Consider the following 72,089-nt stretch of genomic DNA (forward strand, 5'->3'; position numbering starts at 1 on the left):
AATGAGTCAGGTGTGATATCTGTAGGCACTGAGATGAGGTCAAGTGAGCGAATAAGCTTTTCGCGATGTTCTTTTGAGGTACACATGAGATCCCAGATGGTAATTTCGGCCTTGGTTCTTTTCAATTGTTTCAAAAGAGGATTTTCAATGACTTCTGCGACGGTGGTGTGCCGTCCATTCTCAGGAGCTTGTCTGACTGGGATCGTCCATAGGAGGTGGGCGAATGTCAGGCTGGTATATTCTTCCTGATCTGGTGAGGTTGTCGACTTCGGGTTCTTGAGTGGTGGTGTCGATGAGAGCATACCCGGGCCAAGTTTCAGTAAAGAGGTCCTGGCCCGACACTTGAGATAGGTAGATATCTTCAGCATCATCATCCCACACACCGCACACTTCTCTCTCGATTCGATCCATAGGGACCACAGCGAGTGGTGCACCTTGAGGTGTAATGTACACCGTAGGGTCGAAGTTCTCATTTTCTGGTTGGTCGAGAGAGATGTGACAAGAGCCGAGTGGGCTCTTGTCGTTGTTAGGTTTGCCAACGTTAGGAAGAGGTATCACTTCATCCTCTATCATGTCCTGGATGGTATTCTTTAGGTTCCAGCAGTTTTCGGTGTCATGCCAATTTCCTTGATGGAATTTGCAGTAAGTACCTTCGACCCAATATTTTCTTTTGACAGGAGGGTCACGGGTGGGGCCTATAGGTATCATCTTTCCTTGATTGGTTAATATTTCAAAGGCTTGTACCAAAGTCGACCTGAGTGGGGCAAACTTTCGGTCTCGGACCCATCTTCCAGGGCTTCTTCGGGCGGGAGTCTCTTCTACAGCATGGACTTCTTGGGCTTGGGATGTGTTACCCCGATTATAGGTGTTGTTTTTATATGTGGGTTTGCTTTGTATGGTTTTAGCGAGGTCGTCCTCGATCTTTATTCCCACATCATAAACTCTTTTGAAGGTGTCAAGTCCCAGGTACCTAAGGTGTTGTCTCTAAGCCGGGTCCAGGTTGTCAATGAATTTTTGGACCAATTCTGTTTCGGGAGGCCTATTGATTAGCTGGGCCACCTGGTCCCTCCATCTAGCAAAGTAGGTTGTGAAACCCTCATTTTTCTTTTGGAAGAGAACTTCCAGCTCGCGCATGGTGACTTGGAAATCCATGTTCGACGAGTATTGCTTGATGAAGACATTGACAAAGTCTTCCCAAGTGGGGAAGAGCTTAGGGTCCTGGTGATAGTACCATTTGAGCGGCACAGGTTCCAAGGACAAAGGAAAGGCAGGTAAATACATGGACTTGTCCACGCCTTTCAAGTTCATGGCATTCACAAAGCTCAGTAGATGATCACGGGGGTTGTCCGTGGCCTTGAACTTTGGTAAGTCAGATGAACTGAACTTTTCTGGTAGTTTGCCAGGAAAAGGTTCAGGATCGAGGGAGAAGTATTTGCTCCCCATGGTTTGCTGTAGGACCATTTTTTCAATCCTCTTCTCGTTATCGAGGTCATTTTTGTCTTGCGCAGCCGCTAAAGCTTCATTTTCCATTTTCAATTGGCCCATAAGTTAGGTCATTTGGACCATCTGGTCTCGCAAATCTTCGATGGACATGTTTGAAGGTGCGAATCGAGGTTGGGGGAGCGGAGATCCTTGAAATGAGGGACGACGGACGGAGCTTGGAGTCACTAAACCTGATGTTGGCGATGTATCTTCGAGACGCACTAACCGTTGATTCCCTGATCGGCACCAAGTGGCAGGACCAGTCCTAGGCATAAGATAAGCTAAAGTTTAGGTTCCCAAAGTTTCAAGCATTACTTAGTCTAGACTTCGACTCTCTCTATTGGTTTTTCACTCTTTCTTTTGTTGGTACACTTTTTAGTTTTTTTTTCTTTTGGTCATTCTTTGGATTTTCGAAACACTTGCCTGTGTGACATTCATAATTGTTAGCATGTTCGGTTTTTTTAGTGCCGAGCATTGTCGTCGTAGGAGGCCTAACAACGACGCAAAGAGTTATTAATTTTTTACGAGTCGCTTTTGAAATCGAGTGCTTTTCTTACGCCCTCGTAGCAATTCTTTTTACGAACATTTTTTTGTGCTACGTACTTTCCTTTTGCGCGGGCACCGAGGCTGCTGCGCCTGACCAGAAGGCCAAGCAGCAACTTCAGCGCCCAGCGTGAGAAATTCTGGCGCCCAGTCAGGGGCGTTGAAAATGCGTCCCTGGCTGGTTCTCGTTTTCTGTTTGCGTCTACTTTTGTTTATGCGACTTCGATTTGCGTGCTTGCCTAATAACGTCCTTTACGCGTTGTGCAGCGTTTTGTGGGTTTCGTTACAGGCCATCCCGAGCGTCGCTTTTTTTTGTGGCGATCATTCGGGTTTGCGGAACACGTATTTCGGTATAACTCTTTGGCAAATTAGTCTATGAATGTTTGGGCAATTTTTAAGGTCGTTGGTTTTCTAGGATAGTTGGTTACACACAATCACAGATTTCGCTACACATAACTAACATTCATCATGAGGCGATAATAACATGTCATGTAGTTTATGATAGACTTCTATGGGTAGTTATTTGCGCCTGGCTTGGTACCGCTTCTATGGTAGATCCAACACATGCCCCGGTGGAGGTAGTGTCTTCAACAAACGAATTTCGCCCAAGAGGCCAACCCGCAAGTACAAGCCAAGGGGGCATGCAGGCGAGCGATTGGGTTCGGGATAGGTGTACTACCTGCACAAGTACCGAGTGGGCAACATGCGCGGCGTATGCACCCCCCTATTGGCGAAAAAAAGGTATCCTTAGTCCCAACTCCCGAGGGAGCCGAGATTCGTTATGATGTTCTGCCCGTTCACATTAATATGCTGATTTTCAGGTCGTCCCAACTTGATGGGGAAATAAACGCGGGGTAGGATCGTTTCACCCTTCGGCTATTTTGATTACCTACAAGCACGAGTATTTCCTTCACTATCCCCAGTGGAGTCGCCACTGTGAGGGGGTCGAAAAAGCACGAGGCTAATGCGTGACCTCGTCCCTCGTGGGTGTGACGATTCTTTTTTATTCAATCAAGTGTAATTGGATTTCCTGTGAGTTTACACCCAATTGACTAGTAATATAGGAGTCGCCATTCAGTTTTTAACGACAATGAGAAAAACTGACAAAACCCGGTTATCGTGACATAAAGGGAGTGCAATTATGTTTGACCACGACGGCCGTAGGTTCCCTTGTAATCCCTGGTGTGGGGATCTCTCAACATACACCCGCAAGGTAGAGATTGAGGGTTCGGGGGACTGTAACTACCGAGAGGAGTACTCGCTCTTCGATAACTCCAGAGGCAGGATATCCTTACTAGCTCAGCATAAATAATTGAAGGGACATGCGTTAACTATTAAACTAATCTGAGTTGATTTTAGTAATATGCAACATATAATACTAGATCGATCGCGATTATCTGATTTAAATAGCATTAAGGGACCTAGCATGATAATCCAATTTCCCAAAAAATATTATATTTGTTAGGCGTGGTAGAACAATCAGATTTAGTTAGTTTAACAGTTCATAAAAAGGGCGAGGAAAGCAATTAAATCATCGAAAAGGGACACATTACGACGCACCCTTGAGAGGTGCGTCACGGTTCTCAGAAAACTAACCACTTTGACTTTGCTATTTCTCCTTTTTATTTAACGAATCTCAAATTATGGGACAGGATACGTTCTGTTCGATTTATGGATCGATTGCTACAGAACGCGTGAACAATTTCGCAGCGAGAGGCTTAGGCTAAGGGTTGGAGTCAATACTCAGAATATGAATTGTGTGTTCTTTTCACGTCGAATTTGGGACTGTATTTATAGGGAAGAGTTTGTGGAAAGATAGAATTGCAGAGTTCTAATCCACAAAGAATTAGGAAAAAACACGTACCCAGGTAATTCCAGCGCCCAGGCCTGGGTGCCGAAGATTTCGGCGCCCAGAGCCCGGCGTTGAAAATAGGGTCTGGGCTGTTCTTCTTAGTCAGATTCAGATTTCTGAAATCCGTAGTGTTTGAGACTTAATCGAGTCTTTTGGTGCGTATCAATTTCGTGACGGAATGCGTCTGGGCCCGTTACGAAATCTAGGCTCGTTAGGATTTTAATTAAACGTAACTCTTATTTCCGAATCATATTAGGAATAGGATTCTCGCAGTTTTCTATCTCATTTAGGATTTATGTTGGAGTGCAACACCTAATTCTGACAGGTTTCTATCTTTTATGACTTGCCACTTTTAACAGCTGCCCATTACGGAAGTTACTATTTTTAGCAGGTTTCCATAAATAGCAGTTTTCTATAAATAGCAGGTTTCGGGTGAAATGAAAAGGGGAACTGATATTCGTTATTTTATAGGAGATGCGTTGTCAAGTGGAGATTTATGTTTTCATCATCGAACCTTTCCCTTTCGGGAATGAGGACAAAAGTAGGTGTCTACAGTGCCGGTGAACCAAGTAGAGGAACGACAAGTGGAGTTCTTTGTTCGTGTTCGTTGACGGATTATTGTGGAAAACACGCTTCGAATGTAAGTTTGCTTAATCTGTGATTTATACATGTTTCCTGGCTTTGGGGATTGTTCCGCACATGTTATTATGTTTAACTGTATGCCCTTACAGTGGTATCATGAGCCTTATGTATTAAAAGCATGAATTAGCATGATTATTATTGTTTTTGCATTGTCGAAATTTTTGGAATTTTTGTTGATTTTTCAGAATCTTTTCGAATTATGGGATTAATTGCGAAATTGGCAGTTCCGAAATCAAAAATATTCGCTTTTTCGATTTTTAAAACCCTAATCTGATGGAAAACGATTTTCTAAGATCAACCCATGGGAATAGAATTGCGAAAACAGACCTCGAAGTATCGTTTTTAGGGTGTTTTTGTTAATTTTTCATTAAAAATTAAAAGTGTCGGACAGTAATTCAATTAAAAGGTCAACCTAAATTACTCGGAATTGCTTGAAATTTTGACACAATGTTGCTGGGTTCATGCTTGATCTATGGTAAACATTTTAGATTTTTCCGACAAGTATAACCCCTAATTTTTTCCTTTCCCCAATTCGTAACATTTACAACCCTAATGGAATTTTAATTAATTTTGGTTTAATAATTCGGTTAATTGGGGAAGGGGGTATAATTTCATGGGTCAGTGGCTACTTTTAAAAATTATTGGATTAAAATTTTGAATGGTTTCGTTAATTTTAATCGCACTTAAACCAAATTATTAATAATCTGAAATTTAATTGTTTATGAACGATATAAAGTTTCGGATTTTATTAATTAAAAGTTCAAACTTTAAAGTTGATTTGATCGTTCTTGAAAGTTTGAATATTGTTAGCCCTTGATTTATTAATTTTACGAAATTGGATTGTCGTTAAAGTTTATTAAATCGTTAAAAATCGTTGTTTTTCGAAAATTAAATCGTAACTTTTTTTTGAAAAATAAAATTAATGCAAGTTCGTGAATTAAATTTAATTTGAATTAAGGTTGGTCCGTTTTACGAACAAAAAACACGAACATGGGCATGATGGAAGTATGGCTCGTCGAGCCATACGAGGCCATTGTGCTCGCCGAGCCATGCGACACGGGCAGCAGCAGCAAGGCTGCGTGCCTCGTGCGTGCTAGGCAAGGAAGGGGCAGGCGAGCACGCTTGCGGGGATGCGACGAAGCAAGGGCAAGCCTTGCGACGTCCAGCACACTCGATGCACAACACACGCAACGCAGGGGCAGCATGGCTGCGGGTACGCGGTGCGCATGCGGTGCGATGGGGCTGGGGCGCGCGGGCATTGCTCGTGTGCTCTTGGGCCTCACGCACGATGGGGCTGGGGGTGCGCGTGCAATGCTCGTGTGCTCTTGGGCTTCACCCAAGGCAGGGCTGGGCGCAAGCCTAGCCCGATTCAGCAATTAGACTTCTTTTTTTAATCGTTTAATTCGTTGGGCTTCGTATATTTGCATTAATTTGGGCTAACGGGATATTTAATTTAATATTTTATTTGCTTGGGCCCGGCCGCGAGTTTTAATTTAATATTTCATAATTAATTATCCGGAATAATTATTGATTTGAGTGGGAGCCACTAAATGAAATTAAAATGAAATAATTATTTTAAATTATTTCGTAGGTCGCATTATTTTAATTAAATTCAATTTTAATTAGAATAAAGTCTAAGGATTAATAATTTGGAAATTGATTAATCTTTTAGGACGCGTTTATATGAACGTGAATTTTAATTAATTCACGTAAATACTTGCATATTAACATGGGCCATTCGTTTTAGCATACAAATGGGTGAATGCGTAGAATATATATTTTATGCAATGCAGGTACTCCAAGTGACTAGTATGGCCAATTTAGGATAGTTAAATACGGTCTGCGCACCGTTCTATCTTTGAATGTAAAGTTTTAAATATGATCTGCGTACCATGGAAATTTTGATGTAATTTATTATTTTCAAGTATTTCTAAGTTTAGAACTTGAAGTTAGCATTTGAACGAAGATTCAAGACGATGCCAAGCTAACAAGGAGGTGATGAAGATTGGATGCTTCAAGACAAGAAGTTTTGGGCCATACTAGATCACCAATTATTTATGAAATTTAATATATATATTATGCGTGAATGTATGAATTTATGTATGCTTTGCATGAACAGGTTGTTTCCTATGAATCGATTAGTTTTAAGTTCACTAAATAATCGAACCAACATAGAAACAACTAGGTCCAAGTAATATTGAGTTTTAAAAATTGCCTTCCAAATCAACACTTACGAAAATCTAGGGATCTAAGATAGTAGGTTTACGCTAAAGCGAGGTGCTATTTTAGTTGACTTAGGTGGTAAGGCGTCCTAAAGGAGCACGTTGATTGTGGTTACAACTCAAACAACAATGGCATTAAGTTGTGGCAATGGGATAAATTATGGCATTAATTTATTAACCAAGAGTAATTTGGAGATTACTAGCAATAGGTTTTGCTTACCTAAAATCTTAAAATACTTAAGACATGCTAAAGCTGCTTGAGGATTTAGGACTTTTGGGGTCTTGGAATCGTTTCATTCATTTTGGACCATGTTTTTACTTTTTGCATGAATGAAATGTTTTAATAGCTTTAATGATTGCATGTTTTGCTTTTATTTCAAAGTTATTGAATTGTATGAATGGTTATTTATTGCAAATTCTTTTCGATTGTAGTAATCAATAGGGCCGCGATCAAAACAAAACTCAAAGTAACTGAAATTCTGGATGTAAAATTGAACCTATCAAACTTTCTTGATTGGGAGAGGAAGCTTCGGCAAGTCCTCAGGTGGAACAACATTGAATATGTAGTTGACCATCCCATCCCCAGCTATTACTCAAAGGATATGACTCCAGAAAAGCACTGTACGTGGGCAAGCCACGTGTCGCTAGTGATGGATCTTATTCTTGGCTCTATCCCCAATGATTGGAGTGCAAGGTTCGTTGCATACGAACCATGGGCACTCCTAAGGCATCTTAGGGATATATGTCGTGGTAGATTCCAACATGGTGGTCAACATGTCGACCAAAATGTTTTTGAATTGGTAAATTCATTTGAGGATCTAAAGCTTAACGCTCCACTGGGTTGTTGCTTTGACGTCGAAAGACAAAAAGCAAGGGAAAGGATCATTGATCTTGAAATGAAAGAACGGACGCCAATTAGAACTCATACAAAGAAAATGGTTGGGCTTCTCAACCGGCTTGAGTTACTTGGTGATCCATTCCCAGATTCTGCAGCTGCGGGAATACTTTTGAATTCTCTTCACCCTGGTTATAAGAAATTCAAACTACTCAATTTCTCCAAGAAAAGGGAGAATACTCTTAGTGAACTAATTTACTTGCTTCATCAGTACGAATTGGACTTTGTAAGTGATAAGCAAGCATCGCTAAAAGTAAAGAGTAAGAAAATCAAGAAAAAGGTTCCGGGGAAGATCCAAAGCAAGGGTGCATCTCCATCTACTTAAGGAAAGCAAGTGGCGCCATCCAAGAAGAAGATGAAGAAGGATCGTTCTCCATCTACATCGCAATTCTTCAATTGTAATGAAATTGGTCATTACAAGCGAGAATGCCCCAAACTAAAGGAAGAGAAGAAGGACGGAAAAGTTGCTTCTCCTTCAGGTATGTATGTTATACATTGTAATCTTCCTAATTCTACTTCTTGGGTATTAGATACTAGTTGTGGCTCACACTTATGTTCCAATTCACAGGGACTAAGGAGAAGTAGAAAGCTTGATAAAGGCGAGATGGATCTACGCGTGGGAAATGGAGCACGGATTGCTGCATTAGCCGTAGGATCTTATTTTATTTATTTGCCTAGTGGGTTTGTTTTGGAACTAGAAAACTGTTACTATGTTCCTAGTATCACCAGAAACATCATTTTCGTTTCAAGTTTGGATTCTAAAGGTTTTAGTTTTCAATTTAAAGACAATAGTTGTTCTTTTTCTTTGAATGGAATGTTTTATAGTTCAGTACAACAAGAAAACGGTCTTTATGTGCTAGATACGAGCAAACACATTTATAACATAAATACCAAAAAGGCTAAAACTGGTGATTCGGATCTCACATTTCTGTGGCATTGTCGATTAGGCCCATATAAACATAAAGCGCATGGAATTACTTCAACGGAAAGGAATTCTAGAATCGTTCGACTTAGAGAAGATTGATCAATGCGAATCTTGTTTACTTGGCAAAATGACAAAGCAACCTTTCTCAAAGGTGGGAGAAAGAGCAAGAAAACTACTAGGGCTAATACATACGAACGTATGTGGGCCTATGAGTACGAAAGCTAGAGGTGAGTTCAGCTATTTCATAACGTTTACGAACGACTTCAGTAGATATGGCTATATTTACTTGATGAAGCACAAGTCTGAATCGTTTGAGAAATTCCGAGAATTTCAAAATGAAGTAGAGAATCAACATGGCAAGAAAATAAAAGCTCTAAGATCGGATCAAGGAGGTGAATATCTTAGCCACGAGTTTGATGACCATCTAAAAGAATGTGGTATTCTTTCTGAATTGACTGCTTCGGGGACACCTCAATGGAATGGAGTGTCGGAACGGAGAAATAGGACCTTACTCGATATGGTCAGGTCAATGATGGGTCAGGCCGAACTTCCTTTACAGTTCTGGGGACATGCGTTGCAAACTGCAGCACTCACACTGAATCGTACTCCGTCAAAAGCTGTTGAAAAGACTCCATACGAATTATGGACTGGGAAACTTCCAAAGTTGTCTTTTCTAAAGATTTGGGGTTGCGAAGCATATGTCAAGCGATTAATTTCAGACAAGCTACAACCTAAATCTGACAAATGTTTCTTCGTTGGGTATCCAAAAGAAACTATGGGGTATTATTTCTACAACAAGCCAAACAACAAGGTATTCGTTGCTCGTGACGGTGTCTTTTTGGAAAGAAATCATATTTCCAAATTGACAAGTGGGAGAATAATAGACCTCGAAGAGATTCGAGACGAACAACGAACTCAGAACTCTTTAGAAGCAGTTCAAGTTGATGAACCTCCAAGGTCTTTAGAAGAGCCAGTGGGAGTAGTTCCTCAAAACGTTGTTGCCCCTCGTAGGTCAAATAGAACTATTTTTCAGCCGGACAGATGGACAGGCGTCCTCTTGACTGAAAACTTAGACGTTCTCATATTGGATAGTGATGAACCTTTGACTTAGAAGCAAGCTATGACGAGCCCAAGCTCCATTAAATGGTTAGAGGCCATGTAATCTGAAATAGACTCCATGTCTGAAAATCAAGTCTGGGATTTGGTTGATTTGCCGGATGGGTTCACACCTATCGGATGCAAATGGGTCTTCAAGTTGAAGAAAGACAAAGATGGAATTGTATACATATACAAGGCTAGATTGGTAGCAAAAGGTTACAGGCAAGTTCACGGCGTTGACTACGATGAAACCTTTTCTCCAGTCGCGATGCTTAAGTCTATTCGGATAATCCTTGCGATTGCCGCTTTTCATGACTATGAAATATGGAAAATGGATGTCAAAACTGCCTTCTTGAACGGTGTTCTTGAAGAGACTGTGTTCATGACACAGGCGGAGGGTTTTGTCGATCAAAAGAACCAAGGAAAGGTATGCAAGCTTAAGAAGTCCATCTACGGACTAAAGCAGGCATCAAGGAGTTGGAATAAACGATTTGATGAAGCAGTCAATAAGTTTGGCTTCATCAAGAATCAGGACGAATCTTGTGTATACAAGAAGGTCAGTGGGAGTAAAATTGCATTCCTAGTCTTGTATGTTGACGACATACTGCTTATTGCAAACGACATTCCTATGTTGGAGTCTGTAAAGACTTGGCTGGGGAAGTGTTTTTCAATGAAGGACTTAGGAGAGGCACAGTACATATTGGGCATCAAGATCTATAGGGATAAATCTAAGAGGATGATTGGACTAAGCCAAAGCACTTACATTGACAAAGTGCTAGCTAGGTTCTATATGATGGAAGCCAAGAGAGGCCATCTACCCATGTCACATGGCGTATATCTAAGCAAGAATCAGTGTCCCAAAACATCTGATGAGCGTAGAAAGATGAGTGGAATTCCATACGCTTCGGCTATTGGATCCATCATGTATGCTATGATTTGTACAAGGCCGGATGTTTCGTTCGCACTCAGTGCAACGAGCAGGTACCAGTCAGAACCAGGTGAGGCGCATTGGACTGCTGCCAAGAACATCCTAAAGTACCTGAAAATGACTAAGGATCAGTTTCTGGTTTATGGTGGTACAAATGAGTTGATTGTTAAGGGCTATACGGACGCAAGCTTTCAAACCGACAGAGATGATTTCAGATCACATTCTGGGTTTGTGTTCTGCCTCAACGGCGGAGCAGTAAGCTGGAAAAGTGCTAAGCAAAGCACTATTGCGGATTCTACAACTGAAGCCGAGTACATTGCTGCCTCAGAAGCAGCAAAGGAAGCTGTTTGGATTCGGAAGTTCATCGAAGAACTTGGTGTTGTCCCCTCCATTAAAGGACCAGTGGCTTTGTATTGCGACAATAGCGGAGCCATTGCCCAGGCAAAGGAGCCTAGGAGCCACCAGAAGTCCAAGCACGTACTGCGGCGATTTCATATACTTCGAGAGATCGTTGAAAGAAAGGAAATCGAGATTTGCAAGGTTGGAACTGACGACAACGTCGCGGATCCATTAACTAAACCGTTGCCACAAGTGAAACACAATGCACATGTAGCAACCATGGGAATCAAGCATTTTGGAGAATGGCTTTGATTTTCTAAGTAATGTTTTAGAACATCTGTTAGATCTATGTTTAAAACAATTGGTTTAACCATTTCATATTTATGAAATTTATTTATTTCATATTCATTTAATTGTGGTTTAGAATTAAATGATAAGTCCATGTGATTCAAATCATTCAAATGGGATGTCAAGATGGATTCTTTGACAAAGAAACACCCATAAGTGAACTTGAATATTGAAGTCACAAAGGATCCCTAATCTAGGTCATTGAAAGGTGGACGACCAATGACTAATGAAGATTAGATTGCAAGTAGATTACTTAGTTCTTTTTCTTGAACTAGAGTGACTGGATGTCAGAATCTTTTGCATAGATACTTATTGGATCTTATATCGGATTGACCATGAGAACTCTTTAAGAGATTAAAGTCATGTCATAGGTAGTTCTCATTAATGGTGATTAGAAACCGTTCCTCAGAACATGAGCGATTATGTCTGCTCGTTTGAGAATTAGTTCGGTTTGATACTAGCTAAACGTCGCACCGTAAAAGGAGGCTATAAAAGAAGTTATTGGGCGTACTATGAATCAAAGTGAGTGTTCATAGATTGCAAGAATGGATTGTCCTCCTATCTTTGATAGGATATGGTGTTGTTGTGTAACAAGGCCTCTCGGAGAGTTAGATACTGAAAAATGCATGGCCGTGCTCAGAATGGTTAGGCTTAACCTTCTGCAAAAGTTTAACAGTTGAACTCTGTAATCCGAGAAACACTTCTGGACCTAATAAGGATGGCTTGGATCTTACCTTATGTTCAGTAAGTAACACTAAGCGACAAAGGAATGTGGATGCACACTTGTCTGAATGACAAGTGGGAGATTGAAGGAAATATGTCCTTCACCCAAGGTGCATTAAGTCTAATACCAAGGTTCAGATTAATTGCGAACAATTAATTCAGTGAGATCAAGTGATCAGAACAGCTAGCTGGAGCAATGCTTCCGATCAATGAGTTCTAATGGATATTGAACTCACAACTTACTCTTGACTGAACCTACAAGGTGACACTAATGACACGTAACAGATCACCGGATTAAATGAATCGGAAATTCATTTAATAGCTTTTCGGGATTTAAGTTGGAAACGTATTATACGATATGACCTTGCATCGGAATCGTATATCGTATCGCGAATATTCGTAAGCTAGGCGGAACGAATAAATCATATCGTACGACAGTGATTCATTGTATACGAAACGATAAATGAATATATCGGAAATATATTTTTATAGCGAACACAAGGAGCGGCCCACGAGCCGAGTGCACGAAGCACTCGAGGCCCATGGGCGCGCGCATAGGCGAGCAAGCAAAGCAACGCAGTAGCAGCGAGGCCCTTGTGGCGCGGCGCTGTGCGCGTGCATGCGGGCCGAGACCACGACACAGCAGCCGCGGCCCACTGGCTATGCGTGTCCGTGTGTTTTACCTTGCGGGCTTGCTAGCCGGCCTTGCCTCTTGGCTTGGTCGGTTAGTAAGGTTATGTAAATAACCTTACAACCTAATTTCCAACTTAGTACAATCACAATTCAGATTACACACAACCCTAGGAGAAAACAGAGAACCCTAATTCTCTCTGTGCCTCCATAGTGTGTTCATCCCAAAAGCAAATCTCTTGATCAATTGTCTAATCTACGATAATCAAGACGGATCTGATCGTGTCGGTGAACCAAGTAGAGGAACGACAAGTGGAGTTCTTTGTTCGTGTTCGTTGACGGATTATTGTGGAAAACACGCTTCGAATGTAAGTTTGCTTAATCTGTGCTTTATACATGTTTCCTGGCTTTGGGGATTGTTGCGCACATGTTATTATGTTTAACTGTATTCCCTTACATAATAGGCCGTCACTATCTCTGCGTCCCCCGAACGTCTGGACCAGGCAGACGGGCGAGGATGTCAGGAGGCGGCTTCCAGCATATCAAGCCAATCAGACCTTGTCTTACCTACCACGCCGATTGCCTCAGCGGCTGGTCGGCGAAACGTCTCGAGGACGTGAGCAGCCACACGCAGAGCAGGTACCTGATTCTGAATCTGAACTTTCTGATACAGGGTCAACCACCGTCATGCCGGACAGACCTCTTCCTCACCCAACTTACATGCACTTAAGCCAAGCGCGACCAGGGGCCACTCTTCCAACTCTTCAAACTCGCCGTTGTGAGTCTTCTCGGCGGGAGCCGTATTCAAGGTACTAGGATCTTGTGTATCACATTCAGGAGGGAGTGTCCAACATGGCCCTAGGACACTCCACCCCTTTTGCAGATAACATCATGAGAGCACCGAGGGAGCCCAAGGTTAAGCCACCCAACATTGATGCCTATGATGGGACTACAAATCTAGACATGCATCTCTTAGTTTACCGGCATCACATGTACGTTCAAGGAACAACTGACTCAACTTGGTGTAAGTATTTCCCAGGTACACTCAAAGGAGTAGCATCTAAGTGGTTTGAGAGGCTTCCAACTGGAACCATTCGCTCCTTTTCGGAGCTCGAGTTATTATTTTCTACCCGGTTCATGGCTCACAAGGAAGAAAAGAAGACGAGCACGCATTTGAATCGAATTCAGCAAGGGAAAGATGAGTCTCTGAGGAGCTATGAGAAAAGATTCAACTTAGAGGCAGGGCAAATTCCAGATTTGCCGGATGGTGTTGCATTTGATAACTTCATTAGAGGGCTTAAGAAGGGCTCATTCAAGTTTGATCTAGTAAAGAAAAGTGTGCGAACCATGGCAAAAGTGCTAGATGAGGTCGAGGCCTTCATTCACGCAACAGAAATATGCAGCGTCCCGAAAGAATCTAGAGGAAGTGATACCGCTGAGCCGGCAGCCAAGAAAGAAAAATTTGAGAAGAAGAGCCGACCTAATGGGACTTGGGCCATTGCAAAGGAGTCAGACAGGGCTTCCGGGGCGGCAGGTCAGAAGAGGTCCAGAACCTATGACAGGGAGCGATTTGAGTATAACACAGACATGTTCACCATCCTGATGGACGTAGGGTCCAAGTATGAGATTGACCGGCCATTTCCCATGAAGTCGCCACCAGAAAGTAGGGACCCCAAGCTGTATTGTCATTTTCATAGTGACATGGGACAAGATACCAAAGAATGTAAGAGCCTGAAAAGGGCTTTGGACGACCTAGCTGCTAAGGGATTCCTAAAGAATTATATCAGCAGGAACACAGGAGGTTCTGGAAAACCGTTCTACAAAAAGAACAAATCACCTCCCTCGGAAGAAGATGGAAACCGTACTGACCTAGAGTTTGTGGCCGTCATTTCAGGAGGATTGGCCGCCGGAGGGCCAACCATGAGAGGTCAGAAGGATTATGCCAAGCGGCTGGGGCAAGTGATGTTGTCAGACAAGGCCACGGCCGACCCATTCCCAAAAGTAGAAATCGGCGAGGCTGGCCGTGGAAAAATAGCCACCCCGCATGACGACCCGTTGGTTATTGAGTTGAAGGTCGCCAATCTGAGGGTTAGGCGTATCTTGGTTGATACAGGAAGTTCGTCAGATATAATCAGTCTTGAGTGTTTGAACCGGCTGCAACATGATTCCTCAAAGATAGAGAAAATCCACTATCCCATTATAGGCTTCGGAGGTAGTGTCATCCATCCAGTCGGCATTATTTATCTCCCTATGCGGATGGGAAATAAGAAAGAATCCCGCCAAATGGACGTCCGTTTCCTCATAGTAAAAGATCTGATGGCCTATAATATTATTTTGGGGCGTCCTACTTTGAACAGGGCAAAGGCTGTTATTGTTACTCACTTGATGCTTCTTAAGTTTGTCTGTGACGATGGGAGTGTCAGCACAATACATGGTGATTAACAACAGGCCAAAGACTGCTATTTAACCACCCTGAGCCCGGAAGCATGGGGGTCAGGTCAAGAGAAAGAGACGTTGGGAAACAAACGAAAGTGTGGCAACACACAATCCAAATCCCTAAAAGAGACACTAACTATCTCAGCGGCGCACATGGAAGAAAGACGACCAGAGCCTGTTGGGGTCATTTCAATGTGGTATTGAATACAGATAAGCCAGACAGAGTAGTGCCCATTGGAATTCCTCCTGACGACCCGCTGGCGGCAGAGTTGGTCCACCTATTGAGAGAATTTGATGATATCTTTGCCTTTACTGTTAAAGAAATGTCGGGCATTGACCCAGCCGTGGCCGTCCATAAGCTGAATGTGGACCCAAACTTTAAACCGGTCCGTCAAAAGAAAAGGAACCATGGGGAAGACAGAAATCAGGCGGCAGCGGTGGAAATACAAAAGTTGATGGATGCAGGGTTTGTTCGGCCTAGTCAGTATCCCCACTGGGTTGCTAATGTGGTCCTCGTCAAGAAATCCAATGGCAATTGGAGGATGTGTGTTGATTACACGAACCTCAATAAGGCATGTCCCAAAGACAACTTCCCACTTCCAAAGATCAACCGGGTTGTCGACTCCACGGCGGGACATGCCATGATGAGCTTCATGGATGCATACTCAGGGTTTCATCAGATCCCCTTGTGGCCTGACGACCAGGAAAAGACGTCATTTGTTACAGAACAAGGTATATACTGCTACAAAGTAATGTCGTTTGGGTTAAAGAATGCACCGGCCACCTTTCAGCGTCTTATTAACACTGTGTTCACCAAGCAGCTCGGCAGAAACATTGAAGCTTACATTGATGATATGATTGTGAAAAGTAAGCAGCGGGCGGCACATATAGCTGATCTGAGGGAGACATTTGAGACTATTCGGGCTTACAACATGAGATTGAATCCTAAGAAGTGTGTGTTTGGGGTGACGTCGGGCAAATTCTTAGGTTTCTTGATTGATGAAAGAGGAATTGAAGCCAACCCGGACAAGATCCAGGCAGTAATTGATATGAGCTCACCAAAGACAGTAAAAGAAGTCCAGCGGCTCACAGGTTGTCTGGCCGCCCTTGGCAGATTTCTTTCCAGAGCCGGAGACAAATGTCACTACTTTTTTAGGGCAATCAGAAAGAAGGCTAAGTTTGAATGGTCGGATGAAGCCGAGGCGGCGCTGGTTAGATTAAAAGACCATTTGCACACCTTACCTCGTCTTGTTAGCCCTTTGCAGGGAGAGACTTAATACATATATCTTGTTGTATCTGAACACTCGCTGAGTGTCGTTCTACTGACAGAGAGGGAAGGAATACGGATGCTAGTGTACTTCGTCAGTCATGTTCTTCAAAATGCTGAAATTAGATACCCTACAGTGGAAAAATTTGGTTTAGCCTTGTTCGTGGCCAGCAAAAAGCTTCGTCCTTACTTCTTAGCCCACAGGATAGTGGTCTACACGGATCAACCACTTAAACTTCCTTTCACGAAGCTGGAGGCGTCAGGCCGAATGCTAAATTGGGCTATCGAGCTGAATGCCTTTGATATTACTTATGAACCCAGGAAAGCCGTCAAGGGGCAAGCTTGTGCAGACTTTATTGTTGAAATGATGAGGCCTGTCTTTGACAAGAATACGAAAACGGTGTGGACATTGTACGTAGACGGGTCGTCCACACAGAACGGATGTGGAGCCGGGATAATCTTTCAATCGCCAGAAGGGGATACTTTCGAGTATGCTATGCGGTTCAATTTTAAGGCGTCCAACAATGAGGCCGAGTATGAAGCCTTGCTTTGTGGCATTAAAATGTGTAAAGCGGCCGGCGCCGTGGAGATCTTAGCACTATCTGACTCTCAACTGATTGTGAGCCAAGTCAATGGAACCTACGAGGCTAGGGATCCGACGATGATTAAGTATATGTAGGCCGTCCACCAAGAGGTGGAGCAACTGAAAATCTTTGAAGTGAGGCAAGTCCCTCGCTCAGAAAACAACCAAGACGATGCCTAGTCGAAATTGGCCAGCTCTGCATCTTGTGATACCCCTCGTCATGTGTTTTGGGAGGTAAAGGAACATAAAAGCATTGAACAGATGGAGGTAGAAACTCTGGACAGGACCTCCACGTGGATGGATGACATAATTAATTTCAAAATGAATGGAGTCTTGCCCGAAGACTCAAGGCAAGCGGCATAACTTCAGAAAAAATGCTCCTGGTTTGAAATGTGGAACGACACTCTTTACAAGAAGGCCTACTCCCGTCCTTTGTTGAGATGTGTGATGCCTGAAAAGTGGCAAGAAATTCTAGAAGACCTTCACCAGGGTATGTGTAGCTCGCATATTGGGGGAAGGGCTTTGGCAGAAAAAGCACTTCGAATCGGCTATTATTGGCCGACTCTTACGGATGATGCAATCTCATTGGTCAAGAAGTGTGACAAATTTCAGCGCTTTGCTCACCTAATACACCGACCGGCTCGAGTTCTGACACCCATCACGAGTCCAATTCCGTTTGCTAAGTGGGAAATTGATCTCCTAGGCCCGTATACTGCCGCTCCCGGAGGAAGGCGTTATGTCATTGTTGATGTAGACTACTCCACCAAGTGGGTGGAGGCAGAAGCACTCAAAAATATAAGAACCAGTGATGTGAGAGCGTTCATTTGGAAAAATATCATGACTCGTTTCGGAATCCCACAGGCTATCGTCTTTGATAATGGGCCTCAGTTTGAGACGCCTAAGCTGAAAGAATGGTTAACAGACCATGGCAACACAGCTATTTTTCCTCTGTCGGACGTCCCCAAGCCAATGGCCAGGTTGAAACGTTCAACAAAATAATCTCAGAAGGGATGAAAAAGAAGCTTGACGAAGCCAAGGGTCTGTGGGCCGATGAGTTGCCAAACGTCTTATGGTCAATCCGCACCACGGCAAAGAACTCCACCGGTGAAACCCCCTTCTTACTAGCTTATGGTGCCGAGGCCGTCCTACCCATTGAGATGTGTGAAACTACCTTCAGAGTCATGCTATACGACGAAAATTCTAACTGGGAAATGATGAAAGTGGCCTTGGATTTCTTGCCTAAGGTCAGAGGAAATGCCGCCCTAAGACAACAGCTGTACAAGATAAGAATGGCAAGGGAATACAACAAAAAGGTCTCTAACAGAATGCTCAAAGTGGGAGATTTTGTCCTCCGAAAAATGGAATCCACAGGCCGAGCCAATAAACAGGGTAAGTTGACGCCTACCTGGGAAGGACCTTATGAGAACTATGATGAAGTCAGGGATGGAACTTACCGCATTCAAGACATGCAAGGCCGACCTATTCTGCGCACTTGGAATGCTGACAATCGTAAGAAATATTTCTTCTAGATGTGTGCTAGCTTACATAAAAAGACCTGTGGCTTAAGAAGCGGCCTCTAATGGTCCTGATAGGGTAGTAATCACTTTTGTAACCGGCTAAATTTGCCTTGCAGAGTTATAAATAATACTACTCTTCTTGTTTCATATTATTTATTACTCACACGTCGAATACAAAATTATTCAACACCTGCATGCCAAAGCCTAATTGAATAACGGCCTGAGAAGTGGCCCAGATTAGCACCTATACATAACAAGCCTAATTGTTTGAAGCCTAAGAAGTGGCCTAGATTAGCACCAAGTTGTAGGCTGATCACCTATCCAACTCTCACCTCAGCGGCACAACATGCCGCAGGTTAACCCATATGCGAAAGTAGGGTTTCTTCTTGCAAACCGATTAACAGCACATTAGCATACATAATGAGTCCCTAACTCATGTACGGCATAATTAGTTGCCAGCGGAAAAAATAACCTTGGAAAAAAGGTTGTTTACTCACCTGTTCTGCGGCAAAAATAACCTTAGAACAAAGGTGGTTTGCTCACAAGCTCTGAGGCAAAAATAACCTTGGAACAAAGGTGGTTTGCTCAAAAGCTCTGCGACAAGAATGACTTTGGAACAAAGGTTGTTATGTGTCTATTCTTTGGTCGTCCACTTCATTTGATGAGCCTGTCTAGCGGCAATCATACCTATTGATTGACTTGCGTCAATCAATCCAATTATAGACACGCTCGTCAAAGAAAGTGACGACCACAAAATTTTTCTAGCGCGTACTTAGTTGCCTGCGGCAAAAATAACCTTGAAACAAAGGTTGGTTACTCACCTGTTCTGCGGCAAAAATAACCTTAGAACAAAGGTGGTTTGCTCACAAGCTCTGCGGCAAAAAAACCTTGGAACAAAGGTGGTTTGCTCAAAAGCTCTACGGCAAGAATGACCTTGGAACAAAGGTTGTTATGTGTCCATTCTTTGGTCATCCACTTCATTTGACGAGCTTGTCTAGTGGCAATCATACCTATTTTTGATTGACTTGCGTCAATCAATTCCATTATAGACATGCTCGTCAAAGAAAGTGACGACCACAAAATTGCCTAGCGCGTACTTAGTTGCCTGCGGCAAAAATAACCTTGGAACAAAGGTGGTTTGCTCAAAAGCTCTGCGGCAAGAATGACCTTGGAACAAAGATTGTTATGTGTCCATTCTTTGGTCGTCCACTCCATTTGACGAGCCTGTCTAGCGGCAATCATATTGATTGACTTGCGTCAATCAATTCCATTATAGACACGCTCGTCAAAGAAAGTGACGACCACAAAATTGCCTAGTGTGTGCTTAGTTGCCTGTGGCAAAAATAACCTTGGAACAAGGGTTGTTTACTCAAAAGTTCTGCGGCATTATTGTGTGCCACCCACTTCATGGCCGACCACTTCATCTGACGAGCGTGTCTAGCGGCACACATCATCACTATGCTCCAAGCGTCGTTGAAACCATGCAAGGTCAGACGCCTCCATGTGCTTCTCCCAGGCATGCTTGACAGCATCTTTTACGGCCTTCTCTCCTTGGTCATAAGAATCATGGAGACGTTCCTTTAAGGCGCGAATCTGGGACCTAGCGGTCTCCAGCTCCCCTTGCAGACGCTCAGCTTGGCCAGCTGCTTCCTTGACCTGGGGATACTCCTCGAGCTGCGCTTGGAGCTCTATTATTTTAGCCCCAGCTCTCTTGCCTTCCTCCACCATATCCGTGTCCTACTGCAAGACCTTTTTTAGCCACTCAGCCTTGTTGGACTTTAATGTCGCCAACTCGTTCGCCTGAAGGTCTATGGTCGTCTGCATCTCAAGACGAACTTCTTCAATTGTCTTAAAGGCATAGTCACCATGATGAACAGACTCGGCCACCTGAGCATTGAGCTCCTCGGCTGTGCGGGTTTTCCAGCTCTTGCAGAACTCCATACGGCAGAACAACTGCAGAAGATCATGATGTTAGTAAGCAGATAAAACATGTGTAAATATCAAATCAATCAACAGATACAAACTTACGTCAAGCAAACTGGCCTGGATGGCACCAAACTGACCATCTGTGCGACCAGGAAGAGAAGCGACGTATTCCTGGGGGACGGCCTTAAAAACCTTGCGGCAAATTGCCGCTCTATCCCTTGAAGAATAATGAGGAGTAGCAGGGATACGCTCGTCCTCCGCGATAGCTGCCCCCTTCCCTTTGTCAACTTTAGCTATAGGAAAAACAATGGCCTTAGGATGACGCGGAGAGTAAGAAGAACTGCCAGATGAGGCTCGATACGTCTGTACGACGTTTGAGTAGAACTTACCGCCCGATGATCTAGCCCGGCGGGCCACGTCCTCAGGAATTTGTGAGCGAACGCTGGCTGAAATGTCGGCTAAAGGATATGCCGGCTCGGTTTGATGCCCACCCGACCTCGATTTGGAAACTAAGTCCACAACCGAGGAAGGCTTGTCCACAGCCTGCTCGTCCTCATCAGGATGAGCCCCGTCGATAGCCTGTGACTCTTCCTTCTTGGCTGGACGGCGGGGCCTGGGCCGAGGCTTCTTGAAAGTGCTTGGAGCCCCCGAGTCAGCCGGCGCCGATCTCTTCTTAAGTTGTGAAAGGCCAGTTCCTTGCGCCTTTGCCGCCGCCTTGGCCGCATCCTTTGCTTGCTGACAGAAACATAAATCCAATATGTCAAAAAATTAGGCAAGTAGGTCACAAGCCACTCCCTAAGTAGTGGCTCGTCACCAAAAGGACGCCCGTCCTAAATTCATGACGAGGCGATGTGATGACAAAGCCACTCCCTAAGTAGTGGCTCGTCACCAAAAAGACGCCCGTCCTAAATTCATGACGAGGCGCATTGGTGTGATGACAAAGCCACTCCCTAAGTAGTGGCTCGTCACCAAAAAGACGCCCGTCCTAAATTCATGACGAGGCGCATTAAAGTGATGACAACGCCACTCCCTAAGTAGTGGCTTGTCACCGAAAAGACTCCCGTCCTAAATTCGTGACAAGGCGCATTGAAGTGATGACAAAGCCACTCACTAAGTAGTGGCTCGTCACCAAAGAGACGCCCGTCCTAAATTCGTGACGAGGCGCATTGAAGTGATGAAAAGCTGTAAGGTTATGATACATATGACAAAACATAAATCATGCGGAAAAACCATAAAGCCAGGAAACATATTATTCACACATAATCATTTAGCATAATTCAGATGCATACACTTTGTTGCGTGCCCTCCCTAGCTGCGCCCGAACCGAACAAGAAAAAGTCTTTAGGACTCTAAGTGTCGTCCCTCCGTAGATAGTCCACAGCACGTCCGGATCCGCCTTAAGCTTGACCAACTAGAATCGCCCTTAAGGTAGTATAGATTTCGGCTAAATAGGGGCAAGAGAGTGGCTGATTTTTCTTGAAAATCTTACCTTTGAATACTTCAATTGTCTCTATAAATTATGACCCTAGGCACCTATTTATAGAGGTATGGAAAAGGAATTATAATCCTACTAGGATTTGGATTTATTAATTAGAATCCAACTTGAACTCTAACTAATAAATTTAATCTATTAGGATTAGGATTTAATCAATACACAAATTCCGATAGGATTAGGATTCGTTACGAACATGAGCATCCTATGGCCACGAGCATCGCACCACCCGCGCAGGCCTTGCGGCCCACACGAGCAGTCGCTGCTCGCAGCCCAACAGCACGCTAAGCGTGCGCGCGCCAAGGCCTTGCTGGGCCTGGCCTTGCGCTGGGCCTGGCGAGGCTGTGGCAGCTCTATGTTGGGCGCTCGGCTTGCTGGGCGCGGGCCTGGCTTCGTGCTGGGCCTTCGTCTAGCAAGCCTCGTCCGATGCTAATTCGTACGATGCGCTTCCGATTAAATTCCCGGTTCCGGAATTCATTTCCGATACGAACAATATTTAATATTTCCGATTCCGGAATTAATTTTCGTTTCGAACAAATATTTAATATTTCCGTTTCCGGAATTATTTTCCGATTCCGATAATATTTCCAATTCCGACAATATTTCCGTTTCCGGCAATATTTCCGATTCCGGTAATATTTCCATTTCCAATAATATTTTTCGATACGTACCATGTTTCCGTTTCCGGCAACATCTACGACTTGGATAATATTTATATTTCCGATACGATCCATATTCCGTTTCCGGTAATATCATCGTTTCCGGAGTATTCATTTCTTGCTTGTGACGATCTCAGCTCCCACTGAAACCAAGATCTGTCGATTCCGAATATCCATAGATGGAGTATTTAATGCCATTAAATACTTGATCCGTATACGTACTATTTGTGTGGCCCTACGGGTTCAGTCAAGAGTAAGCTGTGGATTAATATCATTAATTCCACTTGAACTGAAGCGGCCTCTAGCTAGGCATTCAGCTCACTTGATCTCACTGAATTATTAACTTGTTAATTAATACTGAACCGCATTTATTAGACTTAATATTATATGCATACTTGGACCAAGGGAATTATTTCCTTCAAAAGCCACTCACTAAGTAGTGGCTCGTCACCAAAGAGAAGCCCGTCCTAAATTCGTGACGAGGCGCATTGAAGTGATGACAAAGCCACTCACTAAGTAGTGGCTCGTCACCAAAAAGACGCCCGTCCTAAATTCATGACGAGGAGCATTGAAGTGATGACAAAGCCACTCCCTAAGTAGTGGCTCGTCACCAAAAAGACGCCCGTCCTAAATTCTTGACGGGGCGCATTGAAGTGATGACAAAGCCACTCCCTAAGTAGTGGCTCGTCACCAAAAAGACGCATGTCCTAAATTCGTGACGGGGCGCATTGAAGTGATGACAAAGCCACTCCCTAAGTAGTGGCTCGTCACCAAAAAGACGCCCGTCCTAAATTCGTGACGGGGCGCATTGAAGTGATGACAAAGCCACTCACTAAGTAGTGGCTCGTCACCAAAGAAACGACCATCCTGAATTCATGACGAGGCGCATTAAAGTACCGTCAACGCCGAGGGACGCCCGTCAAAGATAAAAGACGAGGCGCATCCTTGTGTTCACAAAAGACACTGGTATCCTATTTTGACCTCATAAAAAGAGAAGAGAGATTAAAAGTTTGCTGCTTACCTTCTCCTCTAGCTCAGCCTTGGCCTTCTTCATTTTGGCTGCATAGATGTCGGTCATCCTGTCAGTCGTATCACCCTTGCCAATATCTGCCTCCGTCATCTTACTCATTCCTTCCTCTGCAAAAATAAAAGGACACATGTTATGGATAGGACGGAACAAATTCAGGCGGCGAATAATCTAATACTCTACCTTGGGACATAGAACACCCTAGACCCATGGCAGCTAAAAACGCTTCATCCCGTAGTTGACTTATGTGCGGCAACCACTCAGCCGGCACATGAAATGTCTTATTCGCAGTAAGATGATGAGTGTTGGCCTTAAACAACACCATTATATGATCCCACTCGTTCGCTGTAAGGGGCGGCAGAGGCTCGTCATGTTCCATATAGTTGGCCGTGGGACTCCAGGGGCTCATCCTATAATACATCTCCTAGTCATCAGTATGGAACACGACCCACCTCTTCCTCCACTTATGCCCTTTGCTGAGCTTTCCCACCACAGTCTGGTATGAGCCTCGGCTGCTCAGATTAAACCATCCCTCGGCGGCATTAGGGGAACGGGAAATAGAAACCAAATGTAGAAATGCGTTGAAAGACGGCCGCACGTGGTTCAGCGCGCATTTGGCAATATATCCGAATACGTCCGCCCAGGAATTTGGGGTCAGTTGGGCCACCCCAATATTAAACCCATCCAGAACCTCCACAACGAAGGGATGCGGAGGGAACCTCATGCCAAGCTTGATAGCGGCGGCATAGACGGGAAACTCTCCCTCGGCCAGCAGACTGACCGTCGAATCCAAGCCAGCCGGCACCCGCATCTGGTACCCTTCACCGACGCATAGGCCGTCCCTCATATCAGCCCCATTCATCTCTAGCCATCTCATCCAGCCAAGATCTGGATGAATCTTCGAAGGAAGAAGCCGAGCTTCTTCCCGGCCCCTTGGCCTAACTACTGCCGGAGCAACCACCTGCTCCTCAACAACCACAGATGCAGGAGCTACACTTGGTTCCTCAACTGCCCGGCTCGCTGTACGCTCTAATGAGCTTGCTGTTTGTTCCTCCTCTTCCTCGGCATATTCATCGATCTCTTGAAAGAGATCGGCATATTCTTCGCCCACTGTTGGGTCAGTAGAGGAATACCTCTCCATAGGAGGTGTAGCCGCCCCCTCTCGCAAGCGCAGGCGAGTCGGATCTGCCGTCTTCTTAGTTTTGGCCATGCCTTCTACATAGTGAACAGAGCACGGCTTAGGGGTGACTGACAAAGAAGAAAACAGGGGAATTGGGCGTCCGCCCAGACACAGGAAGGGCGGCTTAACGTTCCAAAGAACCCAATGAACATTTACCCAATGCTAGGGTGCCCCCCTTTACCAAACCAAAAGTGACGAACACATGATAAGAAAACAGGTAGAGGAAATAAAAAACTGACCTTGAAAGATCTGAGAAGTAGTTGGTGAAGAACAGGATGAGTCTCACGAAGAACACGTTGAATCTGACGAAGAACAGGTTGAGTCTCACGGTGGCCGGAAATCGCCTTCTGGTGGTGGAAACTCGCCGAAAATCGCTTGTCTTGAGCTCTGTGAAAATGAAACGTAAAAAATGAAAACTTACCCCCCTATATATAGAGAGGGGCAAAAAAGAGAAGAAGTGACACTTGTCATTATCTCAACACTTGTCCCAAAAACGCACCTGAATATCAAAGGTCAAGAAGCGATATCCGAAAGATTGTTTCCAGAAATGCCCTTCTTGAGGGGCAAATGTTGTGGGCAAAATTACCATGCCAATGTGTACCAATGAAGGTACAACACGTGGCACGTATTACGCCCCGAGAGCAAACCATACTACTTCTATTCTGATGTATAAATACCTATCTAAATAACTACGAAATATATGTATCGGTATTCACGTACGTATAAATGTATGTATTCTCGTCTATACATAAGCAGTGCATATGGCCAGTACTGTATGATGGCACAAAAGCCCAAACAAGCCCATTTATGACCTAAAGAGCCAAAAAACTGCCAAAGGAAATTACACTTTTCCTCTCCTCCTGCTTCAGCCAATCATTTAAGGGAATGTTAGGTCATTCCCCAAATAACCTAGTACTATATAAAGCCCCATTTTCCAAGAAAAATGGGTCACAATCACAACATAATCAGGTATATTTACTGCTCTTCCTTCTCTCTACTTTCTCTCTCTAAAAACGCATCCTTGCTTAAACATCGGCTACCGGAAACCTCCAAGTCTAACTTACCGGAAAAAACTCCACAACATATAGTATTCATTCAAAAATCCGTCTATAATAAGAATAAATTTGTCTTAAATCAGTTATAGTAATTAAATAGTCAATAAGATACTAATTCTTCGTAACAAATATACTACATTACAAAACAGAATGTGGCTTAAATAATTCTTGGAAAGATAATTATCCTATCAATGGTACGTACTCCGTAGTTTGGGGATGATTATGAGATTCTCATAGGCATTTGATTTTCCTGTCAAAAGTTTAAGAAATGACATTTGATCTGAATATCTAAAATATAACTTATCCTAGGTAATAAGTACTCTCTCCATTCCTTTTTGTTGTTCCCCTAAGGAATGTTGGGGGGTTTTTAAGAAAATTGGAATCTTGGTTTGTATTGGGATATAAGTAATGATTGGGTGTAAAAATAATGATTGGGTGTAAGAGATTATATATTTAAAATAAAGTAAGGTGAGAGAAAATATTAAATAAATAAGATAAATGGGGGAAATCAAAAAATCAAAAAACAAACAGATTTGATATAAAAAAATCACCCAGTTTTGAAATCAAAAATCAACAAACAAAAAAAATCACCCAGATTTAGATTAAACTCCGATTTAAAATCAACAACAAAATTCGACAATAACAAAAAAAAATCAACAAACAAACTACACATTAAACTCCAATTTGAAATCAAACAAACAAACAATAATTCGAACAAAAACCACCCAGATTACACCATTTAACTCCCTTGATTTCGACAAGCAATCAAAATTCGAACAAACAAGAATCAGCAATCTGGGTGAATTAAACCCAAATAACAACAAAAAATCGAACAAAAAATCAAGAAAATTCAAACCAGAATATTCGACCAACAATCAAGAATTCGACCAAATCAACAATCAAGAAATCGACAAAAAAAAACCAGGATATTCGACAAAATGAACCCAAAAAAACGAGAAAAACAACTAGATCTTCATTTCTTAAACAACTAGATCTTCATTTCTTAAGCAAGATCCGTCCAAAATGAACCCAGAAATTCGAGAAAATTCAACCCAAAATTAAACCCAAAAATTCGAGAAAAACAACCCAAAATTAAACCAGAAAATCGAGAAAATCAACCCATAATTAACCCAAAATCAAACCAAGAAAATTGAGAAAATTAAACCCAAAAATTCGACCAAAATCAACCGAAAATTTCAACAAAATTCAACCAAAATTAACCAAAAAATTCGACATAAATCTACCCGAAAAACTCGACCAAATTAACCAAAAAATTCGACATAAATCTACCCGAAAATTCGACAAAATTCAACCCAAAAAATTTGAAACATGAACACAAAAATAAATTAATACCCGATTGATCTAAATATCACGATTTTGAGGATTTCGAGGTCAAATTCGACCATGAAAACTCTAGATCTAGAGTTTTCATGGTCGAATGTGACCATCTAAAGCCATAATACGTATTCCGGAGGGTGGTGGCGGTGGCGGTGGCGGTGGCGGAGGACCGGAGGTGTGGTGGTGGCGAGAGAGATAGAGAGAGAAAAGGGTTCTTGAGAGATTTAGAGAGAGAAAAGTGAGAGAGGAAGCAGGAGAGAGAGAAAAGTGAGAGGAGGAAGATAGAAAATGAAGAACATGTTGATGTTCTCCTCAAGAGAAACAGAGAAAGAAACAGAGAGAGGAAGGAGGAGAGAGAAAAAAATGGGAGATCGGTTGAAAAAGAAGAGAGAGATGGAGATAGGGATGGTTGAAAGTGGGAATATGGGATGAATAAAATAATGAAAGTGGTGAAATTTAGGTTGGAAAAAGGGTAGAATCTTAGGGTTTTTTGGTAAATAGTGGGGAATCTTAGGGTAAATTGGTAAAAAAAACTATGGCTAAAAATAGTAAAGATTCAGTATGGGTACAACAAAAAGAAATGCCAAAAAAGAAAATGGGAACAACAAAAAGGAATGGAGGGAGTAGGTAGCTAGTGGAAATGACATTTCTTATGGATAACTACAATATATCTTGTCCTAGGAAAAAGAGATTCTGAAGTATCTATACTACTATATTAAAAAGCGTTTTGACAAACGTCTATGTGCCACGTATACCCCTCTTTCCTTGCACTTGCATTCCGCCACGTCAACATCTACCAGTGTCGTTGCGACAACGAAGCATCTAATAAAATTGTGGCACGCTAATCTATACAACCAAAAAATGATGTTTAAAGGGCTCGAACATCCAACCTCCGTAATAACGGAGCTCAACTTTTACCAACTCAGCCAAGTGTTACTTGTGTGTTGTTTCCTATCTATAATTTATAAATTTGCTGTAAAAGAAGAATTATAATAAATGGGAGTACATTAATTCTACTGCTCACATCACCGACCCATCTTCTTCCTTGACACTTTGAAGTTTGAAGGCCTTCTCCAGATTTTCGTTTTCTTAGGATTTTCCAATCCTCATACATCAGGAAGAAGAAGATTCGTCTTTGTTGGTTGCTTTCTGGCTTTGTAGCTCCGAATTCCTCCTCATGATAAATTGATTACTCTTAATTAAGAGAAACATTGATTATGAGTACTCAATTAAATTATGAGGAAGAAGATTCGTCTTTGTGGGTTGATTTCTGCCTATGTGTTTTCGAATTGGGCTAGGTAATTGAGTAGACGCCGATCTTGCCTCACCCGCACAATCCAGCGATTTCAGTTATGGTATCTATCTTAACTCTTTTCACAATCAATTGTAATTCAAGTCATGAATTTAATTTTATCTTTTGAACCAAATCAATTTCTCAATTGATTGCCTAAATCTGTAACTGAAATTGCGTAATTGAGCCCCTCTAGGAGGTTCCCAGTATATATATTCCTATAGTCTTGCTGAATTCATCAGCCCCTAATTTGACCCCTTTGAAAAAGGTTTATGAGAAGTAATCAGGTAAACTGACGCATCTAAACTATTACAATGGTTTAATTCCTGTGTTTGTATATCTATTCATGGCATTAGGCTCTTCATTTACACAGTATCATTTGTTTCTGTTTTGGGTTTTGTTTGTTGTAGGCTTGAGTAAGACAGGGGCTGCAATCGATCGTTGAGTATCATATTGTCCTGCAACAAAAACTCTGGTTAGTTGTTCAGTTTAGATTGTATTGGAAAGGCCTCTATATATTGTGTAATTTAATATGGGAATTTTAATGAGATGAAATTGCTGGAAACTATGTTGGAATGTGAGGTTCAATAGTCTGCAGTAGTAATAGTTTTATTATTCAGAAATCCTAAAAGTTATAGAATATGCCCATTTGATTGTGTTGCTTGATTATATGCTGCTACACTATAATTATGTGGCTGTCTTAGTGTCATGGATTTCTATAAGTGTACTTAAGGTGTTGTAAAGGGTGGCAGACCCTATTCCTGATCATTTTGGAGCAGATAGCTGCAGCAGAAACCTATCTTTGGTGTAGTCTGAAGTTTATTCTGCAAAAGGAACTTATTACGAACCTGGGGATGGGATATGTTTAACCAACATTGGTGTGAGCTGACTCTTTTGAAGCAGAACACTAAGTTTTTGCCATTGGTTAATCTCGAACAGGGAATTTCAGTTCCATTTTATATAATGGTGACAGGACCAAAAATTCATGCTTGATTCTCATTTATACAGAACATTTTCAAGTTGTACTCTCATTTTCCAAATAACTTAATGGCTCTGTTTTACTTTGTGGGCTACAGGTACTTTGTGAACCTTCTGAAGTTGTACTGTCATTTGGATAGCTGGCTCTTGAAAACTAAGGTAGTTCCTTTACTTTAAAATTTTATACAGTCAAATACCATTGATCTATACTTAATAGAATATGACTGACGATGCATCTCATTCTCCTAATAAACCCCAAAGTATGAAACTGAAGAATGTGTGGTTTACATTTCAATATGATATATCATTGCTCAAATTGTTAAACTTCCGTTTTTATTTGGCTCTCCAATTTGGAAGAATTACTATGAATAAGAGTACTAAACTTTTCACTATAAACTTTACTAAGCTACTATCTGATATCATCAACTGGTATGGTTTGCCACTACCACTGTACAAACAATACCATAAGCAACGACGACAACAATATGTAGCAATCATAAAACTGAGAACTACACAAGATGGCCCGACAATAAAAATCAAAAGCCAACGTTCAAAGGATTTGGCAACAGCAAAGGAGCATGCTGCACAAATAGCCATACATAAATTAAAGGAATCCTACCAATTTGACATAGCTGACTTCAACTTAGATGCCATCCGCCATGAAAGAAAAAAACGGCGTGTAGCAGACATTAAAAGAGTAAAAGAAGAAATGAGCTTTGAACCTTAAAGCACAATTATATGGATGTTTGTGAGGAAAATACGGCCCTAATACAAGAGCTACGTTGGGCCAAGAATTTGGGATACGTCTTACATTAGAAATCTAGAATGAGCTGCTGGTGTTTTGTTTTTTCGTGATATTTTGGACGAATAAAATGTATCTTACTTATGTAAGGATTTTGACAAAGGTTTTAATTTCATAATCTTTAATTTCAAAGAAATCATGGTGTAGATCCAACCACCATACTTTATTGTAGTTCGGAAAACAGGTATGGAAAGTGGAGATGAAGCTAGACATAGAAGGCTATTGCGACGTTTCATTCTCATACAAAGGAGAAATAGAGCCAGAAACAATAACCCAACCCATGTCATGGTCACAGATTCTCGGCCAAGGCATCTGCCAGTGATTTGGCCACAGCACCCAATGCCGTCAATGATGAATGCAGTACAAAGAGTAGGTATGGATAATGGAGATGAAGCTAAGCATAGAAGGCTCTTGCGACGCTTCATTCTCATACAAAGGAGAAATAGAGCCAGAAACAATAACCCAACCCATGTCAGGGTCACAGATTCTCGGCCAAGGCATCTGCCAGTGATTTGGCCACAACACCCAGTGGCGTCAATGATGAATGCAGTAGAAAGAGCTCACCGCTCACTTACATCAAGAGGTTAGTTAGTCACAACTTGCATTATATTATGAAATGTACCCCTAATTCTTGACAATAACCTTAAGTTATAAAATAATACAATAGGAGAAACAAGTGCACCAAACAATAATGTTATTGGTTCTGGTACACCTTCAAGACGACGTAGAAGGAGTGAGAATAGAGAGTCTACCTCATCTTTGCGGCGTAGACTAAATTCTTCATTACCACCTGATGGTTCAATGACTCCTACTACTGAAACTGATATCCAAAACACCAGATCTCCTCAACCCAACTTGACCAGAGGTAACTTAATTCTACTACAGCAAGTTATACACTATTCAACCTATGAATATTAAACTGTTATTCCAACACAGTGGGCAGCAACATCTCAAGGAATACACTAGAAGGGTCTGCATCACACGCATTGCATCATAGTGAGTATACCACTTCCATATTTAGATACATAAGTGAAATTTAGATTAAACTACTTTGAACTACACTAATTTTGACTCCTACATTTTATCTTAACAGGAAAGTACACCCGACCATGGACCTTTGGTGGGCCTAAACACGTATGTTCGCATTGTGGTGCAAGAGTTTGGATCCAGGAAAGAGTAAAGAGAGAAAAGAAAGAATATGGTCCCAAGTACAACATCTGCTGTCAAAAGGGAAAGGTCAAACTCCCTCTGCTGACAGAACCACCAGAGTACTTGAAGTTGTTACTTGACCCTAAAACGGGCTCTCAGTCAAGAAAATTCAAGGAAAGCATTAGATCTTACAACTCCATATTTGCATTCACATCAATGGGGGGACAAGTGGATAAGACAATCAACAGAGGGAGGGGTCCATATGTCTTCAGAATTAATGGTCAGAATCACCATAAGATTGGATCTTTGCTACCACCAGATGGGGCACAACCAAGATTCACCCAACTATATGTTTATGACACCCATAATGAAGTTGAGAACAGAATCAACTCACTGACAAACAATGCAGAAAGTGATCTTGATCCCAAAATAGTGGACGGCCTTGCAAAAATGTTAAATCAACACAATCCACTTGCAAAAGTCATCAGAATGGCCAGGGAACGCTTCTCCAATGTTGAAATGCAACCTGTTCGGGTTCGTCTAATTGGTACGCGATCTAAGGATGGCAGACAATATAATTTACCGTCCACTAATGAACTTGCAGCCTTGATTGTAGGCAACGGTGAGAATGAAGGAGGCCAACGAGATGTGATTATAGAAGAGAAGGGTTATGGGCTTCGAAGGATATCTGAAAATCATCCAAGCTTCATGGCACTACAATATCCCTTACTATTTCCATATGGGGAAGATGGATACAGAATAGATATCCCACATAGTGATGCGGAGTCCACAACTCGGAAAAAAAAAACCACTGTGACCATGAGAGAGTATTATGCGTTCAGATTAATGGAAAGATTCCATGAGGCCCTAACTCTGATTCTTTGTGGTCGGTTACGCCAACAATTGATTGTTGACGCGTTCACGTGTTTGCAAGAAGTTAGGCTCGATTATATCCGTCTTAACCAAAAGACAATCAGAAAAGAAGTGTTGTGTGGGTTGACAGACGCTGTTTCGCGAGGTGACACAACACCAGCTTCAATAGGACGACGAGTCGTCTTACCCTCCTCATTCACCGGTGGACCTAGATACATGGTGCAGAATTACCAAGACGCGATGGCCATTTGTCGATGGGCAGGACCACCTGATCTGTTTATAACATTCACCTGTAACCCAAAGTGGCCTGAAATTACAGAATTCTTAGCAAACATACCTGGTCAACAACCAGAAGATAGGCCAGATGTCGTGGTCCGCGTCTTCAAAATCAAGCTTGATGAGTTGATATGTGATCTAACAACAAAAGAACATTTTTGGAGAACAATAGCAGGTATATATTATTTTCTCCAAACAAAATAAACAACCTCATGCATTATTCACTAACAAAACCACTTTTTCTTTGCAGTAATATATACCATTGAATTTCAGAAACGAGGCCTGCCACACGCTCATATTCTGCTATTTTTACATCCAGATGACAAGCCAATAACTCCAGATGACATAGACAGAATCATTTGTGCAGAGTTACCAGAGATGTAGACTTAATTGGATATGAAATAGTAGTCCAGTCAATGATGCATGGGCCTTGTGGGTCAATGAACGAACGCTCGCCATGCATGGAAGATGGAAAGTGCTCAAAACACTACCCAAGGAGTTTCCAGGAAACAACAACTGTGAATGATGAGGGGTATGCACTATATAGAAGACGTAATAATGGGCATACAGCAACAAAGAATGGTCAAGTTCTGGATAACAGGTTTGTAATCCCATACAATATTGATCTGGTGGTGAAATTTCAGGCCCACATAAATGTGGAATGGTGCAACAAAGATAGGTCACTGAAATACTTATTCAAGTATATGAACAAAGGCCCTGACATGGCACTTGCAAGAATTGAACAGGCTCGGGAAGGAAATAATGGCAACGAAGCACAAAACCACCAGGAGCAAGTTATAGATGAGATTCAAAATTATCTAAAATGTAGATATGTGTCATCCTCTGAAGCATGCTGGAGAATTTTCTCATTCATCATCCAATACAAAACCCCTCTGTACAGAGGCTAACGTTTCATTTGGAGGGTCATCAAGAAGTCATTTTTGAAGACCATGAGCACTTGGACGATGTCCTGGAAAGAGTTGGGGCAAAGAAAACAACATTGACAGAGTGGATGACGGCTAACAGGATGTATCCAGAAGCGCGCGAACTCACATATGCAGACTTCCCAACAGAATGGGTATGGTTAAGCGACGAGAAAAGATGGAAGCCTAGAGAAAACGGGAACAGCATTGGAAGGATATACTTTGCACACCCTGCCTCCGGGGAGAAGTACTACTTAAGATTGCTTCTGAATATTGTCAAAGGTGCCACATGCTTCGCAGACATCCGGACGGTGAATGGAATCATACATCCTACATACAAGGCAGCATGTCATGCCCTTGGGCTTCTTGATGGGGACAATGAATGGCACGAGGGATTAGTTGAAGCAGCCACATGGTCTAACGGCCCACAATTGCGGGAACTCTTTGTTACAATGCTCTTATTCTGTGAAGTGTCAGACCCAAAAGAGTTGTGGGAAAAGCATTGGACAGACTTATCGGATGACATAGTTTACCGACAACGTCAAAGACTGGGAATTGCAGACCTAAGTCTAACAGAAGATCAGATTCAGAACTACACCCTCTATGAGATTGAACAACTACTAAATAGAGACAATAGAAGCCTCAAAGACTACCACGGCATCCCATTACCAAATGCAGCCCTACTTCAAGAAGCAGGAAATAGGATGCTACTGGAAGAGCATAACTACGACACAGAATCATTGGCTAGCGATGCTCGCGATTTAGAAAAGGGCCTTAATGATGAACAAAGACATGTTTATGACAACATCCTTCAAGCCGTGTACGAGAGTAGAGGTCAACTATTCTTTGTCTATGGTAGTGGTGGCACAGGGAAGCCATATCTTTGGAGAGCATTAATATCCAAGCTTCGCTCTGAAGAACAAATAGTACTTGCAGTGGCATCATCAGGAATAGCAGCTTTACTACTCCCTTCTGGCCGCACTGCCCATTCCAGGTTCAAAATCCCACTGATCTTACGTGAAAGTTCGTGCTGCAACATTGACCAAGGCTCTGACCTCGCAAAACTAATCCGGCGAACAAAGCTCATAATATGGGATGAGGCTCCCATGGTACATAGGCATGGCTTTGAAGCACTTGACCGAACTTTTCGAGATGTAATGCAGCTTCATGACCAATCGTCAAAGGACAAAGTTTTTGGAGGCAAGGTAGTAGTCTTAGGAGGGGATTTTCGGCAAATACTACCTGTTGTTCCAAAAGGAGGACGAGTAGAAATTGTAGATGCATCTGTGAGCAAATCCAAGACCATATGGCCAGAGTGCATTGTCCACACACTAAGGACAAACATGCGGATAAAGCGGTCAAACCTAGACCAAGTCGATATAGAGCGATCAGAATTCAGCAAATGGGTTCTAGATATGGGAAACAGGCATATTCCAGCAACAACAAAAGAAGGCGAGGATGAACCGACATGGATAGAAATACCCGAGGACTTACTTATAGATGGAGATGATCCTATTGCTGCATTGGTGGAAGAGGTGTACCCGGAAATTTTGCACAGGCACATGGACCCAAAGTACCTCCAACAACGGGCCATACTTGCTCCAAAAAATGAAACAGTTGACAAGATCAATGGATACATACTACAACTGATCCCAGGAGAGGAAATAACCTACAAGAGCGCAGACAGAATCTGCCCAGCAACAACAGGTGGGAGAAATGTGCAATCACTGTATCCTACTGAATTCCTCAACAGCCTCCAATTTCCGGGTGTGCCCAATCATGAAATACACCTCAAAGTAGGGTGTCCTGTAATATTGTTGAGGAACATAAACCAAAGAGAGGGACTATGTAATGGGACACACCTTATTGTCACCAGATTGAACCTTAGAATCATTGAAGCACAAGTTGTCACTGGAATAAATGCGGGCGACATGGTCAGCATTCCACGAGTAGAAATGTCACAATCAGATTCAAAATGGCCATTCATCTTAAAGCGCCGGCAGTTCCCAATCAAAGTTTGCTTCGCAATGACAATCAATAAGAGTCAAGGACAAACATTCGACCATGTGGGAATATACTTGCCAGAACCAGTATTTAGCCATGGCCAATTATATGTTGCTGTATCCAGAGTCACTGCACGGAGTGGACTCAAAATCTGCATCCCCAGAACAACCACCGATGAACAACAAACTGGAAAAACAAAAAATGTGGTTTACAAAGAAATATTCAATGATCTTTAATCTGTTAAAGACATTGAAACATCATTCAAAACAAGGCCCTGTTCAGAATTTTTGTTTTTACCTATTTCTTAGTTTAGAAAAGCTTCCTGATTTAGCATAAGAAAATAAGACATACAAACTTCAAGTTCTAAGCAATTGGGAGCTCTAAAAGGAATTATTGCCTAAACCTAAATAGGTAATTCCGAATCCCACCATATTCAATCATGTTTCTTTTATTTTCCTATTTCAAAAATGATTAGCAAGTTGGCATTTTTACTACTAAAAGTGTCACTTGCAACAATCATACATCTTTTCAAAATCCAAACTTTTCAAAATAAAAAAATGCAAACGTTCAAGATTCAAGGATGTTCAAAGTTGTTTGCAATCACTTCTTTGAACTAGAATCACTTTCAAGTATGGAGTAATCAAAGATGACACCTTTCTAGCTTTTAAAGGTTTAGTCTTTTGAGATTCATGATTCCATTTTTCAATATACAAGTTCAAGTTTTCAAATTTCAAGATCCCACAATGTTTAGGGTTGCTCATGACTACTTCCCTAAACTAGGATCCTTTCAAAATAAGAGCACATCAAAGATCTAACCTTTTCAACATTAAAAGGCCCGATCTTTGAGATTCAAGTCTCTTAAGTTTCAATATTTCAAGTACAAGTTCAATATTTCAAGTTCAAGTTCAAATACTTCAAGTTCAATATTTCAAAATTCAAACTTTCAACTTCAAGTTCTATATGCAAAATCTAGGATACTTTGGGATGAACAACCTCTCCCAAGTTGAGATTTTTGGCTTTGAATTCGTGTCGGGCGCACTTATTTTTAAGGAGCCGATTGGCGTTCGAATCTCATGTGCCCAAGTACAAATTTCAATATCGCAATTTCAATTCTGCACCTTTCAATATTACAATTTAAATTATGCACCTTTTAATTCCGCAATTTCAATATCGCACTTTCAATTCCGCAATTTCAATATCGCACTTTCCATTCCGCATCTTTACTTGCCTAGTCCTTCTAGGCAATGTGGACCTACTCCCTAGTCCATCTCTAGGGGGTCTTGTATTTACTAATTCTGCACTTATTTACTATTGTGATGTTGCTTTATTTGCTTTATTGCTTTCATTACCATACATGCTAAATACAACAAAATGCAAGGTTACATCACGCTTAACAAAGATAATTTCTTGGACAAACCGATCTTAGGTTCCCTTAAATTAACTTTAAAGCAAAGTGACCACCATACAAAGTAAATATTCTATTTGCTCTAAATTCAAACCCACATAGTCTAAACTAGGGTATTTTCGAAAATTCTATGTCACGTACTCGAATAATTTCTAAAGCTCGCGGAATAAGCATCTCGTTCCCGTTCCCGGATCTAACCCATCCGTTTCGAAGATTCAAGTCTTATCCTAATAGAGTCATTTGCAGTCTTTCCAAACAAGACCCTAAACAATGTTTGGTGGCGACTCCTTCGAGCAGCAAGCCACTGATCTTCTTAAGTACTGGATGCAAGCACTGGCGCCAGGCGCAGCCACCTGCGCCCAACGCCACTGCCTGCATCCAGGACAGTGGCTCACAGTGGCTTGTCGCCCACTTTTGCTCAACTTTTCGTGTTGGGAGTTAGTCTATTTTTGAATCTGGAATGTACGCTCCCTAACCTCGTGAACGAATGTCGAAAAACGAGCTTTACAAATACAAATTCGAGTACGACTTCAAATTTAAATTTCTAGGCATTTCATGCATTTTTCGAAAACCATATTGTGCAAAATGAATTTCTACCTTGCCCAAACGGATGTGTTCTACATTCGGGGGAGCCCCGGGGGCAACGAAATGGTGACTCTCCATACGGTTCCCGACCAAAGTGTGTGACCATTTCCGTGCCTACCGAAACTTGGCATTTGCTTGACATTCCCGATGTCAAGTATGGAGGCCGTCTGCCGACATACACGTACCTTAGGCGGATGTGCAAGTTGTCGCCGGATCCGTCTCTTAGTCAAGTACCTTTTGACACCCAAAGCCGACCACTTGCATCATACAAAAACTTAGACCCACCTTAGGTTGAGAACTTTGCATGTCACATTCGTATACATGTTAGTGTGACAACGTGCTACTTGTGCATTGTGTGGGCGTCTTTGCACGCGTGAATGGCTAACCTCGAGTTCTAGCTTGCCAAAACCAATTAGCCTCCAACTAGGAAACCAAACCCCTAGGAGCATCATTCAAACCTCATGCATCTAAATCGCCGATTTAAGGTCTTTTAGGAGTGCCACTCCATTTGATTCAAAACCCTCAAACACGCCTCACGCACAAATGCCAAATTCAAAATTCAATCCAACGGCGTCATAATGCCGGATTTTCGAGTCCAAATTCCAAGTTCCAAATTCAAAATGCAATCCAACGGCGTCATAATGCCGGATTTTCTACTTCAAACTTCAAACTTCAAATACAAAATGCAATCCAACGGTGTCATAATGCCGGGTTTTCCATTTCAAACCTCAAATTTCAAATTCAAGTTCAAATCCAACGGCGTCATAATGCCGGATTTTCCATTTCAAATTTCAAATTCAAGTTCAAATCCAACGGCGCCATAATGCCGGATTTTCCATTTCAAACCTCAAATTTCAAATCCAACGGCGTCATAATGCCGGATTTTCCATTTCAAATTTCAAATTCAAGTTCAAATCCAACGGTGTCATAATGCCGGATTTTCCATTTCAAACCTCAAATTTCAAATTCAAGTTCAAATCCAACGGCGTCATAATGCCGGATTTTCCAATTCAAATTTCGAGTTTCGAGTTTCAAGTCAAGATTCAATCCAACGGCGCCATACTGCCGGATTTTCTAGTCAAAACTCCTATTTTCAAGTTCAAAACTCAAATCCAACGGCGTCATAATGCCGAATTTTCTAGTCAAAATTTCAAATTCCAAGTTCAAAACTCAAATCCAACGGCGTCATGCCGGTTTTTTTAGTTCAAACCTTCAAGTCTTCAAACCTCAATTTCGAGTTGCCAATTCCAATCTCAAAACCTCAAGTTCAAATGTCTAAACTCATGACCGGCGTAATGCCAACCTTTTCGACTCAATCTTTCAAACCTCAAATCCCATGTCAATCTTTCAAGTTTCAAGTCCTACGCTCAAAGTTTCAAGTTCCAAGTTCATACTGTCATAATGTCGGCTTTCCCATTCCAAATTCCAAACCTCATGTTCGAAGTTCAAAATTTCCAAACCTTCAAATCTCAAGTCCTATGTTCGAAGCTTCCGATTCCATATCCATGATGGCATAATTTCCCTCATTCAATCTTATTTTCAAACACTTCAAAATTCTAAGTCCACGGCGGCATAATGTCGGACTTTCAAATTAATTCCCAAATTCAATGTCTCAAATCCATGGCGGCATAGTGCTGGATTTTCCATATTCAAAGCTTCATATTCTATACACAAAAGCGCGTCTTTTCCATTTCAAGGTTCAAACTTCGAATCAAATTCAAACTTCAAACTCATTTTCGAGCTACAAATTCTTGCTTTCCATTGCTCTCAAATTCAAAATTCCAAACATTTCCAATGGGTTGAAAATCCCTTGATATAATACAAGTTCAAAACCCTCCTTTCCAATGGGTTGAAAATCCCCTGAAATAATACAAGTTCCAATTCTCCAACGGGTTGAAAATCCCCTGAAATAATACAAACCCCATTTCAAAATACTTCCAATGGGTTGAAAATCCCCTGAAATAATACAAGTCCAACTTTCCAATGGGTTGAAAATCCCCTGAAATAGTACAAGTTAAAATTTCGCATCCTATTTTTGGGTTGAAACTCCCCTAAAATATTCCAAGTCCTATCAATGGGTTGAAATTCCCCTAATATATTGACGGGTTGAAATTCCCTTGAAATAATACAAAATTAATTCCCTTTCAATCGGGTTGAAATTCCCTTCAAATACTCCAAGTCCGACGGGTTGAAATTTCCCTAAAATATTGACGGGTTGAAATTCCCTTGAAATAATACAAAATTTAATCTCCTAGTACAACTCCAATTTTGAAATTCTCAATGGGTTGAAATTCCCCTAAAATAGTCCAAGGTCCAATATGTCAAAATATTCTTTCGATATTCCGAGTTCTCGTACAAGAAGTCAACTTCCACAAAAGAATGAAGGCTCCTCTCAAACACTTCCAACGGGTCGCAAATCCAGAATACAAATACAAAATTCAAAATCCCGAATCTTCGGAGTGACACTTAGAGTCAAGTCTAGGTCTCATTCATTGCATGCATATCATATCATTTGTCGGGAAGTCCAAGTTCTAAATCATGTGGTGTGTCCTAAATAGGGGTCCGAGGATCCTGTGGGTTCGCCGAAGAGGAGAGAGGTTGAAAAGAACTCCATTAGCCCTAGCCTCCCTAATAGCCGACATCGGACGAGCAGCCAGTTCATCTCCTACAAATCAAACTTCCAGTCCCTTTCAAGAATCAGTCCAAATGTCTGCCTTCGATCAACTCACTCAACTCCTAGCAGCTTTCACCAGCCTCAACGTCAATGTGGAGAACATAAGCAACCGACTAGGTGTTGTGGAACAGGGCGCGCCTACTGATGACTTAACCAAGAAGATCGAGAGTCTGGTCAGTAAGGTCACTAATCAAGAGAACTATTTTGACACCTCAATGGAAGACAACCTCAAGGGGAGGGCGAATCTGCCAGACAAATTCTCCGCGAATGATATTCCAAAGTTCAAATCCACCGACAATCCTAAATACCACCTCAAGAACTTCAGAGCTACAATGGCCATCAAGGGGGTCGAACTTGAGCTATACCCTGTGGTATTCCCCATGTCTCTGGAACCAGTCTGCCAGAAATGGTACTATTCACTCAAGGAACATCAAACATGTACATGGGAAGCAGTTGCTTGAGCATTCATGGAGCAGTATCATCCCAGCATTCAACTTGAAACTACTCTAAGGGAGCTAGAGATTCTCAGGCAAGGGCCTCAGGAAGGCTTCACTACCTACCTCAACCGGTGGAGAGAAATGGCATCCCAGATGGTGACTCGACCTTCCGAGAGAGAACTGGTCAAGATCTTTATCGCTGGTCTTCTTCCGAAATACAATACTCACATGAAGTACCTAGGCTTGGAAAGCTTCAAGAGAACCTACGACATCGGGGTCGACATAGAAGATGACCTGATGATAACACCAGCAGCCCCGGCTCCACAAGCTGAAAAGTGGAAGGGCAAGAGACCTGAAGCAACACATAAAGTTCATGAGGTCAACACCCTAGAGGCTCCTCAAGGTTCAAAGTCAAACAATTTCAAGAACAATGCTAACCAGCGCAACGGTCTTTACAAACTTCGGGATGACCTACAGCGAGGCATTTGATCGGCTGGTTGAAAAACAAGTCATAACACCAATCAGTCCAACACCCGATCCTCCAGTCGACAAAAGGTCCAAGAGCTGGGATCCGGCAGCCTATTGCAAGTACCATCAAGGGAAGGGTCACGACATCGAAGACTGCTACAAGCTTAAGCACTTGATCCAGAACATGGTCGACAACAAGACCTTACCCCTACCTCCCGGAGAAAAATAAACTCCCTCGGTCCAAGCCATCTCCTATGACTGTGAAGATGAAGAAGAGGAATTTCCATGCAATTTAATCTCTACAATATACGAGCCAGGTTACGAATTGATGGTCCCAAGCTTTTGCCATATCCTTCCAAGTGCTCAAAACTGGGTGATCCCCGAACTTAGGGTAACCACCGACATTCAAGAAAACATCTTCCCTCTAGCCACCTTGAAGGCTTTGGGATTCTCCGAGTACGATCTCATGCTGAGTGCTCAACAGAATGTCAAACTCCAGGATGTCACATACAAGGTCATGGGAGTCCTCGAGCTAGTTTTCTCCTTCGACACTTATCATAGCAATGCTGAATTCCTAGTTGTCGATGTGTTTGCCAACTTCGATCTACTATTCGGAGAATCTTGGTTCGAGGAAATATTGGATGGCCCTGCCTGCCTCACCCTCAAAGGTTCCAGCTTCCGAGACACTTCCATCAAACAAAAGCCGGTTGTACGCCAGGAAAAGGATGAGTGCATTCAAGAATACTACTACATATGGGCAACCTCCGCTCGTACAATCAAGCCCGAGCTGCCAGAGGGAAAAATGGTGAGAATGTTCCTTCTAGGGCTCAACACTTCATGCAAGGGCAGCTTCACCGCATTTCCTTACAGCACGTGGGACCAGGTCTGGGATCAAGCCTTGAAGACCTATGCATGTAGCCCCGTCTACGATGATTATGACGATGACGTGGATATCTGGGAATACCCCGAGAACTATCTTTACGATTAGTGTCATTGTCCAAGTCCAGAGTCTGTCTTTCAATTTTCGAGTCTAGCAATGAGTCTAAGAGTCTAGAACTAGAGTCTTGCATCAACCAAGAGCCTCTAAAGACCGAGCTTCAATAATCCTAATTTCTATGATTTCTGATTTCTGATTTCTAAAGACCGTGGATATCTGGGATCAATGATTTCTGATTTCAATAACACTTCAATTTCTACTTACTCTTCGAGTTCTAATTCAAAACACAATCCTAATCCAAACAACTTTGCTTCACAAGAAACTGACTTTGAAATTCGGCTATCGAAAATCATGAAAACAGGACGCCCACAATTGAGGAAACAGAAAAAATCATGCCTTACCCTCTTTTATGGACGGGTATGCAGGCTACAATCAGATTCCCATGGCAGAGGAGGACATGGAGAAGACAACCTTCATCACTAAGTGGGGTACATATTGCTACACAGTTATGCCGTTCAGACTGAAGAACGCAGGAGAAACCTATCAAAGAACAGCCACAACCATCATGAGCGATATGATTCATAGGAAATTTGAGGTATATGTCGACGACATGATTGTCAAATCCAAAGAGCGACACGAGCATACCTCAGTACTTCGGAAGTTGAAGGCAAGGAGAACGTCGTATACTACATAAGCAAAAAGCTGATCGAGTACGAGACCAAATACACTCAGCTCGAGAAACTCAGCATCGCCTTGGTTTGGGACACAAAGAAACTACGGCACTACATGCTCTCCCATACAGTACATGTGGTCAGCAAAGCGGATCCTCTCAAGTATCTATTCGAAAAACCAGCTCTCAACGGACGATTGTCCAGGTGGTTGGTTATGCTAGCAGAATTCGACCTCAAATACATCCCGCATAAGTCTATCAAGGGTTCAGCACTCTCAGACTTCCTAGCCGACTGTCCCGTCGAGGCAGAAGAGGAGGATTACGACTTACCCGATGAGCAAATCTTAATGACCAGTGATGACAGTTGGTCAATGCATTTCGACGGTGCTTCGAATCAGAACGGGTGTGGTGTTGGAGTAATTCTAGTAGCCCCAGACGGCACTCACGTTCCTATATCAGCAAAACTACAATTCAACGTCACAAACAATGCGGCAGAATATGAAGCATGCATTATGGGCCTGGAAGCCGCCTTAGCATTGGGTGTTGATAAGGCTATTTTCCGTCGTTGATAAGAAAAAAACCTAATCAAACAAAATTTATAAACCACTAAACAAACCGACTATATGAACTATAGCGGCAAGTATAGGGATCTTCCTATAGAAACGGTGGTTATCGAGTTTAGATAGCAAGCTAGTTTGAACAAGAATTCGATTGAATTATAACTAGGAAACTAAAGCTATCGATTAAACGAAATTGAATCAATAAAGGGAACGCTAGGGAGTCGGGGATAGGCTAGGAAAATCGGGGGAAATGAACTAAACTATCTAGCAATGATGATCATGCAACGACTTGGAGAATAGGCAAATAGCATCAAATGACGAACCCGCCACCTCTCGGATGGGGTACGCTAAGCGTCTAATCTACGGAAGAGCTTTCGCCTAATCCTAGACTAAACAAACTTGCATATAATAGGCACAACTATTTGCTTACACAAGATAGGCTCATAATCTCTTGCCAAACCTAACCTATGCTTCCAATTGAATCTAATCGAATAGCATTTGCAACTACCACTCAATTAGGCATGGATATCCTATCACCAAATCATATATAATCACATTAATCAATCAACAATCAATCATCAATTTCCCCTAATTAAGCCCCTAGATTCTCCCCTTTACCTAACCTAATTCTACTCACTAATCATTCTAAAAATTAAGAAATCCATTAATTCTAGGCTAGCAAGCATGAAATTGAAAGATTAGAAAGAGAGAATCAAAGAGTAGAACAACCAATTGAACAATCAACTAGAAAATTACGAATCAAAGTAACTAAAGTCAAGGCAAGAAGAATTCAAGAATTAAAGGAATTAAAGAACAATCAACAATCATAACAAGAGCAAGAAGTAAGAAATTGAATTGAATTGCAAGAAATTAGAAGAAGAGTTTAAGAAATTACAACTTGATGCTTCAATGGAGGAGAGTTTCTCTCTCTAGAAACTAGTCTTATATGCACGCGATGCGTGCTAGATTATACACAAATTAAAATTGTGTTTTTATAATTAATCACCACAAATAATAAGCAAGAAAAAATGTTTACAAAGTTCGATCATCAAAAGAATTTTATTTCCTATGAAGTATATATATGAACCCTTTTTGAAACCTTTTTCGATGTATTTTTCAACTTAGAGGCGAGAAAATAGTGCATTATACGCCCTCACCCTACCAAAGAAAACACACACAAAGAAAAAAAGTTACGTTATACAAAAGTAACATAATAAAAATTGACTAATATAAAACACTAACTCCGACATCGAAAAAAATAATTACCATGTATTCTTAGTTGTTCCTCGAATACTGTAATTGAAAACATCATAGTTACAAATCAGTCGAGCTCGTACATCATAGTTACAAATCAGTTGAGCTCGTACATCATATCGGCGTGCACTGCTAGGAAACAAATGCATAAAGGGTACATAATGGTAATCCGTCATCCTGTAACAATATTTTAGAATAAAAATACAATTACATAAACTTACACAATATATGAATATCAATATCACAAAAAATATTAAGTTATGTAGATGAATAAATTTAATTATGCAGTGATAAAAAATTAATAGTTCTAAGGTAACAATTTGCACGCGATATTATTGTAAAGTAAGTATTTAAAATAAAAATTATTGAAGTAAGAAATAAAAATTTCAAGTCTCTTTGTAAATCATAAGACCCAATTCTACGACTCTCTCGAATGAAAACCCTGAGAATCGTAACTCATTTAATTTAAAATAATTGCATTTTAATTGAAAAGTAAGATTCACTGTTCAATCATAACCGCACTTTATTTTTGTTGGGTGACCTAGAAAGCTCCGTCAACTACGGAGACTCCAAGAACTCTCTGGTTCACTCTCATTTCTCTCTGAGTCTTTGTCTCTCTCCTCCTATTCCGTTTCTCTCTCCTCTTATCTGATCAACAAAAAATGGCGATTATCCGTTCCTCTCTCTCACCTCTTTATCTAATTCACTTGTACACGCGATGCTCTCCGACCACTCAGAAGAAGATCTGAACAAAAATGGCGAAAATAGGAGGAACTCAGCTATATCCAGACTCTCTCTCCTCCTATAGTTCGTTTGTCTTTGCCATCTCAATTCGTAAGAAACGTCGTCGCTTGCACAGGTATATTCCTCATCTATTCGTTAATTAACTTGTCTATGGTGTTGGGGTTTGTGTATGGTTCAAATCGCCTAATCTGTAGTTGATTTAGCAATTTTTTTTTTATCTCTTGTATCTTGGTGTATACCTATTATTTTGGTCCATTTCGTTATTTGTTTGGGGGAAATGATTGGGTTTTTTTAGGGTTTATTCGAATGATTGGGTTTTTCTAGGGTTTGTTCGAATGATTGGGTTTTTTTTAGGTTTTGTTCATTATAAGATACGTTTGAATGATGTTTTGGGGGTTTTAATCGTTCATTACTTCATGCACAATCTTGATTTTGTGGAAATAAGTTCAAGGTAATATTTATTCTGTCGAGTTCGTTAGGGAGTTGTTGATTATAAAATCTAATTTTCGTAGGAGGATTTGATCTAATTTTTGTTTTCGTTTACTGAACTTCGTGAAAAGTTGTGCAATTATGTGAAATTAATCATAATTTCTAAAAAATAATTGATATTTTCTGAGATGATGTTATATTTAGGTGATTTTGTCAAAGATTTTGGTTGGATTTTGCGTTATACAGTTTGTGGTATTGATATTTTCTTAGTTGATGGGTTGTTTAAGGTGTCAAGAGAAACATATCACAGCTAGTGGAGGGAAAATTACTCTATAAGTTTAACTCAATTCCTTCAAATTCTAGTGTATGGACTAACTGAGCTGCAATCTGAAGGTGTCCTTTATCCTTACGGATATCTTGATTAAAAGACTGGAAGTGTGTTTAATATCAACTTGCGTGTTAGGAGATTCATCCTTGGTTATTTTTCATCTCCCAGAGAGACCATAAAAAAACTTAAGGAGGCATTAAAACATACAAAGTAGTTATCGGTAGCTAGGTAGATTCTCATTTGATCCAATTGAACAATCTCATTATCGGTACATTCCAAACTTTCAACTGTCGTACCAGTAGGAACCTTTGAAATTATCCCGTGGCGAATATCTCAAGCTAATGCCTTTGAGGTTTCTAATAAGCTGTAGGATTAGATAAGTTAGAGACGAATAAGACTTCTCCTAAAACATTCTTGTAGTATATGTTGCCAAGAGAAGCCTAAGAGTAGCAAGTTAGAGGGGCTTATATTAGCCATCTTATAAATTGAGTGGTGGGGTTGGACATCTTAGTTTTTAGGAATGAATATTAAGGATATTGTGTGTTCTTCATTTTCCCAAAGTAATTAAACAAATAAATAGTATATTTCTCATTGCTTGAATTGTGATGCTAAGGATATGCGGAGAAAAAGACTATTTATCATACTACATTGCATGTTAATGGAATGTTTTCATTATACTAAAGTTAGAATGAGGCTGATTTTTTCAATTAGGTTCACTTTTTCACAAAATTACTTTCCTTTGTTTATTTTCAATTGGCATTCAATTGGGTAATTACAATAATAAAAGGGTTTATTGGTGCCTGCATATACTTTTTAATTTAACTTTTTTTTGGGTTAATTTGTATGGATTTTCTGGGTTATTGTATTTGCAGAAATCGAATTCTGGGTTTAGATCATATTGGGATGGATGACTGTTGATGCAACTGCTGATGATAAAAAAAGGTGGGTTTTTTTTTTCTCTTTCTTTTATAAACTAATAAAATCTGAAATTATAGATTAAAATCATATAACAGCTTATTTAATTAAAAGCACGATGTAAAATCTGTAATAATTAATTAAAATCAACAGAAGCGTGCATAATTATTACTATTTATTTTTTGTTTAAGATATTGATGGGGAACATACCTTGTGTCATTGGTAATTGTATGCGTGATGAACTTAAAACCGAACGTAAAACCTGCAAAAACCATTATTTATTTCAGATTTTCATTATTTTAATGAAATTATAATCTGTCAAATTAAATTAAGCACTCTGAAAATTGGTAAATTGGTTATAAACAATATTATAAACATATAAATTGGTTTGACAGATATGAACATTTAATCAGATGTTGGTAATCAATTTATAAATTTTAAAATAAATTTATAAATTGATAATCAATTTATAATTTTGTTTAGTGATATGGACATTTAATCAGATGTTGTTAAGAAAAGATAAAAGCATGAATAAAATTCTGAAATAATTAATTAAAAACCGAACTTAAAATCTGCAACAACCATTATTTATTTCAGATTTCTTGAATGATTAAAAATTAATGAATAATCAATTTCATTGCAATAACCAATTTCATCTGCAAAAAAAAATGAATAATCAATTAGGTTGCAATGACCCGTTTTCTAATAAAATTACAAATCGATGCAAGTCATGTATTTTTCAGTCGAATATTTCCAATAACACAAATTTTTGTTTTTATTTTGTGCATGAATCAAGGAGAAGAGTGTACTTACATAGTTACATGTATTGGCAGTGGTGGAGCTTGCTATCAACGAACTCTCTGATGGAACTCGGTTTACAGTGATTTGATGAATGAGAATTAGATAATTAGTAATTTTAGAAATTGCAATCAATTTATTATTTTGTTTGATTTTTTTCCCTCACGTGAGAGGTGAAAGATTGCAGGGATTATTTTTTGGAAACTGTAATCAATTAATAATTTTATTTGGTTCTTTTTTCTTGAATGACGTGAGATGAGAGATTAAAGGGAGAGATTAAAGGAATTTTTAAATCCCTTTTCTGATTTGGCGAGAAATTACAGGGAGAGATTATATGCTAATTAAGGTTTCCTTATTTGTTAAAATTTCAGTTTTTAAAATTGAGAAATCTGTTAAAAAACGTAGAGGGTAGTTGGGTGAGCATGTGAAGGGTGTTTTTGTAAATTTACTGGGGGACACGAAAAGTTAAGTTACTAAAATGCCCTCAGGAGTTGGCTTATATAATAGAGATGCTGAAAATCTATTTTGGGATTCTAAAATAGAAAACTAAAACTCTACACTAAAATTAAAAATTAAAAATCTATTTATATGTTTCCCCAAATAGAAGCTGAAATTCGAAAATAAGCAGCCCGCGCAGCCATTCGATCGCACGTACCCACTGTGCGACCGAACATAAGAAACCCATTCGAGCAAACATTAAGCCTTGTGCGAGCGAAGGCAGCGAAGAACAATTCCTTCGTCATGTGCGACCGAACAAGAAATCTTGTTAGGTCGAATGGTGTTTTCTTGGCCTTGTCTCCTTTGAGCATTGATTTTGTCGAACAGAAAAACCTGTGTGGGCGCACAAACTCTTGTGCGGTCGAACCAAAACCTGTGCGGTCGTTTACCAATTTTGAGGCATTCTGTCTCCAAAATCCAATTTGTGCGACCGAACAAAAAGGAACGTTCGGTCGCACAAAACTGCAGATTCCTTGATGTCCATCAGCCCTCCTCTGTTCAGGCGCACAAGTTCAAACTCGATCTCACAAGCCCTGTTTTGGCTCAATTCTACTTGTTTTCCATCACTTTTCATCATATTCACCTAATAAGAACAAGATGGAATGAAACTTATAAAAATCACACAAAAAGCTATAAAAACTATAAAAAAAGCGTAACAAACTAACATGAAATCCTATCCTAGAAGCGACATAAATGTCGTTCATCAAACTCCCCCAAGCTAAGCGTTTGCTAGTCTCTAGCAAACTAAACTCAATTAGGGAAGAATGAGCAACTACTCAAATTCCAAAAATCTACAAAAACAAAAATTTAGCAAATCTAATCAAGGCAAGACCTAAAGAGAAATAAACCAAGAAAAGAAAGAAAGAAAAGAAAAAGAAAAGAAAGAGAAAAGAAAAGAAAGCAAAATTAAACTACAAAATCCAAGATAGGGCCTTTATTATGGAACGAGTATAAAAGAACACTAATATTACTAACCAAATAAATGAGTCCACGCTAACTAATGTCCTAAATCGAGTGAAAGATTCAAGTGCCAAGCAAAGCGGACTAAGGGTGAACACTAATCAATTCCCCTTCAACCGAGCATACCACGTCAAATCTCTAGATCCTTTCCACCCTTGAGAATAGCATCTCGAGACGCCGCGAAGGCGCCGAAGAAAACAAGATTAGGCTACCCGACATCTTAGCATGCCAATCCCATTCCATATATTTGACCAAATCCTCCCTCCACCGACAATGACTCAACTCAAAAGGGTCAAGAGGACTTTTTAGGGTGTAAAGTAGGCTAGGGGTAAGGTGTGGAACAAATTTGGTAATTTGGTGCTCATACCTAAAGTGAAGCGCTATGAAAGAACTCAACTCAAGCAAATCGAACCAAAAACAAACTCATACCACTTATTTGGTGTACCCCCATGCTTATTCAACAACAATTCTAAACTACAACTCTTTTTGAACTTTTCTTGATTTGATTTTCTCTTTTTTTGTGTTTCAATTGAAACTTTTCTCATGCCTTGTTTTTCTCTATTTTTGGATTTTTCAAAACTTTCATTTCTCATTTTTGCTTATGCATCACTTATTCACTATATACAACATTTTTCCCAAACTTGCCATTCAATACCAACAACAATCATTCCTCAACTTTGCATAATCATTCATAACCAACAAGCATCATAACTCAAAGCTTCACTATCACTTTTAAGGGTGAAAATAAAACAAAGGCTATTAGGTTTGTAATGTGCTCATAAGAAATGAAGGGGCAAGGCTCAAATGGCTAGCATGGGGGAAAATGCAAACAAAAATATATGAGAAAAATAGAAAATAAAGTCCTAAACTAAAAAGAAAAATAGTCACCGAAAGAAATGCCTCTATCGTCCACTAAAGTAATTCGGTCGCAGTCTCGGGAAGGAAATAGTCATATTTGGGAGATAAGAAAGTCAATGCCAAGGATCCATGCCATTCAATATATGTGTATGTGTTTGGGCTAATTTGAACATGAACCTCACATGGGAGCAAATACCACTCTCTCCGGTTTCAAGTCACTAGAGAGATCGACACCATCTTACCACAAGCCAAGGGTTCAAGACGCATGCTACCCAAAGTTCTAACCAACTTTCTTGACAACTAAATCCTAGATTCGACCCAAGACATTAAAAACCGTGTAAACATCTACCAATTAGGAATAAAAGCATTCTAGTCTACAAGTTCCAATTTTATTTTCCCAAATCAAGAATATTGCCTAAGAAAACCTAGAAAAACTTGCCTTGACAAAAGGAAAGGAAAAAGAAAGAAAAAGAAAGAAAAAGAAAGAAAATAAGAAAACAAACCAAAAAGGAAAACAAAAAGAAACAAACAAAACAAACGAAAAGAAAAGAAACTAAAATCAAACTAAATCAAAACAAAACAAACGAAAATAAAAGAAACTAAAATCAAACTAAATCAAACTAAAAACAAAGAAACTAATATATACAAGTGCACATAATGGTATGGTTTCCAAGACATGAGCATCACAAATAGGAAACTACACAACAAAACTCCCCCCAAGCTAGAATTAGGCCATGTCCTCAAGGCCTAAAACTAAAAAAGAAGGGGCACAACTACCCATCCAACCAAATGCCCCATATGTAAGATGCTCGTCCCAAAGAATGCAAGGGAGATAGAAGGATGTTACCGGAGATGTCGTGGGAGCAAGTCCCGCAAAGAACCGGTAAAAACCTAACAAACTCACCAAAAATCGACGGACAAGGCAATGGTGGAAAGTGGGAACCCACCGCAATGAAACCAAACCACAAAGAACACTCAAAAATAATCAAGAAAAATGTTAGTAGACAAGGCCAAATGGCCAAACAACCCAAAACCATCATAAACTCATCATCATATATACAACCACATGTAGTGGCAAGAAGATCAACACCAACAAGCATCAAAAACTCCTCATAGCAAACCCCCACGTTACACTTCTCCCCCCAAGCTAAATACAAGCATACCATCACAATAGCAGATGGGGGAGAAGTGGAGGGAACCCTAAGAGGTGCTTGGGCCCTCCCCATGACGCTTAATATCATAAAGCCTCCAATATTCATCCATTTTAAGACGATGAGCATGAGCCTCTTCGTCCGTAAAAGGGGTGAAGTTATAGGTGGGGTCCACATCGGGACCCGAAGCGTCGGTATAGGGAGGACAAGCATACTCGGGTTTAAGGGGGTAGTTGCCTTGGGGAGTGTTAGGTTATGATACATATGAAAAAACATAAATCATGCGGAAAAACCTTAATGCCAGGAAACATATTATTTACACATAATTAGTTAGCATAATTTAGATGCATACACTTTGTAGCGTGCCCTCCCTAGCTGCGCCCGAACCGAACAAGAACAAGTCTTTAGGACTCCAAGTGTCGTCCGTCCGTAGATAGTCCACAGCACGTCCGGATCCGCCTTAAGATTGACCAACTAGAATCGCCCTTAAGGTACTATTATTTTCGGCTAACATGGGCAAGTAATGTGACTGATTTTTCTGCTCAAAATCACAGCTTTTATTGTATGAATACTTGTTGAAAAACTCGTGTGTAAATTTATGACCCTAGGCATATATTTATAGAACCATGGAAAAGGATTTCGAATCCTGTTAGAATACTAATTAATTAATTAGAATCCTTTTAGAACTCTAAATAATTAATTTTATCTTTTCGGATTAGGATTTAATTATAGCACGAATTCCGATAGCTTTAGGATTCGTATAGCACGCACACGAGCACCGCACGAGCACCACATAGCCCGCGCGCATGCCTTGCGGCCCACACGAGCTGCCTGGCGCTCGCAGCCCACCTGATCCGTGCGTGCGCGCCAAGCCTTTGCTGGGCCTGGCCTTGCGCTGGGCCTGGCTGGCTTTGGCGTGTGTTGATGCGTGTGACTTGTTGGGCGACGGCCTGGCTTTGTGCTGGGCTTTCGTCTAGCAAGCCTCGTCCGATGCTAATTCGTACGATACGCTTCCGATTAAATTCCCGATTCCGGAATTCATTTCCGATACGAACAATATTCAACATTTCCGATTCTTGAATTAATTTCCGTTTCGAACAAATATTTAATATTTCTGTTTCCGGAATCATTTTCCGATTCCGATAATATTTCCGATTCTGACTATATTTCCGTTTCCGGCAATATTTCCGATTCCGACAATATTTCCATTTCCGATAATATTTTCCGATACGTACCATGTTTCCGTTTCCGGCAACATCTACGACTTGGATAATATTTATATTTCCGATACGATCCATATTTCCGTTTCCGGCAATATCATCGTTTCTGGAGTATTCATTTACTTGCCCTTGACGATCTTAGCTCCCACTGAAACCAAGATCCGTCGATTCCCAATAACCATAGATGGAGTATTTAATGCAATTAAATACTTGATCCGTTTACGTACTATTTGTGTGACCCTACGGGTTCAGTCAAGAGTAAGCTGTGGATTAATATCATTAATTCCACTTGAACTGAAGCGGCCTCTAGCTAGGCATTCAGCTCACTTGATCTCACTGAATTATTAACTTGTTAATTAATACTGAACCGCATTTATTAAACTTAATATTATATGCATACTTGGACCAAGGGCACTATTTCCTTCAGTCTCCCACTTGTCCTTAGGGACAAGTGTGCATTACCTAATTCCTTTGTCGCTCGATGCTTGCTCTTGAACATAAGGTAAGATTTGTCATCCTTATTATGTCCAAAGGTGTTTCTCGGTTTCAGAGTTAAACTGATCAAATAAACAGATAATCATAGCCTATGATTCATCTGAGCACGGCCATGCATTTTACAGTTTCTAGCTCTACGAGTGGCCTTGTACAACTTTTAGCATCTCATCCCGATTTATGGGAGGACAATCCCAATCTTGCGATCTTGAGATTAGACATTGTTTGATAGGTGATTACCTGAGCGTTGCCTTTATAGCCTCCTTTTACGGTGCGACGGTTGACAACGTCAAAGTAAGAAGTTCTCAAACAAGTAATCTCAAATCACTCAGGTATTGAGGATTAGTGTATACTAATTTTAATGAAATTTACTTATGACAGATTTTCATCTCTTACAGTAAAGTTTCATAGGTCTGTCCGATACTAGTCTTCCCAAAGTAAGTATCTATGAAAATAATTACTACATTGCCATGTCCACATAGTTCAAGAAACAGAACTACTAGTCATCTTGCATTCTAGTCGTCTAATGTTTTCTATGCGTCCATCTTTATAGAAAACTCCGACCAGGGACCATTTTCAACTTTTGACATTCAAGTTCACTTGATAGACATTTCTTAGTCGCAGGAATGGTCCTGACAGTCTATCTTGAATATTTCGTCAAATTTGAAGGGACTCATCATTTAATAAACCACAAATTAAATGGAAAAAATGAATTCTATTCATTTATTTTGAATGATTTAACCAATAATGTTTTACAAAGTATTAAACTCTAAAACTTTAAAGCATTAAACAAGGACATCAAAACCATTCTCCAATATGCTTGATACCCATAGCTGCAGTGTGCGAGTTGTGCTTCGCCTGCGGCAGAGGTTTAGTCAATGGATCTGAGATGTTGTCATCAGTTCCAATCTTGCTTATCTCGACTTCTTTTCTTTCAACGAACTCTCGTAGAAGGTGAAATCTACGAAGTACATGCTTGACTCTTTGGTGGTGTCTAGGCTTTTTTGCCTGTGCAATGGCTCCGTTATTATCACAATACAGGGCTATTGGTCCTTTAATGGAGGGGACTACACCAAGTTCACCAATGAACTTCCTTAGCCATATAACTTCCTTTGCTGCTTCATGTGCGGCAATGTACTCCGCTTTAGTTGTAGAATCCACAATGGTGCTTTGCTTAGCACTTTTCCAGCTTACTGCACCTCCGTTGAGGCAGAAGACAAAATCAGACTGTGATCTGAAATCATCTTTGTCGGTTTGGAAACTTGCGTCCGTATAGCCTTTAACAATTAATTCATCATCTCCACCATAGACCAGGAAGTCATCTTTGTGCCTTTTCAGGTACTTCAGAATGTTCTTGGCAGCAGTCCAATGTGCCTCTCCTGGGTCTGACTGGTATCTGCTCGTAGCACTGAGTGCATACGCAACATCCGGGCGTGTACATATCATAGCATACATTATTGAACCAATCAATGATGCGTATGGAATCCCACTTATTCGTCTACGCTCATCAAGTGTTTTTGTGCACTGAGTCTTGCTTAGAGTCATTCCATGAGACATGGGTAGGTAGCCTCGCTTGGAGTCTGCCATCTTGAACCTCTCAAGCACCTTATTTATATAAGTTCTATGACTAAGTCCAATCTTTTTTTTAGATCTATCTCTGTAAATCTTGATGCCCAGTATGTACTGTGCTTCTCCTAGATCCTTCATCGAAAAACATTTCCCAAGCCAAATCTTGACAGAGTTCAACATAGGAATGTCATTTCCGATAAGTAATATGTCGTCGACATATAATACTAGAAAAGCAATTTTTCTCCCACTGACCTTCTTGTATACACAAGATTCGTCTGCGTTCTTGATGAAACCAAAGTCACTGACTGCTTCATCAAAACGTATATTCCAGCTCCTTGATGCTTGCTTCAATCCGTAGATTGATTTCTTTAGCTTGCATACCTTTTTAGCATTCTTTGGATCCTCAAAACCCTCACTCTGTATCATAAACATAGTATATGTTAAAACGCCGTTTAAGAAAGCGGTTTTGACATCCGTCTGCCATATTTCGTAATCGTAATATGCAGCGATTGCTAACATTATCCGAATAGACTTTAGCATTGCAACTGGTGAAAAGGTTTCATCGTAATCCACACCGTGGACTTGCCTGTAACCTTTTGCAACCAATCTAGCTTTGAAAACTTCAAGTTTCCCATCCTTGTCCTTTTTCAGTTTGAAAACCCATTTGATTCCTATGGCTTGGTAGCCATCTAGCAAATCGACCAAAATCCCACACTTGGTTTTCTGACATGGAGTCTAATTCAGATTGCATGGCTTCATGCCATTGCTTGGAGCTAGAGATCGTCATAGCTTGTTTGTAAGTCGCAGGTTCATCACTTTCAAGTAATAGAACGTCATAGCTCTCGTTCGTCAAAATACCTAAATATCTTTCCGGCTGAGATGTATATCTCTGCGATCTACGCGGGGTTACATTTCTAGATGGTCCTTGATCCTCACCAGATACTTCTAAAGATCTCTGAGTTTCATCCTGAATGTCATCTTGAGCATTCTCTAGATTTTGTTGTTCGACTCGAATTTCTTCGAGGTCTACTTTTCTCCCACTTGTCATTTTGGAAATGTGATCCTTTTCCAAAAAGATACCATCTCGAGCAACAAACACCTTGTTCTCAGATGTATTGTAGAAGTAATACCCCTTTGTTTCCTTTGGATAGCCCACAAGGATACATTTGTCAGATTTTGGATGAAGTTTAATTGTCTGAAATTAATCGTTTGACATATACTTTACATCCCCAAATCTTAAGAAAAACACATTTGGAGGCTTTCCAGACCATAACTCATATGGAGTCTTTTCAACAGGTTTAGACGGAGCTCTATTTATAGTGAGTGCAGCTGTATTTAGTGCATGTCCCAAAAATTCTATTGGAAGTTCGGCCTGACCCATCATTGATCTAACCATGTCTATCAAGGTTCTGTTCCTCCGTTCCGACACACCGTTCCATTGTGGTGTTCCAGGAGGAGTCAATTCTGATAGAATTCCACATTCTTTCAGATGGTCATCAAATTCATAGCTCAGATATTCACCGCCTCTATCAGACCGCAGTGCCTTAATCTTCTTGCCTAATTGATTCTCTACTTCACTCTGAAATTCCTTGAATTTGTCAAAGGATTCAGACTTATGCTTCATTAGGTAGACATAACCATATCTACTGAAGTCATCAGTGAAAGTGATAAAGTAGCTGAAACCACCTCTAGCATTTGTACTCATTGGTCCACATACATCTGTATGGATTAAACCCAATAGTTCAGTTGCTCTTTCTCCAACTTTAGAGAAAGGTTGCTTTGTCATTTTGCTAAGTAAACATGATTCGCACTTACCATAATCCTCTAAGTCAAATGGTTCTAGAATTTCTTCCTTTTGAAGTCTTTCTATGCGTTTCAATTTAATATGGCCTAATCGACAATGCCACAGATAGGTGAGATCTGAATCATCCTTTTTGGCCTTTTAGGTATTTATGTTATAAACTTGTTTGTCGTGATCTAATAAATAAAGTCCATTGACTAATATAGCAGATCCATAAAACATCTCTTTAAAATAAAACGAACAACTATTGTCTTTTATTAAAAAGGAAAATCCCTTAGCATCTAAGCAGGAAACAGAAATGATGTTTTTAGTAAGACTTGGAACATGGAAACACTCTTCCAGTTCCAAAACTTGCCCAGAGGGAAACGACAAATAATAAGTTCCTACAGCTAATGCAGCAATCCTTGCTCCATTTCCCACTCGTAGGTCGACTTCACCCTTGCTTAACCTTCTACTTCTTCTTAGTCCCTGTGAATTGGAACATAAGTGTGAGCCACAACCTGTATCTAATACCCAAGAAGTTGAATTAGCAAGTATACAGTCTATAACGAAAATACCTGAATATGGAACGACTGTTCCGTTCTTCTGATCTTCCTTTAGCTTCAAGCAATCTCTCTTCCAATGCCCCTTCTTCTTGCAATAGAAGCATTCAGATTCTGAAGTGGGTTGGCTCACCTTCTTCTTTTCAGATTTGGTGCCGCCTGGCTACTTAGTCTGGCTGGCCTTGTTGCCACCTTTCATAGCATTCCTCTTCTTTCCAGATTTCTTGAACTTGCCCCCGCGCACCATAAGCACATCTTGCTTATCACTTTTGAGCGTCTTTTCAACGGTCTTTAGCATACCGTGAAGCTCAGTGAGCGTTTTGTCCAGACTATTCATACTGTAGTTCAGCTTGAACTGATCATACCCGCTATGAAGAGAATGGAGGATGGTGTCTACAGCCATTTCCTGAGAGAATTGCTGATCCAGCCGACTCATATTCTCAATGAGTCCAATCATTTTGATAATATGTGGACTTACGGACTCGCCTTTCTTAAGTTTGGTCTCAAGAATTTGCCTATGAGTCTCGAATCTTTCGACCCGAGCCAGATCTTGGAACATGTTCTTTAACTCACTGATGATCGTGAAAGCATCTGAGTTGATGAACGTTTTCTGTAGATCTGCACTCATGGTTGCAAGCATTAGACATTTCACATCCTTCTTGGCATCAATCCAATGATTCCAAGACCCTAAAACCATTGAAGAATTAAGCACATTATGTATTTAGACTCATTTCTAAAATATTTTAGGTAAGCAAAAGCCTTTTGCTAATAGTCTAGAAACTACTCCTGGTTGATAGGTACGTCTAAGAACTTATTAGGTAAACCTATCAATTTTTCCACGACATAAAAGGACTCCTTACTTATATCGTTGAGTTTCACCAAAAGTAACATGTACTCACAATTATTTGTGTACCTTACCCCTTTAGGATCAATAAGTAACACCTCGCTGAGCGTAAAACTATTACTAGATTGATGTAAAGGTTATCCAAGTAAGTGTTATTTTGGCATGGCACCTTTTAACTCAATTTTTAAGTTTGGAACTTAAGGCTCTTACTATGTTGGTTAGATTTTAAGTGAACTAAAATCCTTAATCATGCAACATAATCAAGCCACAATCTCATGCATATTTAAGACATATTTAAAAGCAATAAATAACTTAAAGCATGCATAAGATAAATGTGATCTAGTATGGCCCGACTTCATCTTGAAGCTTCAACTTCAAAGTCCGTCTTGAAAATGGATTGGAAACTCCGTCTCGAATTTCACCGTGGGAGGCGCCATTTTCTTCAAATAGGATAAGCTATAATTAAACTAATTACAACTATTTGATGGTACGCAGACCATATTTGAATTGAAAAACAAACTTTGGTGCATTAGCCCAATTACATTCAAATTAATGGTACGCAGACCATATTTTCTATCCTATTTGGGCCATACTAGTCACTTCATAACCTGCAAAACATTACATATACAATATATACCATTCACCCATTCATTATCATGAATGGCCCACATAGCTGGTTAGTAAAACATGTGCATCACATAAATATTTGCAGCAATTAATCAAAGGCACCAATAATCTACCAATTATTCAGTCCTTATTAATTCTAATCAAGTTGTTTTAATCTTAAAGGATTGTAGACCTAATCAAGAGTTTATGACTAAAAATGCTCCCACTCAAACCAATAACTTTATATGCTTTACTAATTTTTAACATAAAAATGTATTTCTAGTCTAACCGGAAACATACAAGTTTAATTAAAATTTAAAGCTCATATAAAATTATAATCGAATCCATTTATTTAATTTATTTTTCAGTTGAATTAAATGAATTTAAATTAATTCAAGGTTTAATTTTAGTAAAATAATTAGTATAAATTAAAATTTATAATAATTATAATATTCAAAATTAAAATCCGAGAAAACAATTTAAATTATTAATTTTAAAATTAATTAAAATTATTTCCGAACTAAAATTTAAATCATGCGGAAAAACCTTAATGCCAGGAAACATATTATTTACACATAATCAGTTAGCATAATTTAGATGCATACACTTTGTAGCGTGCCCTCCCTAGCTGCGCCCGAACCGAACAAGAACAAGTCTTTAGGACTCCAAGTGTCGTCCCTCCGTAGATAGTCCACAGCACGTCCGGATCTGCCTTAAGATTGACCAACTAGAATCGCCCTTAAGGTACTATTATTTTCGGCTAACATGGGCAAGTAATGTGATTGATTTTTCTGCTCAAAATCACAGCTTTTATTGTATGAATACTTGTTGAAAAACTCGTGTGTAAATTTATGACCCTAGGTATATATTTATAGAACCATGGAAAAGGATTTCGAATCCTGTTAGAATACTAATTAATTAATTAGAATCCTTTTAGAACTCTAAATAATTAATTTTATCTTTTAGGATTAGGATTTAATCATAGCATGAATTCTGATAGCTTTAGGATTCGTATAGCACGCACACGAGCACCGCACGAGCACCGCACAACCCGCGCGCATGCCTTGTGGCCCACACGAGCTGCACGGCGCCTGGCCCATGCTAGCAGCCCACCTGATCTGTGCGCGCGCCCAAGCCTTTGCTGGTTCTGGCCTTGCGCTGGGCCTGGCTGGCTTTGGCTTGTGTTGATGCGTGTGGCTTGCTGGGCGACGGCCTGGCTTTGTGCTGGGCTTTCGTCTAGCAAGCCTCGTCCGATGCTAATTCGTACGATACGCTTCCGATTAAATTCCCGATTCCGGAATTCATTTCCGATACGAACAATATTCAACATTTCCGATTCCGGAATTAATTTCCGTTTCGAACAAATATTTAATATTTCCGTTTCCGGAATTATTTTCCGATTCCGATAATATTTCCGATTCTGACAATATTTCCGTTTCCGGCAATATTTCCGATTCCGACAATATTTCCATTTCCGATAATATTTTCCGATACGTACCATGTTTCCGTTTTCGGCAACATCTACGACTTGGATAATATTTATATTTCCGATACGATCCATATTTCCGTTTCCGGCAATATCATCGTTTCCGGAGTATTCATTTATTTGCCTTTGACGATCTTAGCTCCCACTGAAACCAAGATCCGTCGATTCCGAATAACCATAGATGGAGTATTTAATGCCATTAAATACTTGATCCGTTTACGTACTATTTGTGTGACCCTACGGGTTCAGTCAAGAGTAAGCTGTGGATTAATATCATTAATTCCACTTGAACTGAAGCGGCCTCTAGCTAGGCATTCAGCTCACTTGATCTCACTGAATTATTAACTTGTTAATTAATACTGAACCGCATTTATTAGACTTAATATTAAATGCATACTTGGACCAAGGGCATTATTTCCTTCAGGGAGGCTCTCCTTGGGGCCCATCCCAACCTTCAACATATTCCTTAGGCCTCCCGGTGAAATCCTCGGGCCAACCATAAGGTCGATCAACCGGTGGGGGAGTAGGATACATTGGATCACCACGGTAGTCACTCCCTCCCATCATAGTATAGTCATAGGGAGGAAAGGAGGGGGGAGTGACATCGGGTTGGGAGGGGCCCGTCCAATACGGGTAAGTGGGTGTACGCTCCTCATTCCAACTAGGGACGGGCCCTTGTTGGGGAGGGTGATAAGGATAGTTGACATAGGGGGCAAAGTCCCCTTTGTCAACGTGGTAATCGTACACCCGCCTACCGAAGTAGGACGAGTCAAAATCGGGAAAAGAATCTCCCGTGTGGCGCCCTTGAGGAGCAAGAGAAGCCAAGGTACGAGCTTGGTCCTCTTGCCCTTGCAAGATAGCCGCAAGGGTGGATTGCAAACCCGTCAAATCTAAAGCAGAGGCGATAGACGTACCACCCGCATTCGGGGAAGGACCGGGAGGTAGACTTTGAGGTCGAGGAAGAGCTTGAGTGGAGGTACCGATAGGCTCGGTAGTGGCGATGGTGGTGGCGACGTTGACAAATTTCTGATGCCGCGGAAGCAAGAAACGGACACTAGAGGACCACGAAGTAATGAACGGGTGCGGAAGATAGCACCAATCGGCTTTCTTCACAAGCCAAATAAATTGCGCCTCATTGACCGTGTAATGGAGCCAAGTGGCATGGTACATCGCCCGGATGTTCAAGAACTCACCACCGAGAACGGGAGTCAAAGCATCCATCTCCTTGGCATGAGGGTTGTTCGGTAGAAACCGAACGAGAAGAGTGAGCATGCCACCAAGGAGGATGTCGGATTTGTTCAAGTGGCAATCCCGAACTTCAATGATCCGGGAGATGAGCAATTGCCCAAAATCAAGGACCCCTTGCTTCTCTTGTGTGACCAACCACAAACCACCAAGTTCCGTGCCCGACAAGGCTACAGTAGCACCCTTAGAGAAAAGGGCGTAGATGAGGAGGCGGCTCATGATGCGGATGGCCGGATGATGGAATGAAGAAGATTTGGCCGAGGCGGAGAAGAAATCCCCGTCGTCTCCGGTGAGCGCCCTCCACCAACTATTTTCATCATAGTCGTTCGCACATTCGGACCTTGGGTTCATGATGAGCCCGTGCTCCGAGTCGATGGAGAAGATGGCATTGATTTGATTTTTATTCAATTTGTGTTGGCGGCCGAAGACTTGGAAGCTCAATTCCATCACACGATCACCGTCCTCATCCTCTACAATATTCTTTCGGGCCGAGGAGAGGAACTCCAATGTCAACCTTTTGTAGGTTGGGGCACTCAACTTCGCGAACTTTTTCCACCATAGCCCCTTGATCAACTTGTCAACCTCGGCTTCCACCCCTAAGGCACGAACGCTCTCCCGATGAAAGAACTTGGTAGGCTTAATGGTTCTCTTGGAAAGTAGCTCAAAGAAATCCCAAGATCTTTGTTCGGTGAACTCAATGCCGTGGGTTTCCATGCCCGGAGGAGCCGGTGCCTTTCTCTTTGATGTAGAGGCGGTAGGGTTTGATGTAAAGGTGGTGGGGTTCTTCTTGGAGCGCTTGGGTGCCATAGAATGATGAGGTTAAGCAAAGCAAAATCTACAAAAGCAAAAGAAAAACAAACCAAGACACACAAAGAAGGAAAAACTAAGTTAGATCACAAACTAATCAAACAAATAGCTACAAAAGCTAAAGTTAGCTATCTCAATCAACTCCTCAATAAGCTCCAAACACTATACTAACTCCACAACAAGATTAAACCAACAACATTACTCCACACAATCATCCACAATCAAACAACCATCACTTCCACAAACAAGCATCATCAAACTAGCCCAAAACTTCACTTAATCATCTTAAAAGGTCTAGAGCTTAAATGGAACAAGGAATCAAACATGCATAGCTCATCTAGACAATTAAAGATCAATCTCATAACAAACATGCATCAACAAACACCCAAAAACCAAAAATTTCAGAAAATCCAAAAAATGACATGAACATGGTGAAATTGGAATGAAATATAAGAATAAAGGGAAAGAAATCATCACCACAAGAAAATGAAGTTGTCAAGAATCAATCCCAAGAAGCCTCTAGAGAACCAATTCACCAAGCACACAACTTTGACAAAATTCACAAAACCCCTAGAAATTGGGGGGTTTTGCAAAAATCTGAAATTTTGGGGATTTTAGGGGTTGGGATGAATGAGATTGAGTGAGTTTGATGTATGGGGAGTGAAATTTGTGAAGGGAAGTGAATGAAATTGATGAGGAGTAGTAGTATGAAGTGAGAGAAGAGAGCAATGGAGTTAAGAGTGAGAGAGGAGTGTCGAGCAAAATGAAGAAAATGGGGAGGTCTGCGATTTTTTTTGAATAAAAGAGGTCAGAATCAGCCCCCCTGGCTGTGCGACCGAACAGAAAAAGATGTTCGATCGCACAGACATGTGCGATCGAACAGAAAATTCTGTGCGACTGTTTACCAAAAAATGGGCATTCTGCCTCCAAAATCAGTTTTGTGCGATCGAACGAAAAAGGAAGTTCGGTCGCACACAACATGATTTTGCAATTTTTTTTGAAAATTCACTAGAAAATGAAAATAAAGCAAATTAATGGAAAATTAATTCATAAAATCAAACAAAAACTAAAACTAGGGGTTAGACAACCGGGTTGCCTCCTGGGTAGCGCTCGTTTAACGTTATTAGCTTGACGAATCCCCCCAAAGCTCATGGGGGGACAAGAGAGGAAATGAATACACGGGTTGCCTCCCGGTAGCGCTCGTTTAACGTCATTAGCTTGACGGACCCCCCCCCCCAAAGGTCAAGGGGGGTCGAACACAACCAATTTTGGGTCATCGCTAGTCAACATGAATTTCTTTGCCCCTTTGGGCACGAACATCTTACCGACATTACCATTCAAGAGGCGAAAACCAAATAATCCACCACCAAGCTCCTCCTTGGCAATCTTTGGACTCTTGGCTTTCGTGGGTCGCTTGGCTTTCTTTGCCGATTCATGAATAACTTCGGAGGTGTTAGCTCCACTATCACCATCATCACGCATTTCAAATATCTCGGAGATGGTCACGACATCATCAAACTCATCCCCAAACACCTTTGGGATTCCATGGAAAATCTTATCATCAAGAGAAGACCCAGCAAGCTCATTATCACACTTAGAAACACGAAAATTGTTAGAAGGGTTAGCATGTGAGCCAAAGCTCTCAATACAAGCAATAGTTTCTACCTTCATACAACTTTTCATTGTTGCAAAACATCCTTCACCAAGGGGAAGCTTAAAGCTAGCTTTTGAATCCCCCGCTTTCAAGGGGATTAGGCCCCCTTGCACATCGATAAGAGCACCCGCGGTGGCCAAAAATGGCCTCCCCAAGATAATGGGGGTATTGGCATCCTCATCAATGTCCAAGACGATGAAGTCTACAAGGAAAGTAAGCTTGCCAACAACTAGGGGAACATCCTCGATCCTACCTAATGGTAACATAACCGATCGATCGGCTAGTTACAATGACATAGTGGTAGGAGAGAGATCACCTAGATTGAGCTTCTCATAAATCTTATATGGCAAGATGCTCACACTTGCCCCTAAATCACAAAGAGCATTATCAAATTTGAGCTTTTGAATGCTACAAGGGATAGAAAAACTCTCGGGATCATTGAGTTTTGGGGGAAAGGAGTGTTGAATTAGAGCGCTACAACTCTCCGTGAGTTGCATGGTCTCCTTCGCTTCACAACTTCTCTTGCCACTAAGAATATCTCTCATGAATCTAGAATAGTGAGGAATTTGTTTGAGTGCCTCGGTGAAAGACAATGACACATAAAGCTTGCTAATGGTTTCCCAAAACTTGTGAAATTGATCATCAAGCCTTTTTTCGGCAAATCTTTGAGGGTAGGGGGGAGGAGGAATTGGGAGAGGAGGAAGAGTGGTCTCCTTCGACTTAACACCATCTCTTACGTTGTCGACATGAGACTCCTCTTCCGCCTTATCACAGTCCGGAGACTCATTCCCCGTAGAATCCTTACCCCTAGAGCAAGATGCATCAACTAGCTTAGCATCATCATCTAGAATCATCCCACTCCGAGTCACAACCGAACACATTTGTTTAGGTGCTTGACCTTGGGGTGGGAGACTAATGCGCACTTGTTGCTCTTTGATGGTGCTAGCTAATTGTGCTAGTTGGGCCTCAATCATCTTCAAGTGAGTGTTGGATTGCTTGAATCCATCCCCAAACTCAACATTCTTCTTGGCTTGCACCCCCATAAACGACTCCATGAGAGCCTCAAGATTAGACTTGAGAGGCGGGAGTGGTGGAGGTGCATTGCCATAACCACTAAGGTTTGATTGAAATTGATTGCCAAAGGTCCTTGGTCCATTGAATCCGGGGGGTGGAAATTGCGACACACCATATGGACCTCCCGAGTTCAAAGGATAACCCCCACTAGAGGCACCCCTAACTTGCCCATAAGAGTAGTTATAACACCCTCCACCTTGATGGTTGGGATTATAACTACCTTGGTTGTATTGGCCTTGATTGCCAAAGCCTTGAGGTTGACCATAGGGTGCTTGGCCTTGATAGCCTTGCGCTCTATAGCCACCTCGGCCTTGGCTATCATACCCACTTCCTTGGCCATAGCCTTGGTGGGAACCATACATAGGGGCCCTCTAGGTTGCTACAAAACCCTTGGTTTCTGGACGCTGGTACCTCGACGCTTGGCTTTGGGCGTTGGGAGGAAAACTTTACTCTCGTCGATTTTTGGCGTCTACGATTATCTAGACAGCTTTCTGCGTCGAAAGTGCACGTGTAAGGCACGTGTATTCAAGTTTAGTAGGAATATTACGGAGTAATATTGTACTCCACAGGGGATTTAATAAAGGCCTGCTCTTGAATTAAATCGCCTCCCACGCTCTATCACTCTTAACTCCCAGCAACCGCATCTTCTCTGAAACCCTAAACCATTTCATCTGCAAATCATCCCTGGGGAAGGACTCAATTCTCACATTGTCACTTCGCCATTGCCTTCAGGTTTGATGCGCCTTCGGTTCTTACCTTATTTTACTGATTTGATTAGGGATTTTTTAGGGTTTAATTTTGTTAATTTGATCTAATATTTTCGATTTTTTTCCATTGAATTCCTCCTCTCATCATCTGTATTTTCTACTCAATTGCGGCAGAGTGGCGCAAAACCCCGTCAAAGATTCTTCTACTTCAGATCCAATTTGCACTTTCTTCTCAATTTCACTTCATTCTGTTGGACGGACTTTCCGAGGTACTCATAAAATCACTTGAATCGTTCTTTCTTGCAGATTGTTAATTAAATATGAAGAAACATGTGAATTTGCAAATGTTAATTTGATAATTTTGACCCTGTAGTTTCGACATGGTAAGAATTATTATGATAAACATCTGGATATTGATCAATTTGTTAGAGTTTATTTATGCTTGTTCGTATTCGAAGGTTTTGGTGTCCCATTGTGTATTATTTTATCTAATTCACATTTGAATGTCTCGTATAGAGTAAGATAATAGGGGGTAATTTGTTTATATTTGTAGTTAATTGATCTTTTAGAATTGCATAATTACACAGTATTTAGCTGATGCTTGTTTGGTCCCTTCAAAAATAAAATAAAAAGAGCTGATGCTTGTTTGGTGTATGGGTTTTAGGCTTGCTGTGTGTAACTCTGTTGGCTTCTTTGCCTTTGGTGTCTTAATTTTTTATGTGCTCTGGTGTTTTGGTGGTATGTTGTAAATTTTTAGCAATTTCTTGCTTGCTGTACCTAAACTCTCTTTTTGGTAATATTCCCTTACTTCGCCCCCCCACAAAAAAGAAGTTTACTGTATTACCCTCTTATATGAGTAGTATGATTAGTTGTAAGAAAAGAAGAGACAAATAACGTGTTAGGTCTAGTAGAGTACTACTACTGACCTTCACTAGAAATAAATAAAAGAAGAATTGTTTGAAAATAATAGTCTATAATGTAATAGGTCATAGTTACTTTTAGTTAATTTCATCCTAATTTTCCATGTCGTAAACCAAATTTAATACTTCATCTGTCACAATTTCTCTCTTTTGACAAATCATCTGATAAAAACAGCATACACTACCCTTTTACTGCAGGATATTCCCCTATTTGTTGCATTAAGATGAGTTTTACTCTGTTTAACAAAATAGAGTGCAGACCCCCAGAGCTAAACTCCATAAATTAATACAACACTGTAATCAAGGACTTACTTTTAAGAAATTTGGAAATCCATTTACTTGTTTGGGAAAGCAAAATGATACGAGCCAAACTTATACGGAGTAGTATTTATTATTTAGCTTAACTTTGCTCGCCTTGGCTTTACGCTTGTTGAGCTTATCAATCACAACTAGACTCGTATTTGAACTCGAACTTGATTTATAAATAATGTATCGTTTCCCTCTTTTGACTCCCCGTGAACATTACACTTACTTTTGCTGGTTTGATGTATTTTACCATAGGTTTGGTCTATCTATGTAGGTAGAAAAATCCTGAAGATATTTTAATTGCTAATGGAATGAGTCTCACAGTTGAACCCCACAAGCCTATGAAATGTGCAATATATTTTTATTAGTTTGGCAGGGGAGCAAAATTTATGAATGGCTAATCATTTATACTTTTAGTTTCTAATACTTTTTCCTTTATTTACTGGTCATACTTAGTAAATAGTATTTAGCTAGCCATTTGTACTTTTTAATCCCCTAAAAATTGAGAATGATAATTTGTGCAACAGATATGAGTTTATTTGTTGATTTTTAGCAGTATGCAATTTCTATTTGTGTGGACTATTTTTTATAATTTTCATTAACTACTTGTATTTGAATATTATACTCTATGATTATAAATCAACATAGTCGTTTATCTGGTCTACCACAAATGGTTTTGGAGTAGATCCTTGGTTACATTCGTTGTTTTACTAAGTCAACTCAATTTTAGATTCCTACAATAATAGAACTTGTCGCGCGTTTTATCCGATCATCCTCCATGGGCATGTAGTGTTGTACCATATGTTATGTGATCTCCATGAAAACAACAATAAGCCCTTTGAATAGGATTCAAGTGCTCAGTTTTACATGCTTATTGGTAGATATATAAGCAGAGATTATAGCGGGTTGCTAGGCCTTATAGCTAACAAGGCTGTCTCTCATGTGTGTATGTTGTGTTAGGCATGGAGAGAGATATAGAATAATTTGTTCTTACTTTGTTATGTACTATTTGTGGAATACTATTCATTGTCATTGCCACTAATTAACTAGTTGCTCCCTCGATATGGGATTTTTTTGGAGGTATTAAGGGACCACTCTCTTGTGGCATTCTACCTTTTTTTATCTCTCTTATGGGTGATTTGGTTGAACATGAATTGCAGGATATATCAAAATTGATTGTGTAGTCTTGCGCTTTTAATCTTTTTTTTTCCCGTCATTCTACTTGATTTTGAATGACTTTTGGTCCCTTCTTTGTATCATCTGCAATAAGTAATTGTAAAATTTTCAAGCGTTGTATTCTGCAACGCTCATTCACATATTTTTTTCCTCCATGGAGAAATGTTCCAGGCAACAACACTTGAATCATGTGATAATTATTGTTTCATAATATGAATGCACTATGTTTGATGATTTGCAGGATACAAATGACAGTTCATCTTTCATAAACATCAGATGATGGATTAAAAATCTGGAGTCTGTAGCCCATGTATATCATATTGGCTAGAAAGCTATCTGACGCGCCTCAGTTAAAGGTAGAATTTCTATTGATTTATCTCTCAGATTTTACTTATGACAGGACAAGTACTCCAGAATTTAAAAAGCCTTTTAGAATCTGTGTGGTAGTTTGTTGTTAGATTGGTTCTTCCCGTGATGTTTGAGTATCTGATATCAGTATTAACTTTTTTTTTGAGTATCTGATATCAGTATTAACTAAAACATTTAGCAATTGTTTTGTACTGTTATTAACATTAGTACTTGGCAGTTTATCGCTGCACTAAAGCTCGACTCTTCAAAACTTCAAGCACAGGAAACAAACAAGTATATTGCATTCTTTCTGAGATGAATAAGCTAGTGAGGGCATGACACCAAAAATTGACACCAACAATTGTCTTTGTCGCATTATATTCTGGTTTATCCACGACTTTCAAGGATATGACACCAAAAATTCAAATTTCTTGAATGTTTCTATAATTTATAGTGAAATTATCTTTAATTTGTAATCATGTACTTAGTGTAGACCTTGATTTAGGTGCTTTCCAAAACTAAAACCACTCATGCATAGTTCTATGTATAAACACATTGCACACTGATATATTGTCCGTCCTCAAGCCTTTTAACTGATTTCAATAATCATCTTTATGCTCCGGATATCATAAGATGGTTTGATTCTTTAACTCCCTAAACAAAAAGCAACATAATGCTCGCATTTCCTTATTTGATCAGATATTGGTCTCTTCAATCATAGTTGTAGGTTCAATCTGCAAGCAGCCTCGTAGTCTATTTTGAGTCATGTTCTATTCAATTCTAAATTTATGACATGTCACTTGTCAATGGCCAGAGGATTGCCTCTGTTCCAGGCTTGGCAACTATGGAGAACTTTTTTCCATGCTCTTTGATGCTGACAATGTTCAGAACCTGGGCTTGGCAGATTTTCCTAATAGTGGGTTTTGACTTTCAATTAAGAAGACATATATAGATGTCTCTGTCGGGGAAGCCAAGGCTGAGGCAAATGCGAGTTTTCATGAAATTCGAGCTATTTTTCAAATGCGAAATTCAGAAGGGAAACGCTGATATATCAGAAAGCCAAAGCTAGGGGTCATCCGGAAGATCACTATCTGTTGGAGAAGACTTTCAGAGTATTATCTTTGGAATTCAGGTCTGATTTCATGCTTGCAATAATTTTTTTTGATGTTTTTTTATTCTGAATGTCTGTGACATAGTTATCGTTCTTCTCATTTGAAGCTTTCTCATGAACTCACAATATGTTGACTGTAGTGGTACACTGGTTCACCCTATGTTGATTAATATTGCTTTAGAGAAAATACTTTTCTAAACTAGAATTACTCTAAACATTACCTTGTTTATTTTGAGTAATTATATTTAATTTGTACTTATTACATTTTATATTTTTCTTTGAAGATTGGACCGTGATGAAGGTGCACTGGGAGAATGAAGACTGGACACTCGAGCTTCATATACTAGTATTTTTAGGATTTAGTTTCTTTTGGCTTTAGTTTTTCTTGGGTTTAGTACTTACAATTTGTATTTACGATGATGTTTTGAATTCTTTGTAAAGGAGTTTGGTTAGTAACATGCACGCATTGTCTATATGGATTTTTCTTAGTAATGTGCATGTACAATGGATTTTAACTACTGCTTGTAAGTTAATTTAAAGTATGATTGAAGATATTCATTCTAAATTCAAGTTTAAAAGTTGTTTTAATTTTAAATTTATAATAAATTTTACTTAAATATGTTTGAATTGTATAAGTTAAAGAAGGCTTACGAATAATTTTGAATGCAACAATAAAATATAAATTTTTTTGCCAGGGCAGTTTGGTGCCAAAAATGTTATCGATAAAAATATTTGGACACCAGAAAGCGTCGAGATAAGGGATGCAGAACGCGTCAAACATTATGAAAAAGGGAGGGTAATCTAGCATTTGTCGACGCCCAATACAACATTTTATACGCATAAAAGCGTCGGGATCCTCGACGCCTGGGATGGTTGTAGACGAAGTCAGGCGTCGCGCTTTTCGACGCATTTCGGCGTCGAGAATTCTCAACTCGCCTTTTCTCGACGCTTTGGCTGAGGCGTCGAGAGAATTTTTAGCGACGCCTTTCTGCGTTGAAAATCAGCTTAAAAAGCGTAGCTAAAACACGGAAATTGTAGTAGTATGCCTAGCAAAATATTGATTGTTGGGGTTATCATTTCTAGACCTCTCATTCAAGGCATGAGCATATTCCATATCAAAATCACCTTCATACGAAGGGCCATAATCCACAAAAGACACAATATGAACCAAGGGACATGCATTGGGGAAGTGACCAAAATCTTGACAATTATCACAAAAAGAAGTGCCCGGAGGCTCAGGCATAGTGTCATAGGAACTAACCTTGCTCTTCCCCTTAGTCAGAAGAGTGGCCGAAGGTGTTGGAATTGTAGATGGTGATGGTGGTTGGCTTGTTTCTCTTCCCGCAAATGGTGATGGTGGTTGGCTTGGTGTGCTTTCAAGTGTTAGGTTATGATACATATGACAAAACATAAATCATGCGGAAAAACCATAAAGCCAGGAAACATATTATTTACACATAATCATTTAGCATAATTCAGATGCATACACTTTATAGCATGCCCTCCCTAGCTGCGCCCGAACCGAACAAGAACAAGTCTTTAGGACTCCAAGTGTCGTCCCTCCGTAGATAGTCCACAGCACGTCCGGATCGGCCTTAAGATTGACCAACTAGAATCGCCCTTAAGGTACTAGGATTTTCGGCTAATAGGTTGCAAGTGTTTGGCTGATTTTTGCTTCAAAATCTTACCTTTAGAATACTTCAATTGTCTGTTAAATATGTGACCCTAGGCCTATATTTATAGAGTTTATGGAAAGGAATTATAATTCTACTAGGATATGGATTTATTAATTAGAATCCTATTAGAACTCTAAATAATAAATTTAATCTTTTAGGATTAGGATTTAATCAATGCACGAATTCCGATAGGATTAGGATTCGTTACGAACACGAGTGTCGCACGACTACGAGCATCGCACCACCCGCGCAGGCCTTGCGGCCCACACGAGCTGTCGCTGCTCGCAGCGCACGAGCACCTGCTCCGCGCGCGCCTACGGCCTTGCTGGGCCTGGCCTTGCGCTGGGCCTGGCGAGGCTGTGGCCTTCGTGTTGGGCGCCTGGCTTGCTGGGCGCGGGCCTGGCTTCGTGCTGGGCCTTCGTCTAGCAAGCCTCGTCCGATGTTAATTCGTACGATGCGCTTCCGATTAAATTCCCGGTTCCGGAATTCATTTCCGATACGAACAATATTTAATATTTCCGATTCCGGAATTAATTTCCGTTTCGAACAAATATTTAATATTTCCGTTTCCGGAATTATTTTCCGATTCCGATAATACTTCCGATTCTGACAATATCTCCGCTTCCGGCAATATTTCCGATTCCGGTAATATTTTCATTTCCAATAATATTTTCCGATACGTACCATGTTTCCGTTTCCGGCAACATCTACGACTTGGATAATATTTATATTTCCGATACGATCCATATTTCCGTTTCCGGCAATATCATCGTTTCCGGAGTATTCATTTCTTGCTTGTGACGATCTCAGCTCCCACTGAAACCAAGATTCGTCGATTCCGAATATCCATAGATGGAGTATTTAATTCCATTAAATACTTGATCCGTTTACGTACTATTTGTGTGACCCTACGGGTTCAGTCAAGAGTAAGCTATGGATTAATATAATTAATTGCACTTGAACTGAAGCGGCCTCTAGCTAGGCATTCAGCTCACTTGATCTCACTGAATTATTAACTTGTTAATTAATACTGAACCGCATTTATTAGACTTAACATTAAATGCATACTTGGACCAAGGGCATTATTTCCTTCAGTCTCCCACAAGTGTGCATTTCCTAATTCCTTTGTCGCTCGATGCTTGCTCTTGAACATAAGGTAAGAGTTGTCATCCTTATTATGTCCAGAGGTGTTTCTCGGTTTCAGAGTTCAACTGATCAAATAAACAGATAATCATAGCCTATGATTCATCCGAGCACGGCCATGCATTTTACAGTTTCTAGCTCTCCGAGTGGCCTTGTACAACTTTTAAGCATCTCATCCCGATTTATGGGAGGACAATCCCAATCTTGCGATCTTGAGATTAGATTTTGTTTGATAGGTGATTACCTGAGCGTTGCCTTTATAGCCTCCTTTTACGGTGCGACAGTTGG

At 40.7% G+C, this 72,089-nt stretch overlaps 3 protein-coding genes across 3 annotated transcripts; all 3 read left to right on the forward strand.

Moving 5' to 3' along the window:
- Window positions 1-28,573: 28,573 nt before the first annotated feature.
- On the forward strand, window positions 28,574-31,096 carry LOC130463245 (uncharacterized). Its single transcript, XM_056832318.1, has 5 exons — window positions 28,574-28,685; window positions 28,809-28,873; window positions 29,475-29,535; window positions 30,351-30,761; window positions 30,846-31,096. Exons 4-5 carry the CDS (start codon window positions 30,365-30,367, stop codon window positions 31,094-31,096), a joined length of 648 nt encoding a protein of 215 aa, XP_056688296.1. The 5' UTR covers window positions 28,574-28,685; window positions 28,809-28,873; window positions 29,475-29,535; window positions 30,351-30,364.
- Window positions 31,097-31,269: 173 nt separating this feature from the next.
- On the forward strand, window positions 31,270-32,880 carry LOC130464322 (uncharacterized). Its single transcript, XM_056833844.1, has 2 exons — window positions 31,270-32,651; window positions 32,727-32,880. Exons 1-2 carry the CDS (start codon window positions 31,544-31,546, stop codon window positions 32,858-32,860), a joined length of 1,242 nt encoding a protein of 413 aa, XP_056689822.1. The 5' UTR covers window positions 31,270-31,543; the 3' UTR covers window positions 32,861-32,880.
- A 57-nt stretch (window positions 32,881-32,937) lies between these two features.
- On the forward strand, window positions 32,938-35,639 carry LOC110777862 (uncharacterized). The gene is made up of 2 exons (XM_056832319.1): window positions 32,938-33,270; window positions 33,378-35,639. The coding sequence occupies exons 1-2, from the start codon at window positions 32,938-32,940 to the stop codon at window positions 35,637-35,639; spliced, it is 2,595 nt and encodes an 864-aa protein (XP_056688297.1).
- Window positions 35,640-72,089: the final 36,450 nt, after the last annotated feature.

This window comes from Spinacia oleracea, chromosome 6 (assembly GCF_020520425.1).
Source record: "Spinacia oleracea cultivar Varoflay chromosome 6, BTI_SOV_V1, whole genome shotgun sequence".
NCBI lineage: Eukaryota > Viridiplantae > Streptophyta > Magnoliopsida > Caryophyllales > Amaranthaceae > Spinacia > Spinacia oleracea.

Excerpts from the sequence above, each read along its gene's own strand:
- LOC130463245 (XM_056832318.1), top strand. The coding sequence starts at position 30,365 with ATGGAAAGTGGAGATGAAGCTAGACATAGAAGGCTATTGCGACGTTTC. Across the intron at positions 30,762-30,845 it reads CCGCTCACTTACATCAAGAG|GAGAAACAAGTGCACCAAAC; the intron begins GTTAGTTAGTCA and ends ATAATACAATAG.
- LOC130464322 (XM_056833844.1), top strand. The coding sequence starts at position 31,544 with ATGGGGGGACAAGTGGATAAGACAATCAACAGAGGGAGGGGTCCATAT. Across the intron at positions 32,652-32,726 it reads TTTTTGGAGAACAATAGCAG|TAATATATACCATTGAATTT; the intron begins GTATATATTATT and ends TTTTCTTTGCAG.
- LOC110777862 (XM_056832319.1), top strand. The coding sequence starts at position 32,938 with ATGGAAGATGGAAAGTGCTCAAAACACTACCCAAGGAGTTTCCAGGAA. Across the intron at positions 33,271-33,377 it reads CACAAAACCACCAGGAGCAA|AGGCTAACGTTTCATTTGGA; the intron begins GTTATAGATGAG and ends CCCTCTGTACAG.